Here is a 72089-nt window from a genome sequence, read left to right as displayed (position 1 = left end):
CGTGTCTGAAGTGATTGTAGTTTAAAGACATGCAAGGTCCAGTCACTGATGAGTCACTGCTCATGGCTGTAAACACACCATGATGACAAAACTCCAAGCAGCCGCTCTCTGAAAAGGTTATTTAAAAGCACAAGTCAGGGGATAAGTGAAGCAAGTGTCTAAATCATTTAATATTTATTGCAGTACAGGTAAATGTATCATTAAGAAACGGAAGGACTACAGTGCACGCACAAATCTACTAAGAGCAGAGTGACCATCCAAGAAAGAACTACTGAAGGTGGGCACCAAGACACCTATGACTCCTCTGAAGGAGCTACAAGCTTCAGTGACTGAGATGGGACAGACTGTTCATACAGCAACTATTGCCTGTTTCATTCACTAATCAAAACCTAATGGGAGAGTGGCAAAAAGAAAGCCAAAAATCTTCAGCTTAAATCTCAACTAGAGTTCACCCGAAAAGACTCTGAAGTCGACTTGAAGAGGATTCTTTGATCTAAAGAGACCAAAATTGAGGGGAGTTTTTTGGCCAGCACGCCAGAGGCTAACTTTGGCATACATTATCACAAACACACAATCACTGCAAAGCATGGTGGTGGCAGCATCATGACTTGAGATGCTTCTCAGCAGTAGGCCCTGGAAGGCTTGTAAAGGTAAAAGGTAAGGTTGTTGCTTGAGGTACGTACCCGTACCCTACGGCCTACAGATACAGCACTTTCCATTTGCCAATCAGATACGCGAGATCTGGTCACGTGACTCCCGTTAGACGCTAGAGGTACGGACCCGTAGCATCGGTACTACAGGTACGGACCCTAAACCTAACCCTAACCTTAATCTTTGCTTACCTTTCAACAGTTTGCAGTGGTTAGCAGCTTCTTGATTTGCGAGACTCGCATACGGGCCCGTATCTGTCGGCATATGGAAAGTGCCATATCCGTAGGCCACAGGCTACGGGTACGGGTCTGTATCTGTAAACACTACCAAAAGGTAAAATGAATACAGCAAAGTATAGGGAAATCCTGTATGGCAGCCTGATGCTGTCTGCAAAAGTGCAGTAAGAGAACGTTGTGAAGCATGGTGGCGGCGGCATCAAAATATAGAGACAGTTCTCGGCAGCAGGACCTGGAAGGCTACTAAAGGTCAAAGGTAAAATAAAGGCAGCAAAGTTGAGGGAAATTCTGACGAAGAACTTGAAGTCTGCAAGAGAACTGCGACTTGTGAGATTTATTTTTCAGCAACGAACCAAAGTGCTAACTTTTTATAGGCAATGTATATGAATAACTAAAATGATTATTGTAAGCATGTCCTATGTGTTCTCCAAGAGTTATGGAGAAATGTATTATGTTTTCCAGATTTTTTTTGAATTTTTGAAGACAAAACAATAAAATCCAATAGTTTCCAGATAGTCAATGCTGATCAAGTGATCTAAATTGTATAATAAATTGATTTTATTGCAAAGGGGAACCCAGTATGCCATGGGGGAGAATTCACTTACAAGAAGATTCCAACTATTTCAAATTAAAACGGTCTGTGTGTCTATTAATACAATTCAGCTAAGGTTAGCTAGAAAGCAAATGTTCAGCTTGTGACTGAAGTAAAACTAGAAGTATTTGTGCTATAAATTACAGTTCCTAAGTTGTACAAGCTACGAAATAAAAACCTCTCAGTCCTTTTCACATCCACATTTTTTATTATTATTTTTTCATATCCTGGTTGCACACACAGAAAATGAACTTTGATGTCAATGAACAGTGAGCATTTGATTTCAGAAAAGACCAAATGTTGCATTGGAATTGTTAGAGATTGCACAGCAGCAGCACATCTCCTCATGTTCAGGAGTAAAGCTTTCAGTCAACCTAATCTTTCTCTTTGCACTACATGATATTGTTATTGCCTTTTTTTCCCCAGTGGACATGCTGAATAAATCTACGTATTTCTTCATACACAAAGTTATAGTATTCAAAATATAAAACGCCACATTCCAATGAATTTCACAAGTTTTTGTTAAGTATGACTGACCCATTTCCAGAAATGGAGTCCACAAAAAAATAGGGAAGTAAGGGAGATGGGCAACAGAACATATGATACCAAGAATAGACGATACAAAGCGTTAATATGAGATTATCATTAAACTGAAGCAGTCCATTATAAATTACAACAATCTGATTGTTGATAATCACTCATTCCTCCATTCAGTGAAAAAAAGCCACACACAGACCTCCGGATTTAATTTTTCACTTGTTTTTCTTTCCTAAAAACTTTAGAAAAACAAGGATGTGATATGTCCACCTGAGTTTGGGTGAATCACCCAGCACCCTACAGCTCCTCTCTCTCTCAGTAGCAATGCTTCATCACAGCAATGACCGTCACTGGCACTGGGCTGGGCTTTCCAAAACCGGGTTAATAATAAGCAGAATCTTTTTTTCTTCTTCCTCTGTCAGCACCTAATTTAAGTTCCCAAAATATTTATGTACATTATCTCAAAGAAGCATCTTGATTGACTTCATTCACTGCTGCCTCTGTTTCTGTTCATATCATCTTTGTCCCATCTGCTTCCAATGGAGCAAAGATCTTTTGGGCGATGACCAATTCGCTCAAATACACCAGAGGGTGGAGGCAGACAAAGGATAGTTTGGTTTCCCTCAGGTTTTAATTGAAATCTTCTGTGAACATACACTCTTTTTTTAAAAATCGGTTTCCATCCTTTAACTTTTTTTTGGTAAAACTGCATTGCACCAATCATACATTCCACAATAACCACTTTACATTGTTGTGGGTGTTTAGTGTAGTTCCAAACAAACATCCCACATACAACAGGGAAACAGAATAGAGCACAAACACTCAGATGGCGAAGAAGACAAGCATCCTGGTTTTGGGAAACCCAACCCAACCTGCCACTCTCTGCAGATAAAAGGGAAACTAAAATGACTGAGACGGCCATAATACCATGTTAGCTTGTTGCTAGTGCTCAGTGACACGCACACATACATACTGTACAATGATGCAGTTCAAATGCATTCTCAAATCGTATGTACAAGGAGATTCCTTTTTTTGTTGTTTTTACAGAGGAGATAGAGACAGAAGTCAAAGACAGGCTCGGTGGGAGATGAGGCACAATGTTCAACAGCTTTGTGTTGGGTTTTTTTTTTCTCGATTTTCCCATATTTGCTTGCACAAAAGCAAGTAAAATGTTTTGAATATAGCGTTCATGACGGTAACATTACATCCGTTTCCCTATACGACAAGGGACGAACCACAACAGGAGTAGGAAACAAGCTCATCAGAGGTTACAGGGCAGCCGTCTCTCCTAAACATCTGAAACCTGGAAGCCCGATGAGAAAAATGCTTATATTTGTTGGCATTAAATGTTGAAATGCTACCCTAGCTTTTGGGCTCCCAGTTTGAGAAACCAAGCAGCGGAACATCCTCCCCTCAGAAACCACATCACCCCAACAAAGGAGGGAGTCTGGGAAGCCGAAGACATATTTTACTCGCGTAAACAAGCAGACGTAAAATCTAGCAACATGCCAAAGCTAGACTCCAAATCCCAGTTTGTCCACTCTACAAAAAAAAAATCTCCACCAGAGCCCTCTCCAGTCCAAATGCGAAGAAGTACTGCTGGTTTCCTATGCCTGTGGAAATGTGAGCTTTGAGTTTTATGCCGTTTCTGTGGCTCAAACATCCTGCAGCATCCGTTCAAGCGGGGCCTCCTACTGGCCCCCCAATACATCTGCATACTTGCAGCCTTAGCATTGCACATGAAAACGTTTCAATACTGAGTGGTCTGGAGTTAAAATAATAATTAAAAAAAAAAAAAAAAACATTCCAGTGATTGTTTTAATGAGTCAGCTGTGAGCACGTTCTTCCTCTGAGTTTAATCTCATCAGAATCAAGGAGGAAATATTAAGATAGTCAGCGAGTGCCTGAGTGAATGCCAAGCCATTAACATCATGTAGATAAGAGGACACCAGAATGAGTATTTACAGCATTTGTACATCGACATTAACTCTTTAAGCATTGGGGCCAGAATACATGAAAATCAGAGTGCTTCTCAGAACAGCACATTTCATTATTTACCCTCGATTAGGAATTACACTAAATCAAACCAGAAAGCCATCAGATGAGAGCTTATTTTCTTCTGATATACTGATGACAACCTTTTTGTATGACTCTTTCCTTGCTGGATGTTTGGTAAACAAAAACTCACATATTCGGATGCTATTTGGTTCCAAAGAGGAATTAAAAAATCTATTAATTCATCATTTCATTTTGCCAACTGGGGTTTCACATTTAAGATCCCAGAAAGTAGGTTTTATTGGAGCAAGTCTGAATGTCAAAATTCAATCAAAACTGCTCCACCTGACGCTAACTCATATTGGATGATAAGAAAAAAAACACACCCTGTAAGTATTTTCATCATCTCATCATGTATACAGGCCCCGACTTCAACTCTGATGCCTCCACACAAGATGACACAAACAATCGCAAATTTGTTAGCAAAGGTGAGGGAAATTAAAAACAAGCGGCATTTGTACCAAGGAACAATAAAAGAGAATATGTGTATTCAAATTAATACACGGTTTATTAATTTGATTGTAATTAAAAAGAATCTAAATCCATACAGTGGGAGGAAGCAGTCACATGTTATGATGACGGAATGACTGACGCTCTTCCCCATTTCCAAAAATGGGTTCTAAAATTCACGGAGAAACAATGGCAGTTCTTTAAATTACAGTTCACTGACAGCAATAACCACCCGGCATGCAGACACGTACGCAAGATGTCTGCTCGCTTCCTTTTGTGAATTTGCATTTAGCTGTGATCGAATCCAGACAACAGAAGGACTGAGAGGTTTCAAAGTCATCTTATTCATGTTTTGTAATTACTGCCAGCAGTTACAGAAAGCAGGAGCTGAATTTAGAGGCGTCACCACAACAAAAGACTTTGATGTGCAAGTTTAAAACAAAAGAAGCGACAGAACGGAGACAGCTGAGCACACGACTCTCCCCGCTGGACAAGTTTAGACACGAGATAACAGCGACAATGTCAGCAGATCGAATGAAAACATCCTGAAATGTCTCTGGCTGTAGCATTTGGCAATTTAAAAAGGAATAAAACGCAGACGTTGCTGACGGACGAATTGCAATGTATAAATCGGATGCGAGAGATGACGAAGGAAAGATGGAGAACACTGAAGAGGGCCTCTCCTCTGCCCCAACGTACGAATAAAACAGACCGTCTCGCCAAATTTCTCCACAAATCTGTCTCTGAGTACAGGGCACAATCAAGCAATCAAGTAAAAAGGTGTGTTTTAGTGCAAATGTAAAAATGGATTAAAAAATAACACAACAGTACACAATGAAAATGGTCACGGTTTGAATGAGTGAAATAAAGGGCAGGGAGAAATGATGAAAGTGTGCGCCGGGTTTACGCCTCTCGCAACATGCAGGAAGATCTCATCGAAACAAAACAGGCTTGTGCTTGTAATAAGTCAAAAAGGTCTACCGAGTTCATGCAAATTCTTGTGTCATGCCTGCATGTCCGTTTGTTTCACGCTTAAAAGGCTAAAAAAAGATAAACCAGCTTTCATGTATTAGAAATACATGAGTATAGTAGTGGAGGGATTGAAATGCTGTGTGTATGTGCTTCAATTACCGTCTGTTGAAATGTCAGTTTTAAAATCAGCGGCCCAACACATGCAGATGCGTTTTTATGTGCCGGTGTTTGTGAAAGCGAAGAGACGAACAAGTCCAGAGCTGCAGCAGCTGTGGGTTAATCGACTGTTGTGTGTGCTTGTGTGTGCGTGTCTTTGTGGGCACCACTGAACAAAGTTGAAAGACGTGTAGGAAGATGAAGAGGGAGACGATAATCGCGGGGAGGTGTTGGGATGTTTGGATGCTTTGAGAGGCTTCACATCTGGTTCGAGCAGGTTACGTTTCAGGACCACGTCTGTCCCCAAACCCTGAGTGCGATTGGTTCTTCTCACGTATGACAAAGTTGTGATTCTCATGTTTGTTTTTTTTGGTTTAAGTCCTCTGCAGCTTTCGTTTGGCTCTGATGGCTCGCGGTTGGGCTGGATTGGTTTGGTTCGGTTGCGTCCGGGTTTCGATTGAGCCAGTTGGGTCTGGTTCTGAAGTTCAGGCAGGAAGACGGGCGGTATCGGTCGGTCTGGCAGTGTGGTGGGTTGATGTGAATCTAGAAGGTCGAAGCAGAGCTTGTTTCAAGACTCTGGCCACAGCAGGCGGCCATAATAACTTTGATGCTAAACACTTTTGAAGGTTGCAGCAGATGAATTCAAATGCTTGTTGTCTCACCGCCACAGTGTCAAAGAGGTTATCGTCCCGTACAGTCTTCTGATGCATCTTACTGGTGGAACCATGACATCGTATAGTCGGGACAAACTCACTCTTCTCTGTGGTCCTGAGCGAGAATGATGTAACAGGATGGGAACAGCTGACCTCTACCAGAATGCAGATTTCTTCACTGTGTCAGTTTGCAGCACCACCGGGATCGTTAACCAAGATCACATTTCATTGGTTTCGTTTCAAAACACACTCAATGCGCCAGCACTGCGACCATGCCACTAAATCTTGGGTTCCCTAAGATAGTCTGAGTTGGGTTTACTGTGCGAGTTGGATGCGCCTGAATGAAAGACTAAATAACCAACAGGAAAAGCTGATTCATGTCAGGTCTTGGTTGTTTCTCTGATGTGTAGCATCTGAGCTGGGCAAGAGTAACGTTGTTGTTCGGTTAGGTCTGCTTGGTTAGGAATCTGGCTCTGGATTAGAAATTCAGTCAGTAGAAGTACTAGATTCAGGACAGGCCAGAATGGGATGTGGTTCTGGTTATTTGTTCAGTGGGAACTACTGCTGGACTCGGGTCGGGCTTGACTGGTGGTCCGTGGAGCACCATAGAGGGTCACTGATGCTATGTGGTTATTCTGCATCACCTGTGGAAGAAGACAGTAAATAGTTAGCATTCACAGACATGAACTTGGTTTTAAAACACCTCAGCATGCTAAGGTAAAAGTGGTCCTTGTCAGTAATGTTTGTAGAAAATAAAATGTTTCATTTATTAACAGCAAAACTAATGAAGATGGTGGGAAAAATTCTGCACCTCTGTGAGAAAAGACACAGGGCTTTGAGACCAAAATTGTCACATACGCATCATTTTTTGAGAGATTGGAAGTTAAAATGTCATTGAGATGTGTTCCTACGAGTGTATGATGATCATTAGGTGCCCCTCTGACCATAGTCTAGGGAAGTCGTACTATGTCTTCTGAACTAGCTCAATTGCTGAAGCAGTCTATAGCTGATTACTCCTAAAAACAAAAGAAGAGGCTGGTGTAGAAGAAAGGGTCACGACTCAAATACTTCTTATGAAGAAGAGCGCAGCTGCATTCAAAGAGATACTGTTGAGTTGAAAAGAAAAACTGCTACATTCACTTACAATGAAATGAAAACTAATCACAATCAGGATTTTGGCCTAATGTGATGAAATGAATATAATCAACTGTGGTGCTGACATTTAAATTGTGCTGCACATATTAAACGGTCGATATAGATAAAATCACTGGTTTCAATTGGAGTAAATCTGACATTAGTACACCTTATTTCACTCTTAGAATAGATGTTTGGTCAAACACTGCCTGAGTGAACTGTAGCCATCTAGCAGTGACTAACTTAGCCCGCAAGTGTTTCCTGAACGATGGGAAATTGGGGTGTTGATAAACATATTTTCAGAAAGTAAAGAGTTTAGCCTGTGCATACTTTAGACCCTCCAGAAAAACGTGATTATGCGATCGCATGAATTCCCGCATTAATCACCAAAATGCTGCTGATTATGCAGGGATCAATTATTTCCCAAAAGGCCGCATAATCCCCGCAAAACAGTGCATAATTCCCACAAGAATCTCACATTTCCACAAAAAAAAGAGAAATATGCGGGTCCCGCTTGACTTCACAATTTCCGCATAAAATGAGAAAACTATAACCAATATAAATGGAGTTGTGAGCGAGGTTTTATGTGACGCCTGGCCTGACGTCATCAGTTCGCGCATTCACACACACACAAACTAGAGGCACGAGCTGATGCAGAGCGCGGCGCCAGTGTTGCCAACTTAGCGACTTTCTCGCTAAATCTAGCGACTTTCCAAAGCGTCCTAGCGACTTTTTTTGTCAAAAGCGACTAACCACAAATCTAGCGACTTTTTCTGCCGTTTTGGAGACTGACAGGAAAACTCGGATCATTCTGCAGCTACTGTCCTCAACAAGCAGAAGCTGCTGCTGTGAGCTTCTCCCCCTCCCAAAGCACAGGCTGTCAGTCCAGTAACCCCGCAGCAGTCCCAGTGTCTGATTAGAGGACACATCCCTCCGCGGCCAGACGGCAGGTGAATCGCGCATATTTTTGCATATTTCACAATTATTCGCATACTTTGCAACTTTCCGCAATTTCCCCGCATAAAATGGCATAAAAACCCTGCATATTTATTCGCATAATCGAGGATTTTAGCCCGCGTTTTTCTAGAGGGTCTAATTATATATATTATAAAAGTGCTATACAATCTGTGCAATATTAGTACTCTATCAGTATATTTCTATTTATCCCCAAAAAAATCAGTGCACTACTACTGATACGTGTAATAATGGTATTTTTCAGAACTAGCACTTATTTATATTTTGATCTATTTTAATTTTATACTATCTTTGCTGCTGCAACATTGCAAATTTCCCCACTGTAGGATTAATAAAGGGTCATCTTATCTTATCATAACTAAAATCACTTGCAGACATTTCAAATAATCCATATTACATGTCTAGCATACAGGCAATAAAAAAGAAGAAACAAACAAACCAACTAGATCTCTACCACATCTGTAACTGGTTAGAAATGTGCGATTTTGTGCAGCCTGGCCCCTCAGACAACCTATTTACTGCATGTTACTTATAGTTTTAAACAAACTGTATACATTCTAATCCCAGATGAGGCTACAGAGATATAAGACATTCTGACCTCAAAGATCATCCTCTGCAGTCCAAAGCAGAAGGTGGAGCCAAAGGGGTTGGTGTTATTGGCTGACGAGGACCTGTCAAACACAAATGTCAGACAATGTCAGCAAAGACGACTCATTTGGACGTGTCTAGTTTACTATAAAAACCATTCCATCTAAATGGAGTGAATATGAAAGCGACAACAAGAGTGAGGTAGTATTAGAACTAGATCTCACATACTGCACGTGGAATATATTTAAAACTGTTATGCGATAAGGGATTTAAATCATGGATTTTGAAAGGAATACAAACATATCTCTGTCTTACAGAAAAAGGACAATTTAAAACCTTTGAAAAATTGAGGGAGGAATATAATCTTGAAAGAATTGACTTTTATAGATTTCTTCAGGTATGTAATCATTTCGAGCGCAACATTAAAAAGGAAATAGATTTTGGTGACCTGATACTGACTATTCTCATCGATGCTTCTCAAGGTAAATCAAATAGGGGTGTCATCTCTCGAATCTATGTCTAAAAAGCCCCACAGTACAAACTATGTTAAAGAAAAATGGGAGCGAGAGAGTGATACAGTAACACTGAATGAAGATTGGTTGAGCATATGCTGTTCTCAGTGGAAATATACCAGCTCCCGTGTGTGGCGAGTTTGGGTGGAAATGCTTGGTCCATTTCTTTATTACTCCAAAACAAAAAGCACACTTCAGTGGTGGGGTAGCAACATGCTGGAGACAGTGTGGACACCAAGAGGCCAGCTACTGGCATATTTTTTGGGAGTGCCCAGTGGTTCAACTGTTTTGGATAGAGCTCCACAAAGCTTTAAAGAGTATAATCAACACCAATCTACCAATGCAGTTTTCTACACTGTTTTTAGGGAAACTGGACTTACAGATCAGGCCAGCTGATAATTAATTATTCGGAATTTTGATAACTGCTGGCAAAAAGGTAATTACAAGGCATTGGTTGCTTTCTGACCTCCCCACATTGCAGGAGTGGACAAGTATTGTGAATGACATTTATCTGATGGAAAGAATTACTTTCTCTCTTTGCCTTCAGAAAGAAACATTTATTAGACTGTGGTCCAAATGGGCTGAATATTTAAACTCTTTACAAAAAGAAAACACAGATGTTTAACTCTGTGTTTCTGTCCAAGTGTGTTTTTGGCTCTGGAAATGTTCAAATGTTACAAACTTCCTGGTAAACATTCACCCCTCCTTTTTTATTATTCTATAGATTGACATGAATCTTTCCCAGTTCTTGAGTTCTTAGAAATAACACTTCTGTCTTTTTTGGTACTCTGTATTCTTATTGCTGGTTGAAATTGTATCATTGAAAAAAAAAAAAGACTAAATGTGAGCGGCAAAAAAACGCATCAATTTACTAATGCACCTTTTTGTTTTTATGGTCTGGATGCTCTCACATTGAAAATAAAGAATGTCAAAAAAAAAACAAAAAAACAACAGTTATGTGATCTAAATTGTATGCGGGCATATAGTTTACCTGTGGAGCACTACAGGCTTTTCCATGGGATGACCAAGCAGCTCCTGAATCTGATCCCACTGTGAGAGAATCAGACAGACAGCTCAACAAAGCACAATGCTGGGAGTAAACAAAAAGGCTTGTTTTTCCACTGCAAACACTGGTTTGCGGCACAAGGTTATGAGAACTGTATAAAAAGGTGGACTGGGGATAAAAGAGGGCTGTGGTTGGATCATGTGGTTGATGATAGTGTTAGTAGAACATAAACCTAACACTGTAGATATATTGCAATAGATTTTTAAAGCACAAATGGAGCAACATTTGAGACATTTTTAGTGGATAGGAATGATATCACAGGACTTTTATTACATTACTTCATCTGTGGTAACATAAAAATGATATACTGTACACAGGTGACATGAACCAACTATTAATCACCAAATTTGCAGGTCTGGGGAGAATAAAGGCTCCAGTAATCAGGATTTAAAAAGTGACTTCTGTAAGCATTCAAGAAATGCTTGGCTGACTTCCAAAACATTCGAAAGTGGAATAAACCACACAGGTTTATGGAATGAAACAATGGGTTTACAAACAATGCAGAGACCAAGATTTAGAAGAGGTGATGCCAAATCACAAACTACTAATCCCCCCAAAAAGCACTGAATCCTGCATTTGAAAGCTGAAGTTACTAATATAGGCCAAAGGACCATGTCAGACCATTACTGACCATCCACAGCACCACCTTGTGAATGTACGAAGCACTAAATGTGCCAGCTCTATACATTGTTTCTATAACTGACCTTGCTGTACGTAGTTAAGATGCAGTCTTCTGTCTGAGAATCGGCTCCTTCTAAAGAAGATGAGTGAAAAACAGAGAAACAGAAAGTCCCGTTAAAGTTAACGCCGAGACACAAATGCATAATTTTTGGTGAGATGGATTTGTAACCGTTGAATGTCTTACCTTTTTTGATGACTAGTGGAATCTTAAAGTCACATCGATGATATCTGTGATGAGACAGAAACCATAATGAAAAGAGGTAGAAACAGAAATGCAGCAATGGAGAACACAAAAACAGAGAAACACTATCAACTACAAGAAAGAAAGACATAAGCAGAGGGAAAATCAGCAAGGAAACAAATAAGTAAAAACATACAGAAAACAGATGGCAGGACTAAAAAAAAACACTTCTTACATATTGAAGTTGTAATGTCCAGGGTAGTTGGTATGAAGGACAAACTTCTTAACCAGGTGAGTCGTTGAGTCAAACAGGATGTCCTGAAATCGAACAAAACCCAATATTTAGGATTACTTCTGCATGACTGTCCTATATGTTGGGCCAGATCAGCCTATTACAGTCCTATCTACTGTGAACACTGGTTGGGTAAACACAGATAAAGGCATGACTGCACCCTCCCATCCCTTTATGAAGGACCTGTGCAGCGTTCAGGCTGCTTTTACACATAATCCTAACAGTGACTGCAGATGAGCTCATCTTTATTGCTGTCCCAGAGCAGATTGTCCAAATGAGTCAAGGGAATTTAAACAGTGACACAAAGAGGTCACTGACAAAAAAATCTTTTTGTGACAAACACCAGCTACCAGAGTGACACACAGCACCATCTAAGATGTGATATGACTGAAAACAGACTAAATGACCAGAAAAACTGAAGTTCCTGTGAACTGTGAAGCAATCAAAAGGTGCTGTCTCAAATACTTTTGTGAATCATACTGTGGCAGAAGTACTTTTACACATTTCGCTTGCAAGAACTCAACATATTAGCAAAAGAGGTGATTCATGAGAGACAATTTTCATTACATTTGTGGCATAACAAGCTTGACAATATCCTTCCTATGCTGGTCAATGGGAAATAACATTTAAAGTCCACGTAAAGGAACTTTAGAGATCTGTTCCAGAACACATTATACATCTCAGAATATAGTGTTTCCCCTCCCATATAACCAGCGAGGCAGCCCGCCTCGTCGGTATAGGCCACCGCCTCATTAAAATTCTGCCGACATTGCCGCCTCAGCCCAGAAATCCTGACTCGACCAGTAAAAATTAGCACAGTCCTTCCACTGACACTGTAATCTACGAAAAACTGGACTGCATTAGTATCAAGTTACAACACCAGCTATAGTCTATACCTAGCTAGCTTTGTCTTCGTCCAGTAAATACAGCTTCCCTTTATGCTAGAACTTGCAGAACAGCACAGTCTCCTCATTTAAGTTTGCTAAGAAAGCTGCGAAGAAGTGGATTGTTTATTCAAGTCATGCTGAGCTGAAAATCACCATCAACAACAGCTCCTGCAGCTGTAACAAACTTGCATCGACAACAACTGGGACTCACAAATAATCCACTGTTACTAGTGATGATAAATGACGCTGAGGCAACTGTGTCCCTTCATGGTCATCCTAATGACTTCTGGTGCCATCAGCAACAGCAAACTCTCATTATTGTGTGTTCAGATTATGATCAGGCATGTCATTGGGAAATTACCAAATAAGTGAATCCTTGGAAGCGAGGGAGTGGAGCGACCGAGCTGGGGGGAGGGGCAAGAAACTTTTGAAATTTAAAGGCTGAAATGGAGCATTCTGGTGAACTCTGACACCTAGAATTCTTTAAACATGAAGGCTTAAAAAAAATGTCTGTATGGGACCTTCTAGGCACCCCCCAAAAACAGCACAAAGTCATGTTAATGTGATGAAACCAAATATTTATACTGGATTCAAATTTGAATGAGCCACATGAAGTCATCACTATGTGTGCTTTCCGATCGACCATGGGAGTGAGCCTCTTCTGTTGAGGAACTTGTGGGGCAATGCCACTGTGTTGTTGCAAGTACACACTACTGATCCCGTATGTTTGGTCCTGTTGTCGCGTCTCTTCCCTCCGCCGGGTGAAAAAATTGCTGGGCATTTGGTGGTTAGAGCGCTTTTCGTACAATTTCCTGGCATGATTTTTCGTTTTCATGTGGTCTATCAGTGCTTGGCATCCTCTGTCGCTGTATTTTGTCTCATCGTCGCACACCATGCACCTCGCTTTCCCAGTTACATCTAACTTTCGATAAGCTCTCCAATCGTTGTTTCCAACTCGTGCTTTTGCCAGCGCACTGTTGACAACTACGTGCGATCCAACCCTATACCCCTTACACCCCATATTTTTTTTCTCATCGAATTTGGGCGATTCACGTTGGGTCTCAAAATTGATACCTCGATACGCGAATTTTCACGTATCCACGACCAAATAACATGCCTGGACCAAGTGATTGAAGGTTGTCAAGAACAGCTCCATGTATTCAGTAACACAAAGCACAATCAAAAAGTATGCAAAGTTATTCGCACACAAACAAGCCAAGGCGGAGCTTACTTACCACTCCGAGGGTGAAGTAGTTAAAGAAGTAGTCGTTACATTTCGAAGGAACCTGCTTGTGAGGTGATGGAGAGTGGATCTTCATCTAAAACAAACAAGAAATGACCAGCAGTTATACTGACCAGTGACCACTGAACACATGAAACTGGCTACAGGGTGACATCCAAAAAACTAAATGCAACTTACTCAAGATAAATGAGTAATATATAATAAGAACAGATACTACAAAGTAAATGATTAATGAAGACCTTCCTACCTTGTCCTCAGACTTGTAGAAGACTTTGTGTGGCGAGCCCAGAGCACCCAGTACATCCTGACAAGAATCTCCAAAGAAGATGCTCCTCTCTAGAGACCTGACTTTAGCATCCGCCATCACACTGAGACCACAACCTGCACTCACAGAGGAAAGATAAATGATGAGAAAACACGGTCAAACTACACTGGAAGAAACAGCAGTAAGAATGTGTGTGTCTATAAATGTGGAGAGCTCCAAATATCAAAGTTTTACAGTTGTGGTTTTTCATTTCTATCATATGGATACTATAGAGACACACTGACAAATTAGGTAACTGCAGTTAAGTCTGTATTTGTCTTTATGAGGATTATGTGGTTTAAACTAGCTATTCACTGACATGTGGAGATTTCTGTTTGTTTGTTTGGGGTTTTTGGGCAGATACCAGTGAGATTATTGGCCATCAAGAAAATACGATAACCAATATTTGGCTAAATGTTTTAAGAGCACGTGATAGCAGAGAACCTGTCAGGTTTCCTCACTAATAAGGTGGCTTATAACTGAACACATAAGACAGAAATAGGAGTGACTAAACTATCTCCATTGTTTATATGGGATCCACTGAGATTAATCAGTTTGTCTCCTGCCATTAAGTCTGCTGTTCTTCTCTATTTTCTAAATCTTTCACTGTTTTGTCACTTTTATTTCCCACTAAGGTCCATATCTTAAGGCATTTTTAATGATTGTTTTCCAGACTCTGTTTCAAGTTAATCTGTAGCTGCTTTCTAACTTAGCCGTTAGCCTTTAGCATAGCCTTAGCCACTGTGAGAGAAGCTAATTTCCTGGTTTGTGGCAACAGCTTGTGTTTCTTGCTTAGTTTCTGCAGCTTGAAAGACTTCAGAGAGCATAGAGTGATGACAGACAGAGAGAGGAGGCTGCATCAGACCTAAAGTAGCGCATTTATTTGATCAACAGCCAGCCAACAAAAATGGCTGTCTATGACTAATTAAAACAAATTGCTAGCAAAAGAAAGAACCACATTTATGCTGATTTGACAACACAGTAAATGCAGCACTCTGTTGACCACTAATTAAACATATCATCTCAAGCTGTCCAAGAGTGCTACACATTATAAAACAAATGTAGAGAAAATATCAAAATTTATACATGTGAGGAAGAGGAAATCCTAAGCTGCAGTGCTCAAGACAAACAAAAGGCTGTGTGCTACCTGCAGTAAGAAGGCGGAGTTTGAGCCCCAGAGGTCCAGCCCGATCTCTCAGGACATCCACGCACTCTGCATAGATGTTGCCAAGGAAACAAGCCAACGGCATCGTAGGAGCTCTGAGGACAAAGAGAAAAGAATGTTTGTGTCCCTTATTACTGGCCTTTCTTAATTCGCAGGTTGTACATTTTTGTTGCTTGTGGCTTTTTTCATGTTGTTTTCTTTGTGCTGCCGGTTTGTGGAGACTTCAAACTCGACAGACATAAGTTAAATGAGAATCTCAAGCAATTATGCTTCCTTTGGTCACATGGGAGTGATATGATTAGGCGTACCTTGTTTCTTGCAGGTTGTTGCCAGTGTAGATGTGCATCCTCTTGACCATGGCCCCGTGTGGAATCTGCAGGGAGGCCAAACCCATGGCAAAGTTAGGCTGCCAAGGCAAAACAGCTGGGAGTATTACAGGACTACTGGTATATACTAAAAGGTTTTTGCCTACAATAGAATACATATAAACAAGACACAGTTAAAAAAAAAAAAAGAGAGCTACTTCAAGAACAAAAAGAAGAAGTGACAAAACGTGATGAAGCACAGAGAACTGACCTAAATACCAAAGTGTTTCCAGTGATCGGTGACACTGTATTTTAATCCAACTTGGATCTCTTTCAGATAGCAACTTTTAATCTGAGAGGTCCAAGATCCAATCAAACTTCACCGTGACTCAGCAGAAGCTCACTTCATCTTGTGTTGAAATGACTGCACGAGTCACACCGATGTGAAATTAAAGCAAAAGCTCGTAGGTGTGAAGACATTTGCAAAGCCCTACTGTCAGAGTGATGTTTCTTAGCCCTCACAGAGGACGCTGCTTTTAAGCACGAAGACAGGATCAGATTTGGTTTTAGGTAAAAACAGCCTACAATAACCACCATTTACTGAAAAAAAACAGCAACTACTTCATTCATTTTTAAGAGAATTATGTCTTTTAAATAATGCTAAAGTAAAAAAAAAAAAAAAACCTGATTGAATCTTATGTTTTCATTATTTTTCTGTTGTTTTTATGTACTATTAATATCGAAGGCGAACAATTTCATGACAATACTGAGGCTCAAATATTATATTAGATGATATTTTTCATTATTTCCTCCAGAAACATCCATAAAACAGGAGAGCAGAGATACATAAACACATTGAACACAAAATAAAAATAACAATAATGTAGAATTATGTAGCGGACAATTGCATGCATTATAGGCACGTATAAATATATATTAGAGTATATGACAAATTAGGCGAAAACTGAATAAATGAAAGACAGACAGAAGAACGTAAAAACAAAAAACAAAATAAAACCCAACAATATGATAAATAACATAATATCAAGCATGTCTGGAAGGAAACAATTTTCACCTTACTCAAATTCCCATCCCCATCCCACAAGTCAAGCATACTGCACTGTCAGCTAGGTTTAGGTTCATGTATATGTCAAGTATCACTTAGGTTAGACTCCCTGGTGTTACAAACGGCTCCCACATTTCTGCATAGGTGTCTATATTCCCATTTATTTTGCATGAGTTTGAGGCTGAAATATTTTTGAAAAAATATTGATTTACATTTTTTTCTGACAGATCCTGTGACTGTAATTTGATTTGCCAGATATTTTTGGGGCCATTTTTGCATTTAGTTGATAGAAAGTGGAGAGAGAAAGGAAATATAGGGAAAGAAAACAGACGAACAACATGCGGTAAAGGTCAGGCCAGTCAGGATTCAAGCCGGGGATTTACTTCTGATTACATTTGCATGCATACGGTACGTGCTCTAATTGCTTCATTTTTTAAAGTCAAGCTTCAGTTTATTATTCTCTGTGTGCCAAATTTAAAGCATGATGGAGCATTAGCACATGAGATCAAAAGTCTGAGGTTCAGACAAGGAAGACAGCCGCAAATTTTAAATAAACTGACAACAGTAAACCCATGATCAGACATGCTGCATAATCACTGCCTCTGTGATTTACTAACTGCATTGCTTGAAACTGTGAAATTGATTAACTCTTCAGGCTTTAACAAAATGTAGGGAATAGGAAAAAGCTGAAACATGCCCTGAAGATAATGCGATACGGATCCAAAACTCTGCTGACTAAACAGCCAAAGACACATCCATCTATCATCATCTACAGTCATGACAAGGTAATGCAAACACAGGGCTTGACCTCTGCATGCAGCGCAGCCACTTAAATCACAAGGCCTCGATCTCCTGGGACGAGAAGAAATGACCACTCAGCTCTTTAAGCAGCTGACAAGCGAATCAATGACGACATTCTCACCTCATATTTTGGAGCTTCGTTCCACGAGTCCAGTTGAAAGGAGAAGGACAGTCCTCGAAAGTTGAGATGGAACAACTGCTCTGCAGCATTGTAAACTGGACAGAGAGGTGTGTGAAGAAGACAATATTTCATAAAAGGTTAGAGAAATGAGATTAAAACACAGGTTTATTTGTGAGTTCAGACCTTCTGTGTGGGTTTGTGCTTTGTAGATTACCTCCAGGGTGCGTAGCTCCAAATGACTGATCTATTTGCTCTATTGTGGGGGCAATGGCCTGAGAGTTGAAATGGACTCCGCTGAAACACACACACACACACACACGTACACACACAGCGTTAACTCTATTAACATTCATATAGGCAGCACTGCATAAGCTGAGGAGCTATTGCCTGAGAGGTTAAATGGATTCCACAGAAAGAAAGATAATCATGAACTCATAATCAAAAAATCCATTAATGCAGGCAGATGCAATTAGTGTGACGCCATTCACAAAGCAGCAAGAAGCCCATCTGCGAGGAGCTGGGACTTAAAGTTAAAAGCGGTCTCTGTAGCAACATAAAATGGACAGAACATACGGCACAAAGGCTGTTAAATATATTTATGTCGATGTAAACCATAGAACAAAACAACTGAGAGTCTAATACGACTCTCATCCGGGCTACATCAGTTGTTATTCAATAGGTTTGCATATCCCTTTAAGTTATTTACATTTCTACTCACCAGTATTTCAACTTGACTTTGCTCAGGTCATACACTTCGATCACCTATCACAGGGAAAGAAAAAGGAAATGTTAACGTGCAAACGGCAAGTGTTATTAATGCAAAGGCAGTCGAATTTATTTACTATCTAGAATCAAACATTTTCACCTTGAGTCTCTGATTTGTGGCATCAAACAGCAGTTTAATCCCATCCTGAGTCAGATTCAGTATGAGGTCATGGCTGAGTGGCGTCTAGAGAGGAGATAAACAAACTAATTAATTAACAGAGAGGCAGCAGGATGTGCACGCATGCACAGATACGCAAACAGAGCTCAGATCTATGTGTTTTTTGAGTATTCATACTGAATTTCAAGAGCAACGCTGGAATGCAAACAAACATAAAGGAAGGAGAAAATATATATACACAACTAAAAATGAAGGATTAAGAAAATGAACACTGAGGAGGGGGTTTGTCTTTCAAAGCGGGTCGTGAAGAAAACCTTACAATTTCAAATAATAATGCTGTTTCATCCAAATGATATATTCTTGCCCCTTCCTAATGTTCGATTATTGTTTTTAACATTTTTTTCATGCTTTTATTGTTTTATTGTCATTTTTAAATTTTTATTATTGCTAGTTTTTTTGTAAAGATCCTTGTAGTTTCAGTTGTGAAACATGCTACAGAAAAACAATAAAATTTAAATTTATCATACGCTTCCCCTCAGAGAAAAGAATGCCTATTAACATGCTGGCACATTAGCAAGCAGTTTACGCCACTTTTCCTTTGATGGTGCACGAGCTGACTTCTGGATCAATACTAAACCAGAGTAGCTCAATAAAATTTTAAAAGCAACTTCCCTGACTAATGTTTACATGGCTACTACGCTGGTAAACTGTCCAGGATTTTAGAGGAATTCTGGAATATGCTTTTTACAAAAACATACATAGCTTTATCAAATTGGTTCAACAAAAATCCTTGGAATTTTTTTAAAGATTTGTGATCAAATTGGAAATTTTAAGGTGAAAAAACCCACCCTCTTCAGCGCTCTCTGGTGGACAAACTATGCAATAACAACACAGTATGTTTACAGCGAATATACCTGACATAAAGGCTATAACGATTATAAGCTAATAAACAGTAATTAAACTGAAAATTATGGAAAAATGGACAGAAATGGGACAGAAAAACAACTGGATTTACTTTTTATGCACAGGAAAGCCTCAAAAACCTGCACTGCTGCCCAAGATAGGATTCTTGTGCCAGTTAACTAACATTTTCTGTGGTTATGATTGCATGACAGAGAGCTCATAATAAAAACGAATACTTGGACATCTTACCTGTTCACTGTATAGCACCTGGACATTTTTGATGATGCGGCAGTGTTTCTGAAGGATAGAGATGGCCTGGGAAAATGGCATCCCTGAAGAATAATACACATGCACACACATGAATGCGTAGAAGTGTTTCTTATGCAGGCTTGACTAAAATGAACATTTAAAGAAGCATATTTCAAATGTGGCTTCTAACATTTATGACATGCTCACTGTTATCCATTTTAATGAGTTATGCTTACACAAATCGGTGTTTAATACCTACCTAAGGCGAATTCCCATTGCTCATTTCCTAGTGATCTCTCAGGCACCACCTCCAGATCCAGCATTGGCAAGTAGTGGGGGGCAGCTCACCTCACCTCAAGACACAATGGGACCCTCTGAGGGACCCTCTCACTCCCTGCTTGTCTCTCCCTGCTCACAGCACTGTCTCACAACAGTTCCAGGCAGCTGCTTTAATTCATAACTCTGTCTACTTATTGTCCTAAAGCTGCCAAAGTCATGAGTGTGAGCATCAAACAGCTACTCAGTCTATGGGTTACAGTAAAAGACAAATCTCCAATTTATCTCATGGCATACGTCCTTGACATTAAAACGGTACCAGAGGAGAATCGAGTGTTAAATATTCAAAATGTCGCCTGCCTGAAGCTTACACAAGTTTCAAATCACAATTTAACAACTTACCCAGCATTGGCTGACAGCTTGGACACAAACAAATTATGCAATCTGTCAGCAAACCTAAAAACGCACAAGGCCAGCTGTCAATCACCCCCCTGCTTGCTTGTGTGGTTTAAAAATCGATACGGATAAAAAGACAACAACCTGAATTCACTGAAATGCAATAATCAAACTTGCCACAAACGTTTTCCAACAGGCTTCAGCTTAATAACTGAACAATGCGGTGCTGCGTCCCAACAAACCAACGGGGCACCTGATCCAGTGGCTGAAAAAAAATACAGAGGCACGAAAACAACTCAACTGCTCTCACCGATACCTTGTTTTTCTTATTATTTGTCACAGTCGGGCGGTTACGAAAGCATCAAATCTTGACAACAACACTGTTTTCTGTGTGCTACCAGCTAACGTTAACAGACGAGCTAGCTGCCCAGTTCGCGTACTGGTAACGAAGTATAAATATAAATAAAAATAACGTATGTGCGAGAGAAAAATCCCGAAATTCAAGACAAAGGAAAGTAATATAGCGGTTCAGACTGGCACGACATAAACAAAGAGCGCACGCCAAGCCGTCGACTGTCTTTGCTGTTTTTTCTTTCTTCGCTCGGTTCAGGCTCAGCTAGCTGTACCTGCCGCTAGTGCGCAAAATTCCCGACTCCTCGCGACGAAACGCGTCCCTTGTTGCTCATAAGCTCGTCGGTAGGTAAATGCCCACCGTGTCCCTTTCTCGGCCGTAACGAGTCCTCAATGTCAGGAGCAGATAAGAGCAACACAGTGCCCAAACAACAGCAACTTCAGGCATCAACAACAGCCAGCAGGATCAGCTGATAACTCAACTTCCTGTGTTCGCTGCACGTCCTCGGTCGACGTGATGACGTCATAGTCAGCTGACGCTTTTTAAAATTTCTCAAAATTTCTCAATGTTTACATATTTACACGATTAAATGTGTTATAAATGTCACTTTTTTCATTTAAAATACAACAGCATGTCCTTAATCTTATAAATTTTACCTTTTTTGTCAGCAAGAGATTTATTATTACAGCTAAATTTGCAAATTTGGAGACTCTCTCCAACTGCATAATTTTCAACAAGGGCGTTCACTACCTCTTGTTTGAGCTGCTTCTCCATTATAAATGATTTCCATTTAAATTGAATTTCACCTGAATTATCGATTCTTTCAAAATAATTGTATCAGTACTGAAAATGTGGAACTAGTTGAGTAAAATGAACTTAATTGAAGAAAACAAATTCATTTAACATGAGATATTACACTGAATCAATTAGTCACATAGTGGTTACAGGCATACTTGCTTTACTTTTACAAATTCAATACAATATTTACCTTTGAATTGATTAAAATTTCAAAGTCGAGCAATAGGAAGCGACTAAAAAGCTCACACAGCCTTTAAATAGTTTCCCAAATGCCTAAATGTTGATAAATTTCTATAATATGCTGTATCATAAAGACTTATTTTGAAACTTTTAAGTACAGCGTAGCGTATGAATATCTGTTGATTTGAACTGTCTAATGTTTTATCAGTGAGAAGTTTGTTATTACAGCTTAATTTGTAAATTTGCAGACTCTCCCAAGAGCTGCACAATCTTCAACTACAAGGGTGCTTCCTTCAACTTTTTTTAGCTGCTTCTACGGTGTTTAAACATTTGCGTTTTTGCTAAATTTTGCTTTTAGTATTTAATAAGTTCAAAATAATCTTGCGAGTTGTCAATGTAAAAAGGCAACTTCTCAGCTGAACTTGAGAAAATTCATCCAATACACTTGACCCTCCTGTCGTCCTGCGGGTCAAATTGACCCTTTTTAAAGTTTTAAAAATGTGGGAAAAAATATATATCTTTACAGTGAAAACTTCCACATTTTCAACATGTTTTTAGGAAATTTTTGAGCATTTTTTGATGGAAAAAACGAATTAAAAAATGTTTAAAAACAATTCAGAAAAAAAATCAACCAAAATTGGGGGATTTTTTATTTAAAAAAATAAAACTTTTGAGGGAAACTTTTCATGAATTTTCTTCATGAAGATTTTGCAAATTTTTATCAATTTGGGGACATTTTTTTCTGAATTTTAGGACTTTTTTCAGACAAGGCAACAGCATTTTTTGGTAAGGACAACACGAGGGTTAATATATTAAATTAAATCAATAATATATAGTCAGTGGCTACACATAGACCTGCTTTCCTTTTGCATTGTCTCAGATTTTCTTCTTTATTTAACAATGGCAACTTACATCTCCAGCATTTTTTAAAATTTGCTTACTGTATATGGGCAGCATTCTGAGGCAACACAGACTCTGCTACTAAACTTTAAATTTGTGTGTTACACAATGCTACTTGGCAATACGGTTCATGCTTGGTCACCGAACCTGAAGTTTCGTGGCGGCTATATTTGTGACTGTTCTTTTAATACCAGGGAAAGGCAGTAAATCATGTCGAACTATCAGTATGAGAACAAACCTGTGTGGCTGCTTCTGGTTAAAGTGAAACACATTATAAGTCTAGAGGTGTAGGGACTCAATTCAGTACTAATCTTTGCAGTGGTTAAAATGTCAAAGGTTAGTATAGGGAAGCAACTGAAAAATGTACACAACTTTATAGCAGTTTCCAAAATTTAGAAATGTTTATATAATAAGCTGTATCGTAGTGACTTCTTTTTTACTTTTTAATACAACAGTGTATGAATATCTGTTGTTTTGAGGGCTTTCTGCATCCTAAAACACTGCACTGTCTATTAGTTTTGCAGTGAAAGGTTTATTATTACAGCTGAATTTACAGGCTTGAACACTCTCCCTAGAATTGCACAATTTTGACAATAAGAGTGCTCCTTTCAACTTTCTTTTAGCTGCTTCTGCATTGTTTGTCATTTGCTGCTTACGATTTTGGAGGCAGAAACCCTCTCTAAATAAACATTTTTGATAAAGTTTATAGTTAAAGTTGGCTCAGGTGACCTCCAACTATCACTTTGTCATGCTGTTTTTCTCTCCTCTCATCTTTCACTCTCTATACATCTATATGTCACTCTTGCATGTCATTAACCTTGCATCTTTTCGCTCTCGTAGTTCAAATTCTGTCCTCCCTGCGGGTACTTTTGGCCCTGCAGCAGCACATTTTCCAGTCTGTGATTACTGGCCTCACCAATCTCCCCAGCGCTTGTTGTTCTCTTGTGCATTATTTGTTTGTTTCTGTCTGTTATCCTGTATTCTCTCACCTCTTCCCTCATCCCAACTGGTCGAGGTAGACAGCTGCCATCCCTGTGTCTGGTTCGGCCAAAGACTCTGAAAGGCTTTGCTCAAAAGGAATTGTTGAAATTTTGAGTTTTCTTTCTATTATACTGTAAGATTGTTTCCTTTCCTTGCCCTAAGATGGCTTCTGTTATGGATTGGTGCCATATAAATAAACTAAATTAAATTGAGAGAACTCTCTCTCGGCCGCTCGTTGGATGACTAAGCTTTCATTTCTTCTCACTCGGATTTAGTGCTCCCTCCTTCACCAGAAGCTTAGGAGTTCTTATAATGTCCTTTTGCTTGGACTTCCATTATGGTAGTCCTGCCCCGGGCCACTTTTCTTCTTTCAGCTGCTCTGCTGTTAACACCTCCTTTTCTTCCTCCAGTTTGTTGACCTCTTTCCAGTATTTTCCAGTCATGGCTGTAATCTCATTGTTGACCTCCCTTGCAGCCAGAAGAGTCGTCTGGCTCGAGGGGACGATCTATTCTCTCCTTTTCATCCTCTGTCTGGTACATTCTGTTCATTCTGAGTATGAAGACTGTCCTGATGGGATGAAACCTGCACTCATTTCTCTCTGTCCTTCAGTGCTTTTTATTGAAACGTCGGCCTTTTATTGTTCAGTCGCAGACAGCCTTAACGAATTCATTGTGAAGGACTACATCTGTTGAACAGTAACTTCATTTGAAATATCAAAACAACTTATTTTTACACATCTCCACAAGTATCCAACCATCCAGCTGGGTTTTTACCTTCTTTTATCCCAGATTGAAGATGGTATGTGTTTGAGATTTTTCCCATCACCTTAACAGAATGGTGGTGATTAAGATTTCATTAATAAGCATTAAAATATTACATTAAAAACATGCACAGAAACGTTGTCTTTGTAATGTCTGCCTGGATAAACTTAACAAATATCAATGGGTTTAGAAGGGATTATTCCTTCAATGCACATTTAAATCCATTTGTTATTAATATCTCAACAAAAATGAGTCTTTGTTTGGTCTGTAAAGTGTTATTTGATATGTAAATTTAACTTTTATTGCCGTGTACAGTTGGCGACAGCAGTAATCCAAATTAGCTTTGAATTTTTCAACATGAGCAATAAAAATCATCAAAAATTTATAAAATAAATGGTGGGCAAATTCCATTTTGACGCATCAGTTTCAGCGTCTGGGGATTGTGTAAGCTGTTGTGCTGTCATGGCTTATTGGAATCCTTTGTTCACGCTGTGAGTCATACTTTTGCCTATTGTTCTGCGTCGAGTCCAAAAGGCCTAATGGAAATCCATCTCAAGAACAAAAAACAGCAATAAATACAAGAATTAATACATGTTTATTATGAAAAAACATCCAACATTTCGAATCGAATATCTCAGATTTCAGATTTCCTCCGAGAGGACAAACTGAAAACAGAGGGGAACACAGACCACACGCACAGGGAGGAAGAAACTTAGAGTGTGCACAGGCCACTAAATATCACAGAGTTGTTCTAAAGTATAAATAACTTAAACAAATAAGAAGATAAACAGCTTCGGTTTAAAACAAAAGAAGAAGAAGAAGAAAATGTTCGTGGTTTATGGTTTGCCTTAATGCCTGCATTAAGAAAAATGAGGGATGGACTTCATCTAAGGTGTTTAAATGGCTGTAATTTTACAGTGGGTGAGTGTAGTGGGGACACTGTGGTCACTTTCTAATTACAGCTTCAAAATCTGGCTTAGTTTGTCATTTACAATCACACCTATGATACTGTTACTTAACTTGAGCATTCTTTTGAAGACATATTTCCAGCTTTGACCAAGAGTTGCAGCAGATTTCCAACAGTTAACATATAAACTACAGTTATTTTAAGGCTTAAAAGCTTTGCACATTGTCCGGCTGTGGTAATGCTTTAACCAGTTTACTTTCTTGCCTGCCATTTTACTGCACTGATTCATTTCCACTAAAACCAGCAATAAAGATGTACATTGTAGCACCATCTTCACTTCATGCTTCCTTTACACTGCATCCAGCCTCACTGCAACATCATCGCATGTATAACAGCTTTAATCCATGTTACATGGATTTTGTGCCACAACCACTTCCACACTCCCTCCGTCCTTCTACCTATTCACCTCTTTGTAAGTATTAAATACCATTTCACGGCTCATCTGCAGAACTTTTCAACATTACAACATCAAACTGAGCCCGCACGACATAAATCCACCTAATTTTACAGTTCAAGTGTCCCTCAAATTAAAGCACGCTCTCCACATTCTTGCACTAATTAAACACCAAGTCACAAGGCGAGCTGACTCTGCATGATCTGACAAGCTTTTCTCCAAAGTTCTCCTAAATTTCTGTGGGGGAAAAAAAAAAAAAAAAAAAACACATTGAGGTTGCCAGTTAGACCTTACATTAGCCCAATTAATCCCTCACTTGTTGTATCCGAATGTCAGGATGATTTTTTTGTTGTTGTTATTGTACCCTGAGCTTGATGCTTTGCCTCCAGTTTGCCAGGAAAACTCGAAGAAACCTTGATAAAATTCTGATGAAGAGCCTTTTAGATTGTTTGCATCCTAAGGTCCGAGTTTTCATTCATTTTTTCATTTTTTTATTTTAATTTAAACTATCAACATTTATTTACTGCAAAATTTCTTGTGAAATATTAAAAACACATGGCTATCAATGTAAAAAAAAATCATCAGTTTTTGTATTTTAGCTTCATACAGTTCTTAAGTCAGACTGAGAGGAAAGAAAGGCATGAACAAAAAGAGTTTTTCTTGGTTATAATAATTAGAATAAAACCGTTGAGTGCACTAAATGGAAAAACACACCGGAAAAATGAAATAAGCTTCTAGTTGCAAAATATAAAAATAATTATGATAACAGGGCCGGAGTCAATCCACATTCAATGTTTTATAATAATAATAACCCAGGAAGTGGATTTCCTTAAAAACAACAACAACAACAACAAAAACTGAGAAATAACATTAATAAAAGAACACATGAAAAATAAAAGCATCAAAAGTCCGAAAACCTCCCAAATTTCTGGAGACATTTTTTTGCATTTCTCATAAAATAAAGCCTAACCGTTGCTGCTGCTGCTGCTACTGGTTCGTAAGGAAGCCGAAAGATGAACGAAACGAATACATGTACAGGAGTGAAGAAGTAATATAAAAAGTAAACATCATGACTTTCAGACAAACAAAATGAAAAGGCAACAAAACAAACAAAACATACCATTTCATTACACTAGTGCTGTAACAGGACAGGGAATAGTCGACGTTTACAGCCCTTTAAGATGAGGAACAGCGGGGTCACCGATGGATGGATTCTAGAACTAAACTGGATCTGTGCCATAGAGGTGAGATAAGATGATCAATTATTAATGCATAGCGATATATAAACAATTCTTTTTAGTTTGTGCACTTGTACACTGGCTGATTTCCATTTGAACAATTTGGAAGATGCATTCACTGTCTATGGATCTCCAAAATATTCGCTTTCTACAAGCTAAGAAACCAAAGTTCTTGTTTTCAGCTTTGCAATGCTGCATTTATCAGAACATTTAATGGTTTTTAAATGTGTTACTTGGCATATGAAGTAGGACATTATACATTATGTATGTTTTGGTGTATTTTTTTATTTTTTTTTATTTTTGTGCTTACATTCCTTCAATGTTTGCACCATCTTTGCTGCTGTAACACTGCAAATCCCCCCCACTTGTGTTATCTTATTTTATATTTTCCTACTAAGGAAGATGCGGAGACATGACTTTTCTGTTTCGATTACCTCTTTAAAGTTAAAGAACACTTGGTTTTTTTGTTCAGATGTTTGCACAGACACCAAAGCCAACTTTACTGGCATTTTGTGTCCTCAAATGCATCCTCAAATTGACTTTCGGAATAAATTAAAAGATGGAAATGTCCTGTTTGGACATAAAAAGCATCACGTTTGCAAGCTGGCTGCTGTTTGGGAACCCATAGCTTCGATCAAACCCAGTTATTCCCCATCAAAGTGCTGTAAAGAGTGATCTGGTGATAAACAGGCTGCATAGGGAGCAACAAAGTACATAGGTAGGCCTGCGTTTGGTTTCATGCATATGAAGAAAAATCCAAGACTGATTGTTTCACATAGTGCAAAACCCCTCGGAAGACAATGGACATTTGAATAAACCCCCCCCACCCCCGACAAAGACACCACATCATTCCCCCTTCCAGAGCCAAAGATCTTGTAGCGCTTTTCTCTTTGTGTAATGTCCCGTCTTTGTTGCTACATAACCGGTGATTCTACTGTAGCGGGTGTCTCACCGTGAACTAAAATTCGAAGTACAGCAAAAACACCTCTCAACCCTATAACCTGATGAAATATCCTCTCTGGTTGCGTCCGTCTTCTAAATGCAACTAAAGTTTCTCCCTCTTCTTTTTTTTCCCCCCCTCCCTCCCCTCTCCAGCAAAGTGAACTTTGGTCTCAGAAAACAGCAGGCTTTAGGAAGTGAGCTAGGTGTAGCAGGGGTTAGCAAAGAGCACGTTAGCAAATGTGAAGCGTTGCACAACACTGAACAATGCACAATTCTTCTTTTCTCCCCCCCCCTACAAACTGTCAACACTTCACTTTTGATGCATGCTCTGCTGGTAAGCCCTGACCGTGACCCTGAGCCACAGCGATCTCTCTCTTTTCTCTGCTCCTTCTGCCTCTCCTCCTCACCCCATAAGTGACATCTACACCCCCTTTACAGCCCCTCTCCCTCTATTTTCAACATCTTGTATTAATAGAAAATATATTTTGGTACTTGAAACTACCCCCTATCCATCAAATCCTTTTAGACCTAGACAAAAAATATCAACGCTTTTGAATATTAATGACTCCATCTTTCCTTTATATATATATATATATATATATATATATATATATATATATATATATGAAAACTGGCATTTGACTCAAAAAAACTCCAACTCTACACATTTTAAAATACCATGCTGCTCATGCTGCTTTACATATATCTGTCTACTTTTTGTCCAGGTCTTTTTTGTCCTTCTTTTTCTATGGCTTCTATTCACTTTCAACTCAATCAATTGAGGAAGTTTGTTTATTTCTACATTCAAATATTGAAAAAAAAAAAAAAGACGTTTGGCATGTGGAAATGATCATATCAAACCTGTTGGGAAATAATGGGAAACAATTGCTCTACAATTGCGGTTTCACTTTGCTTTTTCTGTTGATTGAGTTGAAAGTGAATGACCTGCCGGCTCTGTTTTTTTTTTTTTTTCTACTCTTCCTTCTTCCTCGTGCTCGTCCTCCTCAGCGCATCTTGTGTTCCACGTCAGCGTTGGCCATGTTTGAGCCAGGGCTGGGGTCCTGCTGTCGTCTGGACTGGGGAGAGAGAGGGATGGAAGGATGAAAGAGGACGACGGAGGGACGGAGAGAGAGGTGGAAGCAGGAAGAAAGCGAGAGAAAAGACAATAAATTAAGTACAGTTGTTCACATATGAACACGTGTGAAGATATATTTAAAACACCTCTCAATATTCTGACACTATATAAGAAACATTGTTGAAGTTATTACATATTATTGAAGTTCTTCACCCTCATATCTAAATTTATTCTATAAATTTGAAATCGCATCGACAGACTGAGGTCCTGACATTAGACCCTGTTGGCTGGTCCTGTATCTAAACTTACAGCTAGTGTGGATTTTGTCTGTTCAGGCACCTAAGGTTTGGAATAAGTGATCTGAGATGAACTAAATTCTACAATTCTATAATTTCAATTAGCTTTTATCCAAAGCGGCATACAGTCAAAGTAGATACAACACAAGCAAGGATCTAGTCAGGAGAAAACAACCTGGAGAAGAGCCATAAAACAAATTCAAGTGTGAAAATAGGACCGTGGTGTTTACAGGCAGTGCAGATGTTGGTGTTCAGTGAAGTAAATCATTATAATCTCAAAAATCACTTCTCAAAATTCACAGTTTGCACATAATAATGACTTTGTGCTTGACATCATACAATGCTTGAGATGCTTTTTTACTGGCTTCTTATTTTATTCATGCAATTTTATATATTGTTTTATGTAAAATGCTTTCTATGCAGTCTAAACACTCTACATAAATTAATTTATTATTATTATTACTACCATCAGTGTAAAATGCGCTGTAATCAAAGGGTTGACGTGTTCTTTAAAAAAAAAAAAATTATTAGCATTAGAAGTATTTAGTATTTGTTCCCAACAATCACTCCCTCTGTGAATTGTCCATTATGTGCATTAATATATAATTTAGGAACTCTTTTCAGTCTGCCATTTATTGTTGTATTATTTGTGCATGTACAGTATAAACAGTCTTTCTTTGTACAAAACACAAACCCCTATCAGATGTGAAGGACATGCAGGTTTGATTTGGGTTTATCAAGGATTTATAAATATATAAAGAATTAAAAGAATTAAAATACACATTTATTCACTGATTTGGGTATAAAAGGCTCTCCACTGATTTTTCACATGAAGTTTAGTTGTTGCATGGAATTTGTCTGTAAAGACAGATGCATAATATCTTCTGTAACTCAACAGGAGCCATTTAATAAATGAAGCATTCACTCCAATTATGTTGTGGTAGGACTTAGAAGCCTGGAGATGCAGATTTTAGGACACAGGGAAGGATTAATTAAAGGGAATGTCCAATAATAAGAACTTAAATCCCAGCCTATTAGTTTTTTTAAAATCTATTGGAGCCAACCAAATTAAATTCAGTTTTGTGAAATAAATGTATCCATAACAGCTGAGACACGGTGAGCAGGTAAAGCACTGTTTATAGGTGTGTTAAAACTAAAGAGGACAAATTATTGTTGGGATCATATTTAGTTTTAGCATCTAAGCTACAAATGCTTCATCTCAGTTAAAACTGATGACAAATCCTTTCAGCATGCCACTGCAATGTGCTTTTCATGAATCAGAGTGTGTTAGAAACCATTTATTACACGTTTACAGCTGCAGACACTTGATTTTGACTAACTGAAGCCCCTCAAACTGTCACTAGAGGTCGCCAGAGAGCTTCATAACAACCCAGATCTGTGCTGCTGTTAATACACTTTAGTCAAGGTGGCCGGCAGACAGACAGACAGACGGGCAGAGACGCAAACAGACGGACGGACAGACTGGCTGACATGCAGGGCTCTCTGACACAGATAAACACGCAAACAAAGTTGATCATTAGGTCACCGACAGAAGCCCTCAGCATGACAAGACTTTTAAAAATATTCCATGACCGGCTGTAGTGCGTTTGCGATGCAGTGGCGTGACCTTCTCCTGCTGTAAAAAAACATACCTGTGGTTACATGTTTACACTTAAGCGATAGCCGAGGGAATTTGGACGGGCTCGGGTGAGGGAGAGGTGAGAAAGTGCGAGGAGAGGTGAAGCAGAGAGCAGAGCAGACAGAAATGCAGACAGAGATAGTAAAGGGGTTGCTTAGCACAAGTGGAATGCAGTTTGTGTCATCTCAGTGACTCACCATAATAGCAACATACACGCAGTCACATGCACACGCACATACAGTATGTCATACTACCATTTTGACTCCTCACAGCCAGACTGACTCCACTTTCTGCCAGTCGTCCTCTGCAGAGCTTTTCTGTTGTTTAATCGGAACTGCTGCCATCAAATATTCATGTGTGGCCCGATTAGACGGTTTTGGTGGAGTCGCAGTGAGCTCGGCTCTTAATTGTTCAACACGGTGCCATCTGTGCCCATTTGTGCGTCATCACAGTCTGCCCAGAAATGTTCATACTGGACCTGGATTCTGCAGCGTGTTTGCAGCCAGCGTTCAGCGTCCATCCAAGGAACGGTCTGATTCTAACGCAGTGAGGCCAAATATAAGAGCATGGAGGTGGTGGGTGTGTATGTAATGTGTTCTACTTTAAGGCCAAAATCTATTGCAACAAAGAATAATTAGTTTTCTGAATTAATTTGGTAATTTACATACCAAACCTGAAAGCTACACAAAAATAATCAGAATTTTGAATTAAAACATCCAGATTTTGCACATTCCTACTTTCAAAATTGTATTTTTGGGGTTAGTAGATGAAGGTTATGTTTGTTTGACCTGTAATATGCACAAAAAGCTATAGAACATGTTAAAAGAAAGGCAAAAACAAAACAAAAAATAGCATAATATTGGCCAGAGATTATTATGACAATGTTTCTCAAGCATTAACTAATTGATTTAGATGCCAAAGCACACAGCCACACTAAAAATAATCATTATTTTAAACTAAAAGGCCGACATTTTGCACATTTCTACGTTCATTACTGGATTTTTTGGGCTACTAGATGAGATTTACATGCTTTTATGTTTGGGTTTATAAGTTTAATGACCTATAATATGCACAAAAAGCCATAAAACATGCTAAAAGAAAGGCAAAAACAAACACAAAAAAAGCACAATATGTGCCAAATAATATTAATGACAATCTTTCTTAAGCATTAACTAAGTGATTTAGATGCCAAAGCATAAAACGACAATAAAATAATCAGTATTTTATATTAAAAGGCCCATCTTTTTCACATTTCTATGTTCATAATTGGATTTTTTGGGCTGCGAGATGAGGTTTACATGCTTTTATGTTTGGGTTTACACGTTTGAGGACATATAATATGCACAAAAAAGCCACATATCCTGCTCAAGGAAAAAAAAAAGGAAAAAAATGCCAAAAAAGCTGGAACATCTTAAAACAAATTGAAAAACCCAAAAGCATCATATGGGACAAAGACTCAGAGTGACAGAAAAATGACTTTTTCGAACCATTGTGACAATCTTTCTGAAGTATTTACTCAGTGATTTTGATGCCAAAGCATAAAAGTGCACAACAATAATCAGTATTTTGTATTAAAGGGCCAATATTTTTGCACATTTCTTAGCTCCTAATTTTAGATTTTGGGTCTACCAGAATAAATTTACATGCTTTTATGTTTGGGATTTTAAGTTAACAGACACAAAAAGTTATACAACATATAACAAACTAAAAAAGCATAATAAAAAGACTGTTATGATCATCTTTCTTAAGCATTAACTAAGTGATTTAGACACCAAAGCAAAAAGCCACACTAAAATAATCAACATTTCAGATTAAAAGATCCATATTTTTGCATATTTCTAAGCTCATAACTTTATATTTTGGGTATACCAGAATAGGTTTACATGCCTATATGTTTGACTTTTTAAGTTTGTAGATCTACAATATAATGAAAAAGCTATATAGCATGGTAAAACAAATTAAAAAAAACCCCAACACTTAATATGGGCTGTTTAACGAATGATAACTACTTGTTCTACACTTCAGAAGAGAATTCTCCCTAAAATCTGCAAAAACTCAGCTTTATAGCCTGTTTTCCTTCCTCTGCTACTTTATTTTACTATTTCAGCTTTCACTGCTAAACTGCATGTTGCTGTTTTTAGTGAGAAAGGCTGAACAAACCTTCTTTTATGTTACTTATCCAAGAACGAATGGCACACAGAATATGTTTGAGACCAGCTGGTGAAATGAGTGCAGAATTCAGCAGCTAATATCAGGCTTACATTCATCAGGCTGACAGAAAAAAACATCTGGGAAAAAAAAGAAAATGCTTAAACTTCTCCACAACTGCTGAATATGCAAATGCACAACTGTTTTCTAAATGCAATGGTGCAAGTAGCCAAAACAGTCTGTCACTGCAGGTTTGCACACGTTCACACCACGCTGCAGTAAACACGAGTAATTATTTCTAGAAAGCGCATTTTAAAAACTTCTCAGTGGATGTTTGAGAATGCTACTACTGGATGTAATCTAACATTTAAATGTAATAGAGGATTTTGCATAAATATAAAACCACTAAACAACAAACTGATGTAACTTTTTTCCTGCCATGCCATGTTTTGAAAGTTGAAAGAAACTTTAAATATAGTTCATACTTTACAGTATGGGATTTTTATTGACAAGATTGCTCCATAAGCATCTCCATTTTCCCTCTGCTGTCCTTTCTTTAGCATTCAAAGACTTTAAACATCTTTACTTGTCAGCGCATGAAAGTACAACTGCTCTTTTGCACTTTTCATGAACTCTGTACAATTTGCAGACACATTTGCACCTTAGATTTTTATATACATTTATTTATACACACTGTTTTAATATTTTTTTTTTTTGCGCATTACATATTTGATATGTAGCTGCTGTAGGAGATTGCAACCAAAGTTTCATTGTATTTTGCTTTGCAGTGACAATACAGCTTCTATTCTAACGTAAAAGACCACAAGAAACTACAAACATGAACAGTTCTCACCAGCAATTACTACAGTGATATGCAGCAGTAAACAATGTGATTAATTTAACCCTGTCTCACTCTCTCTCTCGCTCAAAAAAAACAAAAAAAAAACATTCCCATACAGCTAAGCTGCAGAAGAAACCTATTATCTCAATGAAATTTAGAATACTACACATCAAAAACCCCCACAAAATCTGCATGAAGAGGCTGGAGGTGTGAGTCTGCAACAGGACTGTAACACAGAAGCACTTTTATTTATATTCTTAGTTTCGTTTTTACTCATTGGTTGGTTGGTTTTAGCAACAAAACTGCTTAGTTAGAAAAATACACTATCGTTCAAAAGTTTGGGGTCACTTAGAAATATCTACTTTTGAAAGAGAAGCAGTTTTTTTCATTGAAGATAACATTAAATGAATCGGAAATACAGTCTAGACATTATTAATGTGATAAATGACTATTCTAGCTGGAAACATCTGATTTTCAATGGAATATCTACATAGGGGTAAAGAGGAACATTTCCAGCAACCGTCACTCCTGTGTGCTAATGCTACATTACTGTTAGCTAATCATGTTGAAAGGCTAACTGATGATTAGAAAACCCTTGTGCAGTTATGTTAGCATGTGAATAAAAATGTGAGTTTTCATGGAAAACATGAAATTGTCTGGATGACCCCAACTTTTGGACGGTAGTGTATACACTGGGTGAAAATAAGCCCCGTTAAAGGTTAAAAAGGGTTAAAAGTTCCATCCTAATATAGGATTGGTTCTCCTGAAAAGACGTGACAGTAAAGCAATTAAATTAATTGCAAAGATACATTGATAAGAAACATTTTTGGCACACAAAAAAAAAGTAATCCAAGAGAATCTTCCTTCCAAACAAAAACTGAGATTGTTTATCTATCCAGGGATGTGACTTTTGACAGACAGAGCTGGATTAATTACACCTGGAAGGTCACAAGGCCACAGCTTCAGTAAACTCAGAAAGCCACACGAACAAGATTTAAATCTTACACGGAGAGCTCGAGTGCAGTGTTTGTCTTTCTAGAAGGGAGTGGTCTTTGCTAATCACGAGGGCCGGAGAGATTTTCTGTATTGATCCGCACACAGATGGAAGCCTGTTGGCCCACTATAGGCTGCTTAACCACAACTCAATACTGGTGAACTGTGTGTGTGTGTGTGTGTGTGTGTGTTTCTTGACGAACTCTGAGCAGATTTGCTGTATCTGCGAGTTTGTGCACATATGTGAATGTACACCGTTTGTGAATTTGTGTGTGTGTGCACGAGTCAAAACGGGGGGTCTGATGGCGATCAATACTAATGATATATTAATGCTTTCAGTGCCAGCTCATCATTCACCACCAAACATCTTTCTGCTGAGCACTTGGAGTGTGTGCGCATGTGTGTGCAGTTAAAAGGCACATTTCTTCTCAATCTATTGCTTCACCATCCATCACTCGGACAGGTGCCTTCTGACCTTGAATGACTGGAATATCGCTGCTTTTGGATGAAAAATGTTGTAGCTGCCAAAATGATGAAGCTGTAGGAATTAGGAGGGAAATGGCTTTATATTCAGTGAGCACCTGAGCTGAAAAATTGGAAAATAACCCCAACAGCATTTTCAAATGTAATCTTTACTGATCATTTAGCACTCATCGCAGCAGTAAATGTAAATGGGATGATTTAATAACATACAACCTTTACAGTATTTGTCATTATCGCTTCAGTTTTGTTGCACAGGTGTCGTGTTTTTGGCTTGAAAATCTTAACCCTGCAGACAGCTCTGTATGTATCATATGTCAGCCAAAGCCTTTTATATCCATTTGATATGTAAACGATACTGAAATGCTGCCTTCACTGTATCTGTGCAATCCATTTCCTCACACAGAGACCTACAAAGAACACAAATCAGCTTCCCTTCCCGTCTTTCCCTTCTATTTGATCAAAAAGACTTAGCTTTGCCTTTGAATTTCATGCAGTAAGATAACTAGATCACCAGCTAACGAGACTCAGAGTCACAGACGAGGGAGACACAGATGGAGAGGTGGAGTTCTGACCACAGAAATGCAGAGGCTGAATCTGTGCAGCAATTCAGCAACGCTCGTCAGTCACACCCAAAGAAAAAAAAAAAGAGCTCAGAGCAGATCTGCAGGATCCCACTGCTGTTTCCACCGACTCTACAAACCGTAAAACTCAGCTCATATGAAGGCTGAGTTATGAAACAAGCACTGAAGCAGTTTGTCTTATCATCTGCAAAACAATGGGAGTATTTTTGTGAATAATTATACTCATAAATAAACTTCATCTCCATTCTCCCACATCCAGCATTACCGTCTGCTAATCCTCTGCAGCAGACCCACACTCTACGGACGTCACGACTGCAGGGCACAGAGATAACAGCATAATGAACAAGTATTGAAACAAACTCGAGCCTTTAAAGCTTTGGGAAAGTTGGAAATACTGTGTTCACGTATAAACAGCAACTTCAAGATGTCAGTTTATAAATATATATTAAAAAACATGAATTTGTCGTACATTTATTAATTTATCGTTGCAATTTATTCTGATGTTTTGGTATATTTATTACATATTTAAGCAACGCTGGCTTTTGTAAAGCCAAACAAAATGCTTTACATTAATCGTGTTTCCAAAAGGGGAATCACTTCTGTCAGACTTTTTCAAAGAAGGGTGTCATTTTTATAATTTGTCACCCAAAACTCAACATGACCCATGTTTGCTACTGCACAGCAGACAAGTGTAGGCCTTCTAATAACTTAGAACCCTGGGAAATACTATCTAATTCAAGCTGCCGAGTTATGCATCCTAAAACAAGCAGACTGATAAAAACTTTTCAATAAAACTGTGTTTACTTACTTTTTTTACTTTGCAGAAAAAAACACTTATTCCATGCACTCACCACAAAGTAAAAAAGACAGCAGTAGAAAAAAGTAATTTAAGTAACCTTTTGAGGGACATACTGCAAATTTCAGTAAAAACCGAGGAGTTGTGCTACAGTTCTCCATGAACCAAAACCATATTTTTTTTTCTGCTTGTTTTTTACTTATTTGTTGCCTGGAAGCTTTCACATGTCATTCCAAACTTTATGACAACAATATTTTTATCCATCTTCGTCCTATTTATCTGAGATGACTGAAAACACTCTCATATTGACTTGCTAAAGTGACCATAAATTAATTTGTTTCATGATGACGTGTCAAATTGAAATGTGAAATGGGTCACTTGAAATGATACTGTACCTCCTGAATCTGCAGCTCCTGCTAAATTTATAGAACTTTAAAGCAAGTTTCATTAGCATAATTTACCTGTCAGCACTTTAACTTCATTGCTTTGTTCATTCTTTTCTCTGTTTTAGCTTTTGGTTTCTTCAGGCAGAAGATTTGACTCTTTAAAACCTACGATACTCTTTGCCAAACAAAAGATACACAACTAGCTTGTTAACATAATGCAACATTTAGCAGTAAAAGCTGCTGGTGATGCTAGTGGAGACCAAAAACAGAACAAAAATAGAGTCAGTATTGAATTTACAGTAATAGAATATTAGCCTGGTGGTCAGAAACACAACTCAAAAAGAGTCACAACTTATTTCTTCTGCCAACAAGTGACCGAAACTATCCGTTATTGCTGATTTAAACTTCTATAAAACTCATAAAATACAGGGTTCGGTGTTGAACAGTCTTGTCTTGCTACCATGAGGTTAAGTTTAAAACTACTACTAGCTGGTTTTACATTGCTGTTTGTGTATAATTAAAACATCTGAGACATGATATTCCATGTTAAATACTGAGCTCTAGAGAGGGGTGCCAGATTTTCTTTAAACAGATCCAGGTTAGCCGTTTCCCCAGTTATGCTAAGCTAAGCTCACTTTAGCCGAGTACGGAGGCTTCACACACTGACGTGAGGAAGGAAACTGCTTTCTCATCTACCTCTTGTCAAGACATTGACTTTATCATAATTTTGAACTATTGTGGTGACTTGCCTTTTGTGTAAACTTTATGAGAGAACTTTTATTTGATAATACGTCTGCACTGATAACCTACAAATGGAAGTTCAAGAGTGTTCGCTCCAATATGACACCAGAACAAAATCTTAAGTTGGACACAGTTAAATTTCTTTGACATGAAATGGGAATTTTTTTGTACCAAATCTAATGCTTTTTAAGACACAGCTTGTGCTTTAGGAGATTAGTGATGGTACTTCTATTGATTCAGCAGGAGACACAAGGTTTTCTTTTTCTGTTAGAGCCTCAGGGAAGAAACATGAGATCAGTCAGATGATGGTGATGAATGACTTTCTTTCTTTCTTTCTTTCTTTCTTATAAAATGCTAAGTTACTGCTGTTTCTTTTCTCTCTTATTTTTGCAGGGCCATGTGCTGCCAAGCTGTGGTTGATCTCGTTTTTTGTGCGTCTCCGTGTGTGTCGCTATGCACAACGAGTTATAAAATGGCAACATCTTTAGCTCATTCCGTCTCTCACACCACACGGGCAATAAACAAGCATATTTTACAGTCATAAAATTCATTAGAAGTGCATGCACATTTACGAACGCACACACACGCAGACACGAACAAACGCACACAGACACGAGAATGCACACACGTAAATGACACAGGTGGACGCACACACCCATGCACGCACACACACAGGGTGGTTTAGTGCATGACAGTGTGATAGATGGTGAGAAATGAAGGACACAGACCCTGTTCTTTTCTGCTGGCTGTCTGTCTGTGTGTCATCAGTCCCAGATTTTAGAAACCACAGGGTCCTAAAAAAATAAACAATTTGGGGTTCATTCGGAGGGCGTCAACTTAGGAAGGATGCCACTGATCTCCCCAAAGCCTTGCTGGGAAAGTTAGTTTGTCTCAAGTAATTAAAATGCATTTGGGACGCTTTTAAAAGTCAAACTTACAGCATATGAATTCAAAATGATATAAAAGACATGGCAAAAAGCACAAATTTTCTAGACTGTGCGCAATTCAAGAGCTTTTATTTAGTCCAATTGAGGAATTATTGTATGTTCTGATTATTTTTTCATATTCAACACTGATATAACAAGGTTGCATCAGCTAGATTTCAGTCATTTTTCAGCGACGTATCGCACAAAGCGAGTAAACTACTTTCCCTTCGGAGGCTTTTGGGACACCTGGCAATCATTCATTCAATAATATCAAATCAAATCAATTATCAGATTAGATTTATTGTCAAACTGATCATGCACTAAACCTACGATTCAAACTGTAGATATATTTTTCAAACAATAATAAAAAAAAAAAGAAATAAATAAAGCACACAAGCACACATCACACAACCCTAAGCCACCCCAAGCGCTAAGCAAACAAAGACATAATAGAAATTGCTAACTGTACCTTTGATTCAATATATTCTATCGCCATTATGAGATTATGGCAAATACTTCTACTTTTTGGCTAAGAAAGCAGTAATTTACCTGAATCCCAAAGCATCTGTAACACATTTCAGTTGATCTTAAAAACTAAGAATATGCTAAATTTTGATTTTCACATTTTCAAGAGCCAATTTTCTAAATGAGCTGCAAGCAACAAACTGTACAACAAGCGAGTTGTGTTGGTGATGTTGTTGGCTATATGTAGTCTTGCAAAGCCGGTCCACAAAGTTGAAAATTTAACAACAAAATAGAGTAAAAATTGACTACAACTTGACTGGGAAAATGTACTGAACGTTGTTTGGTCTTTGATCCCAATTTACAAACAGAAATTTCATGGTTAGAGCTTCTATAAATGTCAAATAAATGAAATGTTGAGGTACTCATGACGTGTTCGTTACAATACTGAATCCTCACTGTTCGGTGGAGTTACATGTAGAAATTTACGACATTTATCAGTGAGCTGTAATCAGAGGTGCAACATACTTGAAGTGAACAGAATAAAGGCCAATTCAAGGTTTCCACATGTCTAGGTGCAGACCAATGCTGTCTTTGAAAGGGTAGAGCGGATAGTCGAGAGCGGATGCGTGGTTCAATTCGGAGTATAAGATGCATATTGGTCTACTGCAAATTCCTGCATTGCCCCTTATATTGAAAACATAAAAACATGCAGGAATCTCATGAATGTGCCTGAACTCCTGGCTGTGACTTTGTGCTTTTTGCAGGTTACAGAATTTAGGTACAAATTTGGCTACACTGACAGATTATTCTCGAGGTGCGCCAAACATCGTGGGCAAACAAAACACGGGATATCTGGAGAATTTAGTACTTCTTGCCGCATTCATGCACCATTAATTGAAAGTCAAAAGCTACAAATCAAAGAATCTCCCAAATCCTACAGCGATTACTCCAATTCTAACTCTTTTATTGATGAATCTCAAAGGTGCAGATGATGGAAAATCATTATAAGCATTTGTTTAGAGTGCAATTTGCATTTCCCTTGCACCTGAGCAGTCAGCATGCTTGCATTACGTAGTCATACACGTGGACGTCTGCAAATGATGTGGGCAGATCACAAAATATGCATTATGCATACACTTGCGAATATGGAAAGCAGGAACTGGCCTTTATTGTGGTGGGAGTCACATTGTTGGCCTTTAAGTCACATTTTGCATGCAGAATTCAAAGTGTGCTGGCACCAGAATGACTTTGGACTGGCTTTGCAAGATTAAAATAAGTTTAGTGATGTAGCAGATTTGTGAGCTTTAACAGTCCAACCTTCATAGAGATGGTGGACCAACATCAATTGAGCAGTGTTATAGAATACAACAGCCCCTGTCCTCTCACCTCTAGATCCTCTCTGTGTGATCGATCTCTGTCCTCAAAGTCTCTGGTCCTGCGTCGAGCCTCTTCGAACGCCGCCTGAGCCAAAGCATCCTCGTGCTGCACAAAAACACAGAAACAAAGATAAAGAAACTCCAAGGTTACGACAAAAGAATAAGGGCAATAAAAGAAGCAGAATTGATATTTCATGCTGTAAAACAAAAGGATGTGTGGTACCTGTGCCCTCTCATCATCATACTCCAGATATCCCATCCCGTCCAGCCTCTGTAGGTCGATCCAGCCTCTCCAGATCACACAGACGCCATTCAAGATCATAGGAGCCTTTAAATAGACCTGCAAACACAGTGATATTATTGTCAGTGCTGCAACACATCCTAAAATGTGTCTTGCAACATTTGTTCTCTTCAGTTAGTTGTTTTTTGGTCATGTTACCGATTAGTCTTCTTCGGAAAATCTCAGATGTTAAGCTAATATGGCAGCAAGTCTCATTAAAAACCAGTACAGCAATAAAAAGCACTGGTCTGATACTTTTTAGAAACACACAAGGATCCATTCTCTGCTGCTCACGACTTCGGCAAAGAAAAAAGATGAAGTGCATCAACTATATTTAAGCCGTAGGCAGCATCAGCTTAATATGACCGAGATATTAATGCAAATAATAATTCTTAAATCAGAACCCATCAGCTGTTTCTGCGGAATAATGAAAAGCTCTGTGTTTGGGAGATAGAGGCGTCTCTCTGCACCCTCCTCCCCATCCTCAGCTCTAACTGCTGTGGAACAGAAAAACCACCAACTACGTCAAAACCTCTGCAGTACAATTGAGTGCTGGACCAGTAAATGACGCACACTGACGTGCATTTCCATATGTATGCATGTTCACAATCGGTTGAGGTCAGTTTATAATGCAGGTTTGTGTGCGTGTGTCTACTGCTACTCCAGCTTTAGTGGAAATTTATTGATCTAATTAAAGCCCAAATGATCGAAAATAAATCACGTCTGAAAGAAAAGGGTAATTTTTGTGTGTGCGTTTTATTATCTTACAGCCATCGCCCAAGGTCTGTGTCGTGTTCAATGGCTTTATTTACAGACTGGCAGTCAAAATATGACTTTGTGGTCTTTTGTTCTGGGGTAATTATCTCAGCCCTTCCTTTACTTATTTAGTCATTGAAAATAAACGCCAGAGCCGCCTCAGGTCTCACTTGTCTTCAGTTAATCCTGATAATAACAAGAAAGTCTGAGCATGTCTGTGTTGTTTGACCTTGTATTGTGTCTGTTTTGTCTGCCTGTGAATGAGGGAGAAGGGCAGCGGTGATAATGTCGGGACTGGAAGAGCCTTCCTCTTCTTTCATTAACCCCTTTTCTCTTCATGTATAGTGAGCAGCCGAGCAAAGCCAGTCTGCAACGTCAGACAGTCAGACAGGGGAGGGTCCGGCTTTGTGTTTCCTGGTTATATTACACATGGCTCAGTGCCAGGAGGACTGCAAAGAAACCACCAAATATATGTGTGTGTGTTTCCACGAGGTGAGGGAATGTGCACATCTTGCAGGACCACAGAGCCGTTCTGAAAATCCAAGCTGCTGCAAATCACAACGATTTATCTGAAATGTGCAATAGCAATATTTTGGTAAGAGACGAGAGAGTAAAAAGAAATGTTAGATGGTAGATTTTTGATGAAAATCTTGCAAGACTAGAAAAAAACCAACTCAAATAGTTTAGTTAAACCCATTGTCAAACTGTCTTTTGGCTAATATGAGCACATGGAAATAAACTGTTTACATAATACTAACAGTTGTCTATTTACACATCTAGTAAATGCAAGGTAGGGCAATCCATCGATTTCAAAATTAAATTGGAATTCAAAACAATTTGCAGCTCTCAAAGGCTGCGACGACATACTGAGACTGATGCTGTAATTCAGTTTTAATTAATTCATGCACTCTGAAACTTTCAGGGGTAGTTTATGCTGCCCATTGATCATACATACTACAGAGTTTTGCCACATACATGTTGTGGTTTAAGTAACATAAGCCAAGTCTGATTATTTAATAGCTACAGCGTTTTGTACAACATTTTACTGGTTTAAAATTCAGTGGTTTCAACTGTCATGCTAATGATTTTACAAAACCATGCCGTCTTCCTGGTGCGACATTCAAGATTGGGGCTGTTTTTCACGTGATAATGCTCCAAAACAAGCTTTAAATCTGTTACAGAGTTAAAATTGAAGTGAAGCTTGACTTTAAAAACAAAATCACAAATGAAGTTGCAATACATGTTGGAAAAAAAACACAATTTTCACCAAATGGCTCAGCGGTAATGCAGAACAAAATGTAGAGTTCCATTAGTGGCATGGCTAATTTAAGTTCAATATTCACAGTCCGTTCAGCTCTGATATGGTCTTCAAAACTCCAGCATTTTGGATGCAAAATACTTAATTTTGTTCATAATCTCGTTATTGTCCGTTTCCTGTTTGGTGTTGGTTGGGTTTCGAACACTTTTCTACTCAACATGGCTGTCTGTCTAAACATGTAAATTGCAGCATACAAAACTAAAAACAAAGCTTAATGGTGCTCAATTATTCACTTGAATTGAATTTAGTTTATATTACATTTTTTAAAAATCAGTGAGGGCTAACCTCTTATTTGCAGTGTTGTGGAATAATAATTTCAAGTGAATTAAAAGATTAAAAGTTGCTTTAAAGCTGCTAGACTCAATGTTTGTCATTCATATTGGTCAACATGACTACTTGTGATTGACTCATAATGAAAAACTCACAGAGTTCCCCTGAACTCTGTGCACTATTTCAGCATTTATTTATACCCCTTAGCATTGCTTTTTTTCATTCACTTTCACTACTCGGATAGCACCAGCTTTGACCAGTGCAGGGCAGCTGTTTTTAGCTAAGATGCTTCAAAACACAAGTTGCATACCGTCTGTTGAGCACCAAATTAGTAAAACTTTATAAATCACGAAAGTAAATCTGCATGCCAGATATGAATCAGAAACAACAAATGACGTGAGAAAGCAGTGTCTAATAGAACAGCAATAAAATCTAAGTATGATACATTACGGTAAATAATATAAGCAGCAATCTCAAAATACAATAAAAAGTAAAGCAGAATTCTGGCAATGATACTGAGTTATTGAGGAATACAACGCATGATATGACATATTGCACCTGCAAAATGACATATTGCACATTAAGTTGACAGACAGTTGACTAGCATTTAGTTAAATGCCAGATGCTTTTCTCAGCAGCTGGTGGAGACCAAATTAGGGGTAAAGGTAGGTTGTTTATTGGACATACATTTGCCCTGAATTTGCTGCTATTATATGAAAAATGCAGCAATCCTAACACATCAATATAAAAGCTGCAATTAATTAGTAGAATTTGCTGAAAAAAGAAGCAAAAAGACAAAAAAACCAAACAAAACTATCAAATCAGGCAGTGCACACACTCTCTTCACTAAATAATGCATTTGCAGGAGCATTCTGACAAAATTTTCAGAGCCAAATGTGTTAAAGACTTCATAATATGCAGCAAATGTTTCTTTCTTTCATTGACTTGTACTTCCTCACCACACTGATATCAATTAGCAGGAGACAGACAGCGAGTGGCAGTGAACAGAACGTGTTTTTTTGAACATTTGTTGGTGGTATTTTCATCAAAGTAAACAAGTATTTAGGAATGAATTAAGGAAATCAAACAGTCCTCCCTCCCAAAAACCTCGCAGAAGACTGGATTTTTCTGTGACACTGGCCGAGCTCCACGTTCCTGCATTTTTACTCAGGCTATTTTTGGACAGCCTCTCACAGGACTTCTTTTACCACAGCTACCCACAGTGCACCGGGGTTGCAGGGGAGACCGCACCCCAAGAGACTGTGGGTTTTTGTGTTTATTCCAGTCAATGTTTTTCTCTACGTGTCTGTGTATGAGTGTGAAAGCAAGAGAGCAAGAAAAATGGCTTCCACATCTGTGGAGGCTGCACGGCGCTTTTAAAAAGAAGGCTTCATTTGCCTTGACGGGGGGAAACTCATGAGTGTGTGTGTGTGTGTGTGTGTGTGTGTGTGTGTGCGCGTCTGTTCGTGCAAGTGTGTGTCTGTTCGTGAGGGGAAAATATGTAGAAACGGCCCAACCACAGACTTCCTCTGAGAGAGAACCATGTCAACCCCCACATCCATTTACTGAGACACACATGTGAAGACGGGAGGGCTCTCACACGCTGAATAAGAAAAACAAGGCCAGTGAAATCCAGTGGAAACTCAGAATCGCTCAAAAATATCGAGTTTAGCAGGCTCGCTTTCAGAGGATTTGTGTACCGATTTGTGTTCCCGTATTTATTCCACTCGCTAAACATTTGCAGAGTTCGGTTACACGTGCAGATTTAACATCTTCCAGAACATTGTGGGCCACTGGTAAGCTTCCTTACAAAAACGGCATATGCAAAATTCATGTTTTCACTTGTTAAATGCTCTAAAAACCACGAGTGTTGATGCTGCATCATCACACGTAAAATGCATGCGAACCTATGGATTTCAAAGACGATGAGGTCACATTCAGCATCTTTTTGAAGTGAACTCATCCTGCAGCTTTGAGAAAAGAATCATCAAATCGTGCAGGAATGGTGTGCTATAACTTTTGGTGGCGATTAGTTGCACAGTTTTTTCACAATTAGCAAAAAACTTTGATTCATCTGCACAAGCACAATAATGGGAAGTGAAAAAACAACAGTCCTTGGATCAAACTGCTCCATCATACATTACAGTAAAAGACTTTATTCAAACTTTGAAGACACTTTGAGCCTTCATATTCATCTATATTTTCATATATTTTACAGTGTTACACATTACTTGGAACAGTTTTTCATATTATAATGGATGTAATTTGCGTGGAAGTTATCACTCCTGAAAATATTTTCAAAATAAAGTGAATTTATGCCACTTAGGATTCATACATTATCAATATATAATTCACATATTTGTGTATTTAAGCTTGTTTCGAGAATGTGGTTCCTTTTAACAGTCACAAACGGGTGAATATTTACATATTTGAGATCTATGAACATAAGTTTCTTCTGATTAAATCTATATTTTGACATATTTTTAACCTGTTTTCACAGAACACCAGCTCTATATACTATTTTGCACATTTGCATTGTTTTGATAGTCACACACTGGGGATTATTTACAATTTACATGATTTAAAAGCAAAAATTTCCTTCTGACTAAATCCATATTTTGATATATTTTTTTAAAATTTTTATGAAATCACACTAAGGTTTTGTACAGCAGTCATTTCCTTAAAATTTGTGTAAATGTCCATTTTGCTGCCATACATTGCTGCATCCCCCTCTAGTGTTTTCTGCTGTTTCAAACAGCACAAAAAGATGACGTATTAAAAGAAATTCCTGAACAAATGAGACAAAAATACATTGTTACATAGTATATGATAGATATAAATTATATCTTATGGTTTTTAAGTCACAAGATCTTCACCCAACTGAACTGTGAGATATTGGGCTGATGTGTTTGGATAAAGTGTTCGTCACCGCTCAGAGGTTTCTGAAGCCTTTTCTGTGACATATTACGATGTTTTCTCCTGTAATCCATCACACATCTGCAGTGTTGTGACATACAGTGAAGTATTACATAACTCTGTCCTGTGATTCGGCTCCAAACATTTCGATCACATTTTTGCGGACAGTTTTCTTCATCACATGTCTCAGTTTGCCCCTTGAGACAAACACAACGGGCAAATTGCAAAACATTGCAGCTTTACGGTGCAGTGAGTAGGGTGAGTAGGGTGATGTTACAGCTTGCAACCAACATGTAAAAAACCTTTTGTGGCCATTAAAAGTGACTCAGCAGAAGAGGCTTCTGTAGATATAAAGGGCTCATTTTACGAAAACACAACTGCTCCTATTTTTCAGTGATTACAAACTAAAAAAAACACATTATGAATATTAGACTTTATTTCTGCCAATAAATCGCCAAAAAATACAACCCCCCCCTCCCCCCCCCCCCCAACAGTAGCCCTTTAACTTTAGGTGATTTCAATCTTTTGACTTGAACTTTACTGTTTGAGGCCACAGATGAGGACCTTACCCGGTGGCATTAACCAGCTGCACCTTTGTCAATGAGTGTGTGGCCTTTATACAGTCACTTATTGCTATGTGTTTGCATATCGGTGATTTATGAGGACAGTTTTTTTGTTCAGGTTCGCCTGTCTGATCAGATTTCTTCCATTTTAGCCCGACAGCAGGGCTGAGCGAAGACGTAACGCACAGAGATACATTCACCGCCGAGGATTCAGCTATTGTAAGTGCTTCCTGCACTGTATGTGTGAGAGAGAGAGAGGAGTGTGTGTGTGTGTGTGTGTGTGTGTGTGTGTGCTGCCAGACGGTGTGTGACGCAGATGTAAAGGGATGTGTTGGCAAACTGCCTCTCATTCAGTCTGATGCCAACCATCTAGTCAGCACAACTACCCACTGCTTCACACACACACACACACACACACACACACACACACACACACACACACACACACACACACACACACACACACACACACACACACACACACACACACACACACACACACACAGACCAGTGCCCACGAGGTGTGTGAACACAATGGCTATCTGTGTTTTCAGCCTTGTGAGTTGTGTTGCAGTCTGTCTCTCCTACGCACGCCAACACACACACACACACACACACACACACACATTCAAATAAACAACCCAAAACATGGCTCTTTTCATGCCTCCGTCACATTTCAATGTATGCGTTTTTCGGCATCACGTCTCTCTCTCTCTCTCTCTCTCTCTCTCTGTGTGTGTGTGTGTGTGAGTGTGTGTCTAAGCTGGAGGCACCAACTGATTTAGCGCAGTAATTATGTTATTATCCCGAAGAATGTAACATCAATGGCTGTCAGAGCGTCTGGGAGGTTGCATGTGTCGATTACAAACCATCACACAAACACCACTGTGTGTGTGTGTGTGTGTGTGTGTGTGTGTGTGTGTGTGTGTGTGTGTGTGTGTGTGTGTGTGTGTGTTTTAGAATGAAGATGAGCTCGAGTGACTGTCTGGAAAAGTGTGTGTGTTCATGTGTGTTATTCACACAACAAACGTGTGTGTGTGTCTGAGTCAGCAGTCAGTCACTCTTTCTTTCTTCCTCCTCCTTTCTTTCTCTTTCTGTATATCTTTCTTTCTTTCTGCGTCTTTCTCTTTCTTCAAGGGCCTGGAAATCACATTTATAGACGACTTAATCTATTTTTTTGTTCGTTTCACGTCGTGTTTAGTTGATGCAGTTTACTGTGAATATAGAACTGTTGTATCTTGATAAACAGCTCTTCAGAACTAAACTTTCTTTCATTTCTTTCTGTGCTCTAATACCATCACTCCTCACCCATGATCTTGTCAGTAGAATATTATGAAACACTCCACATAAAAGAGGTCTTAAGTAAAATGGTGTCAGTATAGCTGCAGGACAATAAGGCTCTCAAGTGCACATCACATTAATCATTCCTGATTCATACTCCCCCCTCCACAGCACACTGGAGAACACACAGACACACACAAGTACATGGCAGCCTCTTCACAGCCAACTACAAAGACATAATATCTCCGCTGAACACAACTTTGGCTCAGACGTCATGTTGTCGTATCTGATAGTTAGAATAAAGTTAAAACAGACAGGAGGTCATGAGGATGAAGGAAGACAGACGTATATTTTGATATTTGTCTGTGCTATCTGTAATTCAAGACCTTGTCAACAGTTGAAGTTCTGTCTGGTCGCATTGCACAATACTGACAAGCAATCATCTTTTTAAACATCGTCAGTACAATATAAAGCGCAAAGAAGACAGGAAAGATTACATAAAAAGATAGACAAATGCACTTTTGACAGCTTTAAAAGCTCAAACTCAACCATTATAAGTAATAATATGAAAGAAGCCTTATATAAAATGGTTACATATGATAGACTGAAGCAGAAGAGACGTGAAAACTCTACATTAGTGTAAGCTCCATTTGACACTGTGTTATCAGTGTATGTTGTGGCACAGTTTCTTGAAAACACCAGGAAACAGATAAGGGTTTGTGTTTTATGGTTGATCAAATGAAAAAAAATCAAAGTCTTACCACTAAGCAGTCATCGTGGTTACTTCCATAAGCAGTTATTTCTAAGCTAAAAAGACTTGGCTCCTGTTTAAGTGAACAGGAAGAGAGTTTTGTATGTGCAAAATCATCAGTCAAAGTGGTTAAAAACTGCCTAAAAAGACTGATTAGATGTCTTACAGTTATAAAGTTGGGCTTTTTAAAAAGAGGGCAGGGCAGAATTCTCCCATAGATTTCTATTACAGATTCTTTAAATGGCAAAGATCTTCCATATAACCCCTTTGACTAAATGTCAAAGTGCATTATTGCATCGATGTTAAACTTTGCATAAAACACATATCAACTATGTTTACTTATTTGTAGAGTTTCTATATCATGGTCTATTAGGCCACAAGATTCCACACTATTAATGACTGCAAAAATGTGTTGATTGTTGTAGACAAATAGTAGAAAGTATATCAAAGTATTGAAATATTTTTATCAATTAGACAGGAAAATTACACTATTAAAGCAGCCAAATTACACATGACAAATATAATAAACAACATAAAGACACTGTGCTAGATAATGATATGCACTACCATTCAAAAGTTTGGGATCACTTAGAAATGTCCTTATATTTGAAAGAAAAAGCAGCTTTTTTTCATTGAAGCTAACATTAAATGAATCATACAGTCTAGACATAGTTAATGTGGTAAATGACTATTGCAGCTGTAAACGGCTGATTTTTAATGGAATATCTCCATAGGAGTACAGAGGAACATTTCCAGCAACCATCACTCCTGTGTTCTAATGCTGCACTGTGTTAGCTAATGGTGTTTAAAGGCTCACTGATGATTAGAAAACCCTTGTGCAATTATGTTAGCACATGAATAAAAGTGTGAGTTTTCATGGAAAAGAAGAAATTGTCTGGGTGACCCCAAGCTTTTGAATTTTAATGTATATATCAAAGTTATTCATGAAAGCTCCAAAACTCTAAATGAGCTAGAAACTGAATTAGGGCCAGTGCTCTAAAATATACACAGCATTTTTCATGGTGTCTGGAAAGATATTGTACATGATTGGAAAAACCTTTTCACTGTGTATTATCTTGTACTGCAAGTGTCTGTTGTAATACTAACCTTAATACTGCATTAAAATTAAGGTTTACCAGAAACCACTAACTGTCATGCTTAAAAAAGTGTTTACTTAAACTGAGATTATTAAGGTGGGCTTTTTCATCCCAAAGAAGAAAGAAAGTGGAATGTATAAAGAGAGCAACAGAAAATTATAGTGCAGAAGAAAGACAAGAATGTGACGCTGTAGTTTGTGTGTGCAGGTGTGACAGCAGCAGGTTGAGATAAAACACGTTACTGGCCTTCTGCCCCTAATCCACACTGAATACAGCCTCTCAGGCCTATTGTGTCTCTCTCTCTCTCTTTCTCTCTCTCTCTCTCTCTCTCTCTCTCTCTCACACACACACACACACCTGCTAAAGCAACAGAAGTATAATAGCATGGTTCGATCCCATTGCATGACCACTCTCTCGTCTGCCTTCCCACCCTGTAATTACAAAAGCTGCAAAACACCATGGGACACACACACACTTCACATGACACACACTAACTTCCAGGTCAGCTGGGTTGATGCCAAACGTGCCTTCTTGGTCACTGTTTATGTCAAAAAAGTGTGAACCAGACACGAGAGGAAGATAAACCTGCAAATATCAAAAGCTGTAATATCAAACAGAGGAATTAACTGCTGGTTGTTGTTTTTTTATTCACTGTTCATTGAGAATTCTGTGGATGAACTGACTCATATGAGTCATTTTTCAGCTCTTTTGTATTATTTTTTTTTCCTATTGCAAAATAATTGTTCACTGGTTCCCGGCAGTTTTGTGTTTCTATTGTTGAGTGAATTGGCCCGTCTGAGTCCCTAACTGCCTGTGGATACATCATTGCTATGCAAAGTCCTTTCTGTGTGCACCGGAGGGCCGAGAACCACTGCATGTTCCTATGGCTTTATAGGCATGGAAATATTATGCAAATTCTCACACATGCTGGAAATAGATTTACAACACCATGAGAGGAGGGAAGACACTCCAACTGAAGCCTGGTCTACATGAAGAGGGAAAGAATCCACACGTGCTGACGAACACCAACAGTATTTACACATTTTTTCATCATACCAATTCACATGCAGATTTCTGGAGGACAAAGGCTCGAACACTGGAGTCTTGTGTCCTGTGATTTCTACTTAATGACTGACCGATAAAAGTCTGTTGGTGTTGAAGGATTCAAATCATTAGTTTCCTTGTTGTTATGCTGTGCACATTAGATGGGAAATAATTGCAAAAACATAACTGGAAAGCTAAAAATGCAACAAGACTGGTTGTTATTGGGCAGGTGGGGTAGTTAAAATATTCTGTGAATAATAAAAAGAGTGCCCCTCGTTCATGTCCCGGCCTTCCTGTGATCTTTCTGCATAGAGTTTGCATGTTCTCCCTGTGCATGTGTGGGTTTTCTCCAGGTACTTCGGCTTCCTCCCACAGTCCAAAAATATGCTGAGGCTGATTAGTAACTCTGAATGCGAGTGTGACCGTTTGTCTCTATAGGCGCTTTTCCACTAGCACCTCCTCGGCTCGACTTTACTTGACTTAGTTTAGGTCGTTTTCCATTATAATTGGGTACCACCTCATGGTAGGTGGAGTCGTCATAGCACAGCGGCCCGGAAGACCCTTAACGTCATTTGCGACACAAACGCAACACAACACTGGAGGACATCGAGACGATGGTATACCTGCTGCTCGGTCTGTGGCTTTTTGTCAGATTCAAAGTAAAAGACGAGATTTGGGGAAAGCTGAGGGCAGTGAGTCGAAACACTCAGGAGAACAGGAGAGTTTGGGAGGCGATACAGCAGTATCAAGGAGAAGACAAGAGGAAACGAAATAGACGACGTACGAGGGTAAGCTAATGCTAGTTCACTACAGTTATTGTATATCAGTCCTATGTATAACCCTGTAATGGCTGCAATTCATCAGGTATTAAAATATGTATGCTGTACAATGCCGTCACTCCCTATCCAATCAGTGGCCTATGCTCCGCAGATGTCACATTATCGGCTCGACTCAGCTCGTTTGGAACCCCAGCCGAGTAGGTACTAAAATAGCACCTGGCACCAGGTACTACGTTCTAATGGAAAACCTCACAAACCGAGTAGTTGAGCTGAGTTGAACAGAGTAGGTGCCAGCAGAAAAGTGCCATATGTGGAGCCCTGTGATACACTAGTGACTTCTCCAGGGTGTTCCCTGCCTTCACCCTAAGTCAGCTGGGATGGACTCCAACCCCGCGACCCTAATGTGTATTAAGCGGTGTATAGATAATGGATGGATGGATGTTTGAATTGTTACTATTTTGTGTGCTATCGGGGTGGCTAGCAGGCTGCATCTCTGTTTTGATTCTGCAGCTCGTTCATCAGTAGACTAAGACAACTACCCTGGTCTATCGCAGGTCATTCATACCACCTGCTGAAAGACTGCACAGCATCGGCATCACTGGCTGACGTTAACATAAACTGGACTGATATCATCATCTCACCCATAATCAAATTTACACAGCCGTTTTTGCATTGCTGCATCTGCACGCTTACATTTATTCCACAAGCCGCTTTGTACTGTTGTTCGCAGTGTATTGGTGCTGTACTTGTTTCATTTTTTCATCCTTGTGCAAATTGTACATATTATTATCATTTTTATACGTAAGTTTATTGCTGTAAGAGTTGTTGCTGCTGTAGCTGTGTGAGGCAATAAAGGATTATCTCATCTTATCTTCTTCAGAATCAAATTCAGAACCTGGAAATCTGACTTTTTTTAAAACCATTTATTTTCTTAAATCATGCACTGAGGAGAATATTTTTAAAATCCGTGTGGCGAAAACTACTAAAACTGTACGGCTACATCTCACAGAACCAGGAACACACTCATGTCAGTGTCCAGGTGAACTGAGCTGCACACTTTGGTCCAGTTAAGTTGTGAGTTACTGGAAGAGAAGGACCGAGAAAGAAATGGAACGAAGCTCACACACGCATGCTGGATTTCACACCACACTGACCTCCCTGCCTACACTTTTCTGTCCGACCCCGAGTCTTTCTGCTTCTAGCATGTGTGCGAAAAATACACAGAGGTTCTCTGGAACACAAAAGACGTGATCCCAGCAGAAAACACTGAGAAAAACACAAAGAGCACATAAGCAGCAGAGGACACTGGGCAGGATGGTGCATTGTGGGAGTGGGTGTGGTCATTGATCTAAGGCTTGGAGCAGGAAATATGATCGTCTGTGGGAGGAGATGGGTGGTGTGTGTGTGTGTGTGTGTGTGTGTGTGTGTGTGGAAGAGGTTTTGTGGTGCATTAATGTCTCTGAAGTTCAGATGAAAGTTCACTTATACTGATTTAAATGAAACAAGCTTCATTAAAATGTTCCGAACAACCACTCAGGATGTATAAGATGTGAAACAACTGCGCGCACACACACTACACACACTACACACACTACACACACACACACACACACACACACACACACACACACACACACACACACACACACACACACACACACACACACACACACACACACAACACACACACACACACACACACACACACACACACACACACACACACACAGGGTTGGATGGAGAGCAGCAGTAGCAGAGGGAACCAATTAGTGGTCTGGCTTTGATGATGTCACTGACAAGTCACGCACCGATGGCACAGCTTCCGTTCAGAGGGAAACATAATACGACGCACTGTGCAGGCACTAACACACACTCACGCACACGCAAACACACAGACACACACTTGAAGTTGCTGTGACAGAGAAGAGTCCTGGAGGCTTAAAGCTGATGAATAAATTAGAGGCCAGCCCAAGTGTCAGATAAGAAATGATTTCAGAGGGTTGTGTGTGTTTGTGAGTCAGAGTTCAGGAGAGAGCTCGAACTTTTGCATTTTAGTTTGAGAACACATGTGACCTAGTCCAAAGTATGTCCACATACAAATATATATAAAGAAAAGATGTTTGTAGAAGAAAATGTGACTTTACAAGACACATTTATTAACAGCCATTAAACCTCTCCATCCTCTTTCTCTGTCTAGGAATCTGACAAGCTCATAAGGACAGTGTTAAAAACATTGGACTAAATGCTGACAGGTTGGGCCCTTCTGTCCATTCCAAAGTTGAAACTGAAATCTCTGTGGAACGACCTGCCTGACTTGCTCAATTGGTGTGTTCTTTTGAATCACCTCTTAAAACTAACTTTTAGAGGCTTGTTTTTATGTGATGTTGTCTATTTTTATTGTCTAATTGAACTGAGTCATTTTATTCTCTTTTACCTTTTTTTTGTCTATCTATTTATGCATTGGTATACCATTACTGTGATCATTATTATTACTTTTAGCCTTGTGTTTATGGTTCTGTCCTCCATTTTCTTTTATTCCATTTTTGAATATGCCATTTTTTGGTTCTTGTATTATTTTATCTCGTGCATTTGTATTAATTTATTTGGAAAATCTTCATTTAAACTCTATTTTTCCACTTTTGCCTCTCTGGTGTTCTGTTGTTCAGTGCTCTTCCTGAGTATCCTTCCTTTCTTTTTTGCCCTGTTTGTGAAGTGCTTCACAAATTCTGTCTTTAAAAGATGCTATATGATTATCGTTGTCATGAATGCATCAGTACAATTCAACTAATAATGTGAAGATCTGAGTCATCACCACATCATAATACGCTCTTCGAAAGCTGTGGCACTGGTTACTTTGGCAATCAGCTGCATATTACAACTGTTGTGTATCTTTTTATTCATCAGTTTTTATGAAAATTCCTTTGACAGTCTATCAGGGACTCTGCCACCTGCACAAGTTGTCCGTTTGCTCTTGGTGTGGAGCTGCAGCGCTGCAACGGCTCAGTAAAATATTTACACAGTTCATCAACAGCTGTGTCCATATTTGCCATATTTTCTATTGACTCCTATTAATCTGGAACAGTGGTATCTAATCATGTGGCACAGAGGGCCTCAAAGTGTAGGAAGAAGGAAATAGGAGTTGGGGAGTGACATATTTGTAGTGAGGCTACTCCTAACAGGAACAGAAAATGAATAGTTTTGACGTTAACAGTGGTTTAAAAGTGAAAGTTATGCAAACTCCGTAAATTATCACCAGAGTGAAGGTTCATTCAGGTTTACAGAGCATTATAATGTCTTTTGGCTTATTATTTTGGTTATGTGGACTGCCAGTTTCCTGTTTTGAGTCACTTTCGCTGCTCTCGTTGGTAGATTTGAGCAAAAAGAATACAAAACCTTTTCCTACCTGCCAAGCACCAAAATGCAGACAGATAAAATTGATGAACACAGCGGAAGATTTAGTAGCTAAAGAGCCAAACTGTCTAATCTAATCTGCATCCACACACACAAAAAGGCCCATATAATGTTGAATTTATATACTTAAAGGCATTATGGAGGATGTTTTTTTTTGTTTAATTTGTATGATTCACATAAAATGAATATACTGACCTTTAGTGGACTTGTATGTATGGTTTCTAAAAAAATTAAAAAACATAACTGTGGACATGGCAGGACCTGAAAAACATCAGCCAATCAACGCGCTCGGACCGAGGCGTTTGGTTTGCTCCTTTTCCTGTCAATCAAAAATCTTCCGGCTCAGGCCTAGTTACGTAGATTACGTACGCCTTGGACTTACGTGTTTTCTGTATGTGTTGCTTTGGTATAGCTTCGTAGTTAGCTGGCGACTTGTTTTGCTCATCTTTTTTTACATAATGGCAGATAAAGATCCAGGGGGACCCAGCCGTAAAAGACAACTTCACGAGTGCTACACAAGTTTCTGGAGGGGGGCGTTTCTTCGTAAATGTTAAGAGGGGGGAGGTTAGAGGGGGGTGAGGGAGAGGTTGTATGTGCGCATGCGCATGCTACGTTCAAAGTCGTAGGAAATTAAATCTCCTCTAATGCCTTTAAGTGGAATGAATGAAGCCCTACATGTGTGCTTCTGTCTTGGATTCCAGCTCCTCCCCGATAATCCACACTTCACCATCACATAGCCGGCAGACCCTCGTATGCTTCTCATTTAGCCCCCCCCCCAATCCACCTCTAACCAATCACCTCTCTCTGTCTCTTTCTGCCTCCTTTCCCTCTTGGTTTTGTTTACTGTTTATGTGAGTATTTCTGTGCATATTTCTGTGTGTAAACTGGCGCCACCGTCTCATCGGCATGCAGAGTTCGCTCTCCACGAGCATGCACACAAAAACACACACATACATGGAGAGAGAAAGACCTCATCAGTGAAACTCGCAGAGTAATTTCTGTGGTTTCAACCTGGCCTAATGTGGAATAGTCCGTCAGCAGATAAGTTCTGGAGGCAGTTTTAAGTTTCAGAACCACAAAAACAGTTTTAAGGACTGCTCACCTTGATGCCTGAGTGCAAATGTAACAGCAGCCCAACGAAATTAAGCACAAATTGCTGTTATGTTCATCAGTTTAACATGATTCACCAGCTTCAGGTAAAATTGAATCTTTGGTGTGAAAATTTGAGGATTCTCAACATGCAGTTTGACTGAAAGCTGTCACATCTAGCTGCTAATACTTGTTAAAATCTGAAGAATTGTAAAGTTCTGTTTAGTTTCAACCCCCCAAACTCTGCCTCATACACACATTCACATAATGAAAGTAGTTAGATAGTAAAGCTGCAGGAGTAAAGCAGAACACATATATAAAGTAGAATTTTGTTAAGTCAGAACTTTATTAAAGACTCAGATGTGCGTTGCTTTGGATAAAGGTAGTGTCTACAGATACGGACCCGTACCGATACGGCACTTTCCATTTGCCAGACAGATACGGACCCGTATGCGAGTCTCGCGAGTCAAGAAGCTGCTAACCACTGCAAACTGTTGAAAGGTAAGCAAAGGTTAAGGTTAGGGTTAGGGTTAGTGTTAGGTTTAGGGTCCGTACCTGTTGTACCGATGCTACGGGTCCGTACCGCTAGCGTCTACCGGGAGTCACATGACCAGATCTCGCGTATCTGATTGGCAAATGGCAAGTGCCGTATCCGTAGTCCACAGGCTACGGGTACGGGTCCGTACCTCTCGCAACAACCTTGGATAAATGTGTCTGAAAAACTAAACTGTAGAAACCCAAACAAAAATTTTGATGAAGCAAAAAAGGATCAAGAGGACGCAAGGAGAACGGCTGTTTGCTCACACAAAGAAAACCACAAGCAAAGCAAGAAATGAATGAACGAAGGATGGAACTGAAGAAGTATTTGCAAATAAGCAAACAACTAAATTGATGACATATCAAATAATTAATGAACAAATGAGTGGGAAACCGTTTACCTACAAAAAGGAGAAATATGTCAAAGAAATCATAGGAAGGACAAGAAATATATTTTTGAGAAAAATGGATTACAGCCACAATAAAAGCAACACACTAAATAATTCTGCATCAAAAAATATATAATGTAGTGGTCATTTCAGAGAAAAGTCAACTTGAATAATAGCGTTATTCTTTTAAAGTGCTTTAAGAGACCAAGCAAAAGCAGGATACCCAGAGAGCAAATTAACAGCATTAACGCAAACAAAACGAAGCAAGATTGCTGTGACAAGACCAAAGATGCAACAATACTAAACGCACTGCATCAATGGTAATAAATAAAATAACACCGTGAAAAAGCAGAAACACCTAATGACTATTTTACTGTTTTATGAGCAGTAAAAAGACGACATCCCGTAAAAGCAAGTCTATAAAATGGGCTTTAAGAGGTGAGAAGCGACTGATTCTGCAGCTTTATCTCCTCAGGCAGGTTGTCGCGAGGCTGAGGGGACCTGATGGGCAAACAAGTTACCCTTACGCTCAAACGTCCATGTTGATACGGTCACAGGGGCCCCAGAAGGAAGATCTAAGCACACAAGCTGGCTCAGATGGTGGTAACTTTTCTACCATGTTGCCTGGGGCTTGACTATTGTGCTGTTAAGTGATATAGTGTTGAAGAAAAAAAAAAAGAGTGAAGCATCCAGTTTTTTGAGTTTTAAACTAGACTGAAACATTTTTGAATCCCTCAAGAACCTTTTGTAATTTGCTGAGAGGAGCAGAGCAAACATCTGCAGGCAAACTGACAGACAGTGTGGCCAGTGTGTGTTCACCTATTTACAGCTCAGGTGTAAATTTTATCACTTCAGTGCCTATTGAGAGAGAGAATGCAGCTGGTGATGTCCATGTGTTTACCTCCACTGTTCGAAAAAGACTATTAGAGTCTCTGGATGCTGGTAATGTGAAATAAACTGTATTTTGTTAGTTAAACTGTAAATATTATTGGTCTGTACTGATTCGTTTTTTTTCTATTTATTTCTCTTGCTCAGTATTGACAGTAAGTGGTTATGTCTCCACAAATTTCATAAGTAGGATCTTTAAAAAAAAAAGCAAAGCAGAGATGCACGCTTATTTATCTTGATTATTCACTGACTTTAAGGACAAAACAGTTTAATGGTACTTAATATTTAAATAAACAGAGCGGTGTTCATATTGTGCTAGATTCCTTTTAATGTATAGATATTTGCATCAAAATAAGATTCTTCAGAATTCAGTCCATCTCTTAGAGGCAAGATTTCAACAACAACAACAGTTGTGGACATGCATTTTAAATGCCAATACAGCAGTTGATCATGCTTATGTAATTCTGGAAAGAAAAAAATATTGTGATGGACAAACTGTTATCATTCTCTATGTGCTATCTTAAGCCACTTTTAATTTGTCGAACTGGGAGTGAAACCTCTGCAAATTTATTCTGCACTTAAAATAACAGAACTTCACCTTAAATTCTCGGAGAAACTTGACGTAACTTCAATTTTAATGAAGCGAGAAATGAATAACCTTTATGTAGAGGTTTAAATTTTAAAAATTACCTTGAGACAAACTTAGCTCCTGATAGTCTCCAGCACCCCCCGCGACCCCAGTGAGGATAAAGCGGTGTATAGAGAATGGATGGATGGATGGATGGCATACTTAGCTCCTGTCTATTTTGCTGCAATCTTTCATTGTAATGTGTGTAATGTGTTCAGAAAATGTTTTAATCCTGCTCAGCTGGTTGTCAGATCACACTGGAGTTGAATGATTAATCAATTACATATTAAAACAGCATTTTCAGACAATACGAGTAGAAAATTGTCTGATCCTGGTTTTAAACTGATGTGTTAAAGGTTTTTTTCAAATTCATCTTGTCTTCCTTGTGTGACAGTCATGCTTGGTGCTCCATCACGTTTCAATTCTACAAAGGACACTGAAATGAAGTTTGATTTTTTTTTAAAAATGAGATTACAAATAATACTTAATATCTGTTAAAAGAAAGCAAATGGATATCTTCCCCAGATCATTTAGCGTCCAGTACCAGGTGCTACACGAGGAAAACCGCCCTTCAACCTTGAAACTGGTTGATTTTGAATCTGAAGTGTTTAGAATTCCCTAAAATGCTTAACTCTGTAAAACCCAAATATAGAAAAAAAAGAGAAAATTTTAAATATATATTTATATATAAATAATAAAATTAAAAAATATTCTATATATGTATATACAATCTGTAAAATCCAAATATAAAAAATGTAAAATTACACACAGTAAAAATCTATAGTTACAAAAAAATTTAATAATATTCTATTTATGTATATATAATCTGTAAAACCCAAATATAGAAAAAAAATTGCAAAATAATATATACTTATTTAGATATAAATAATAAAAAATAAGAATAATAAATATTCTATGTATATCATTTGTAAAACCCAAATATAGAAAAAAATGTAAAAATAATATACATTTATTTAGATATAAATAATAAAAATAAGGATTTAAATTCTTATATATATATATATATATATATATATTCTGTAAAACTCAAATATAGAAAAATTGCAAAAATAATATACATTTATTTAGATATAAATAATAAAAATAATGATTTAAATTATATATATATATATATATATATATATATATATATATATATATAATCTGTAAAACTCAAATATAGAAAAAAATAGCAGAGATATAGATAATTTAAAAAATAATTAAAAAAACTTGATGTTGTATTTTTGCAACAGTGGGTTTTAAAGGGTTAAACTGCAGCAGTCTGTTTCCATTAATGCTGCCGCTAAACCTGCTACTGATGCTACAATTCATGTCTAACTTGGGGTTAATGCTTGCTAGCAAGTTAGCAGCTAGCACTAAAATTAACCTCGTCCACAGCTGGCTCCCATTAGGCTGCACACAGAGCCTGCACTGCTACACTCCGTCTCTGTCGAACACACACATTAAATCCAGTCGCCAAGTTTAACCTGGCTGTGCTACCCTTCTGGTTTGGCACCATCTGTGTTTGGAAATGAAGGCGGGAAAGAGGCAGAAAACGGAGGCGGAGGGAAGAGAGTGGATGGAGGGAGCAAGTAGTGGGGGGATGTACGGTGGGAACGAGAAAAAAAAAAACCACACTGGGGGAGTGGACGGAGAGACAGACGGAGGAGACAGACATGCAGCGTGGAGGTTTATATAAAATGCCACAAGAATAACAAACGAGCAAAGAACGGGAAAGTTAAAAGAAAGAAAATATGTGGGGGGGAAAGCAATAAAAATAAAGAAAGTCGTATAAACAGCAACCTGGTAGCTTAGTTTGAATCAGACTTCAGCAGCTACTGTCTCCTCCTTCTAATTCAGTTCATCTTCTTCCCTGCTGACCTTCACTAGAGACAGAATATTTTATTATTATCTTTGCCACCTTGTTTTTGCACAAGATGATCACCTGGCTCCAAATATTACGCAACCAATAAAAAGCTGGATCGCATTGCAGAACATACAACCGAGCATCAGAGTTCTGCGGGTGTGTGGGTTCACTGTGACAGTAATTAAGCAAAGAAGTTGCAACGTACACAAGATCTCTGCCTCGGCTTGACAGTTGTATCCTGCAGGGAGGTCCGGTGGGATCTGGAGGCAGGGCATGAGCGCGAAACACTGCAGAAAATGCACACTGAGTACACAATTAAAGGCTCTGCGTTGGAACGGCAGAGCGATTTTTTTTTTTTAATTTTCTTCTTCTCGAGAAACAATATTTCTCTCTACAGCACATTGCGCTGGAAACCACATCGAGCACTCGGCTGCTCTTGGAATGTAAATTAATATCACATAAAAAGAAAAAGGCTGGAACCTTAGACGTGTGTCTTTTTCTTGAGGCAAGAGAATCTCATTGATCTGGATTAAGTTATTGTGAGTCGCTACGCTGGTATAGAATGTTTTCCAGTTGGAAAGATGGATTCAAAAAAAAAAAAAAAAGAGCAGTCTGTCAGCATGTTTATCAAAGTCTTTTCAAGGCCTCAGCTCTGCAAAACGGCTTTACATTGAGGCCTCATTAAAACTTCATACATCTGTGAGCACCGCTAAGAGGATATCACCTGAGACACAAACGATCATGCTGTCTTTCTTTCTTTCTTTCTTTGTCTGACACAAATAAACACACACATCACCTCAGAACGCCTATGCAAAATCCCCACTACCCATTAACACACACACAGAGTTGCCAACCATCAGAGCACTGGTGTTAAATAATTAACAGTGTGAGATTAGTCCGTCAGCCTCGGGGCATGGAGGTCCATCGATTCCCCAGAATGCATTTTTAATGAGCCGCCAGCCGGCATTCATTTCAGCTGGCCAGTGTCCGTGGAGGGCCTTCTGACACACACACACACACACACATTTACAGAGTCCAGGCTGGGCGCCAAGGGAGACAATTAACATACACATAAACACAGCAGCACCACTGTACTGAGCAGCGGATATCACCTTGACGACAGCAGCAAATGAACATCTTCAAAGTTGTTTAACTTTGATCTTAACAGAGCACGAGGGCGACGGAACAAACAAGGTTTTCGTCAATTCTGGAGAGAGGCCAAAGACTGAATTCTCCCTTGTGACCGGGATCATAACACGCCAACAAGTCACTGCTTTAAGGGTTCGTCTGTGCAAAACATGAAGCTGATGGGTCCTTTTAATTTGCCGTTTTGTTTCCGAGCCGACACCTCCTTAATCGTTCCTGTCAAAGGTTGTTGGCTTGAACAAGGTAAACGTCCAATATCTGGAAAGTTTTAGTCTTAAATTCTCATGAAGCTTTAGCTGCCTTTGCGTCAGCGGTGTTTTCATTTCTTGAAATATAAAAGGAACTGAAAGTAAAAGAGCGCACAGACATGTATGCATTTTTTTCCTGTACAAGTTTCGCAACGTGACAGTAAAGTCATATGAATCACATGACTGAACAAACGGCAAAAGGAGTTGAAATGAGAGATTTTGCCAGCAGCTGTTTGGATGCGTTTGGATAGAAACCACGTGACGTTGACAACAAAAGCGAGAAATGTGTGCGTTTGAGGGTAGTGTTCGTGTATCGTTCACACTTCCTACCTTTCCTGTCTCTCTTTCGAAGTCAACGTATTCCCTTGTAGGAACCTGCCTCTGGTCGCCGTGGAGATTGGCGGGAAAAAATTGGAGCGAGAGGTTGGTGCCTGTCGCTACAAAGGCCTGTGGAAAAAGACAGGAGAGAAAGTATGACTTCGGTTGTGAACAGCAAGACAATATGGGCAAAAAGATAAACTCAAAAACAGAGTTGTGACAGGCCATGGTTAATGAAAGTGTTGTGGCTAATGTGTTAGCAGAAACTGTGCATCCTGCAGGCACCAAGCAGCAGCAGCATCCCATTGATATTTTTATAGTCATGTGATGGAACCAAGTCCAAAGTTCACTCAGATTTGAGCTACTTTCAGGTTTTCTCCAATTGCTGGGGAAAAAAAAATCAACAATTTTATACAAGAACTGTTACTACCAATGACTTGTAACATCCCTGGTGCAACACTGCATCACTAATTTTGGAATTATTAAACACCGTGGCAGAGATACGCTTACAGTGCTGTTTGTCTGTAAGCAAAAAAATACAAGGCTGAACTTCACAAAACTTGGTGGAGAGGTGGAACACGGCTAAATAGATTACTCTCTTTAAAACTGCAATATAGGACATTGGTCTTAGCTGAAGATTTTGCTCTTTATGTGGACATGCTATTTTAAAAAGTGACTAGATCATAAGTCAACCAGTTAAAACCACTGCACTCAAACTTAGTGTCTGGCCAAAGACACCAAGGAATTAGCTAAAGAAGCTAAACGCACTGTAAAAACACTATGGAGTACATGTTCACCTTAAATTTTTTGTAAGATAAATCAACACTCTATTGATTTTACATGACTATTTCAGTTGTACCGAGCTATATACTGTCATCCATGAGTCTGGCTGTGTTTTATTATGTCTGAAAAAAAAAAAAATCGACATAACCTTGTGACACCTTACCTTCGAGCCCTGAAAGTACAAAATTCTATCAAAAAGCATGCACTACAAAATACTAGTCTGGAGTTTGAAAGACAATGGCATCCATCAAGCAGAGAAGGCCGTATTTTATGTTGCATTAAGGGAAATGTGTTGCATTTTCAGAGCCTGATTGAAAGTAAGCATCAAGAGTTGGACTATCTCAGTCTCTAGAGCATCAATTTGAATCTTTTTGGACATTTACATGTAAATAATTCCTCTAAAAATACATAAAAATGCAATGGAGTGTCCCTTTAAATCAAAATTACTACTTAATGCAAATTATAATTGAAGACTAGAATGTTAAAATACAGTTTTTTAGGCACATGCAGGGTTCAAAGTTTCATAAAAAATGTTTGCATAGGCGTTTTGCATACGTCAACTGTCTTTTTTACGTTAAAAAAAACGGTTTAAGTTTGATCAAACCCAATCTTTTTCTCTTTTTCTGGAATCCTCAAGCCGCTCTCGGCCTCTCAGTGTTTTCTTCGTGGTCTAACCGCCCTCCTCTTAGAACAAAAGCTCAACGCCGAGCACTGGCTCTGTCTCCTCACATACGTATAATCACATCATACTGTAGCTCCTCTCGTTTTTTTTTATTTCTGTAAAATGGCTTCTTGTTCCTAATGGGCACATTCCTCTCTAGATGCGCGTGCACGTTGGCGAACGCACGACATGCAGAAACACAAATAAAATGAAAATCAATAGGAAGCACTTCTCTGTTGCATTCAGAAAGCAATGAATTACAGAAGAGGCAGAAAATCAGGTTAGAAAACGTCTGGTTTTTTTTAATCTGCGTATGTGTGTGTGTCTGTTGTCTTTGTGTGTGTTGTGTTTGCTGAGACGGATCAATACTAAGGGCATTACGGATGCGACTGAAGCTGGAAGCATATGAATTATGCACCCTGTCAAACGTGTCCTTCATCAGCGAGTGAGAGAATGAGGAAGAAAAACGGAATGAGAGAGAAAGAAGAAGGAACGACGGCGAGTGGAAGAGAAAAACGAGAGGAGGTGGAAGCTCAAAGAACACCCGAGTCATCATTTCTGCTGTATTTGAAGTATTGGATTACAACCATCTGATACTAATTTGCTGCCTACTACTGCTGGAGAGAAAACGAGGTAAAAGGGGAGGCCGAAAGAGGAGAGAGATGGAGGGAAAGCGAGAGACAAAGGAATGAGAAAGAGGAAGAGAAACGGCGAAGGTGTAAAGAAAAGTTAAAGAGGTGAGAAGAGGAGACGGAAAGGTATAAAGATGAAAAACAAAACAGAGAAAAGGAAATAAAAGACAGAGAGAGAGAAGCAGAAGAAGAGACAGACAGAGAGCAGCACAGCATGAAAATCAATAGTAGTTTAGAAAGCAACTCATCTCTAATGAGCTGAGCTGAAGATAATTTACTTTGAATTATTGTCCCATTTATCAGATCAATCCGGAACATTTTAGAGACACACATCTGTACGTGTGTGTGTGTGTGTGTGTGTGTGTGTGTGTGTGTGTGTGTGTGTGTGTGTGTGTGTGTGAAATTCCTAGAAATGCACAGCTGAATGATTTATTTCACATGTACAGCATGGCATTAAGGAAAATAAGGCAGACTTACAAGATTTCCATGCTGTTTTTTAGTTGATTTAAATTATGCAAAAACACAAAAATATGTTAAATAAATTAACAAAAGCCTACTTTTATTCTTGCATTATTTAATATAACACTTAACCTGTGAGGACAAAACTTTGTCTTTTCATGTCTGCCTTTTTTCAAGGCTTTCTTTGTAAAAAAAAAAAAAAAAAACTATTTGATCTAAAGACGTGTGTGGCGAAATAAATACATCATGTATGAAAATGCTGTTAAATTCTATACAAAGTTGCTTTTTCATTTTGTCAAAGGAGAATTTATTTCAAACTCCATAAGACTCGGCATGGAATGACGCTCAGAGCAAAACTGAATAAACAGAGTCCTGTTTAAAGGGAATGAGAACATTTAAAGATCCCCTCTAGATACGTTAGATGACATTTAAAATATCATCTGCTTGGAATTTGTGTTTAAGTGGCTCAATAAAAGTTGACTTTCTAAATGCAATAGTGCCTTTTTTGTGTGTTTTACTTAAAAACCCTGAACTGATTGTCATTCAAATTGGTTCATAATGGTTTCTTCCTCACAGAACAGCACACTGGCGTTGCATAACTGGTGCGAAGAATCAATGAAATGACCGTGAATGCATCTTGATGTAAGCACAGACAAAGTGTAAACAGAAAAAAAAACAAATTGTAGCACAATTGTGAGGTGAAAGTGCAACGGACAAACCCGAAGCGACCGTAAAGAAGACACATTTTCCTGATGAGGACGCTTTCGCTAATGTCACGACTCCCAATAAATCACCCGCGAGTTTACAGTTTGTTTTCCCTGACAGCGCATTCGGAGTCTCGTCGTGTCTAACAGTCGTTCGCGCTGACCGTGAAAATAGCAGGAGGTCTTTAGCGGCGTCTGGCCGATGGATAAATCAGCAGCATGATGTCACGGCTGCCGTCGAGGCGTTTAAACCGTGGCCATCAATTCTCGCTGCAGAGGGGGCTTATAAATACAGTGAGGACAGACAGACGGACGGACGCATCGCGGGGCCGCTAAAAGAAGGTAAAACTAGATGCAAACACCCCCCCCCCTCCCCCTCCCTCCCATCCAGCCTCACCCCTGCGATGATGACGGCGTGTTTGTGAAAAATACCTCCAGGGTGACTAAGACGGCAGAAGTTGCCGCGTGTTTGTGTTTGTTTGCAGCCTGCGGGCTTCTCTCCTGACCTCACCTTCAGCCGGAGACACGCTTTAGGAAGCAGACTTCAAGATTTAATGAGAATATCAACGTGGCCTGACCTGCTCTGATGTTCTAGACAGCTCAAACACTGCAGCCTGGATTTTTTTTAAAAAAAAACCCAACAAGGTCACATGGGTTGAGCCCTCGAGACAAACCTGGTTGACCTCAGCACTGAGATGAAGACAGGAAAATCTGCAGATTTGTGGTGTTAAAATATTCCAGTTACAGTGCAGCTTTTTATTTTCATTTCTCAGCTGCAATGTTTCAACTACACGTGCAATATGTGAGTTTCACACACAAGTATGTTGACCTAATGTGCAATATTTCATTTGGTTTTCCCTTTTCTATTCGTGCTTTATTTTCGCTCACCTGCGCATCGTACTTACATCTTACTACTTCCTACTTCTAGTCACTACATTACTCATGTCATTTGTTTTTTCTGAGCAATATCTGCCTCTGGGATTAATAAAGTTCACTCTTATCTTATTTTATCTGATTTCAGTGTTGGCATATTGTACTCAACTTTAATTCTCAGATGAGTATATTCATTTTTGCTTTTTCTCTAAAATTCTTCTCACTGGAGCAATAAGTTGTCCACTATTAAATTAATCACTAGCCATTTCGACAAATAATGACTTGGTTTGAGTAATGTCTTAAGAAATATGATTTGAAAATATCTGACATTATTCCAGCTTCTTAATTTAGACTTTTTTAAGATAATATATAAGATAAAATAAATGTAAATGTTCCCTCATCAGGGTAATTTACACGTTACAGCAGCTAGATACAAAAGATACTGAAGAAAGCAAGACAAAAAATTACAACAAGGGTAAATATATAGAAATAACTGACAAATCCGTCTCGTTTCTTTCCTCCTCTAGGATAGTAAACTGAACATCTTTGGGTTGTGCACAAAACAACACATTTGAAGATGTTATGTTGCACTTTGGGAAACATTTGTCACCATTTTCTTTCATTTTATAGCACAGAAAATGAATCAATTAATCCAAAAAATAGTCAATCAGCAAAGAAATGTATTAAATTAGTTGCAGCCCTACCGCTTAGAACATTATAGAGAAGTAATATGATACTTTTCACTCCGTTAAAGGTATTTCTTAGCAACTTTGAATATTGTAAAAGCTAGCAGTGTGAATACAAAATACAATAGAAGTAGCTACAGTATTAAAGTGTTGCTTAACTGTGTGAGTAATAGTAATACAGAAGTGAAATAATAAATCCAATTCTGACTGAGACCTGGATGCTGAGCTCGTTTTGGAATTATATAAATAATGCTATAACAAATAGAGAAGTGTGTTTTAACTATAGCTGGAAGTAACTTCAGTTGTTTGCAGGACTTTTACTTGTACTGGATTATAGTTTGACGTCGTGACACTGAGGTCTTTTCTTTCAGCAAAAAGAGTTCAGTAAAAGGAGCAAAGCCAGTCTCATTACTCCATTTGCTTTTGGGAGGCATCCATCTCAGAACCGGACGTTTGATCGGATGAATTTGAAGCTAAGAGAGGACTGTGGTTTTGGAAATGGAGGGAGACGGATTCAGCGCGGAGACGCTCTTCAACAGTGACACTGTCACCACAAACTATCTCCTGCTGCAGCAACAACCCGCCGGCTGCTGCTCCGAATGTGAAAATAAAGAAAAACAGCTTGTTGTACAAAGCAGCACAACTCAAATTTAAGTCTGAAAAAATGAAAATACAGCTCCAAATAATGATTATTTATAATACGATGTGCAAAGTGACTCTTCTCAAGGCTGTGCAAAAACAATGAGACATCACGAAAAGGAGGAATATTTTAAAAATTACAGAAAATTATTGGGATCCAATAATTTGTTGAATCAGATTAGCCTATATCTAATTCGACAAATTATTGGATCCCAATACAGTGAAAAACGCTTTTTTATAATCTCCTAAACCCCCGGGTGACATCTTCAAAGCTTCAATTTGCTTATTTTCCCACAAAACACAAAGGAAAACCAGCAGATCCTCACTAATATGAAACTTGAGAGTGCTTTTTATCCCCTCGCTGCACAAAACAGGATGTTACCAATTAATAGCATTTATTGCCGGGCTGCTGCACTGCATTATACCCACTACATGCTGTCAGGTTCCCAACATCAGACATGACGGGTGATGTTTGCTTTAAGAGACCACTTTTTTTTTTTTTCCAGGCCCCAAATTGCAGCCCTAACAGTGTTTGTTGTTCGAATGAAGGGCCTGTGTGATAACATGTGTGAATGCTGAGGCGATCGTGACTGCAGCTGCACAAGGGGGGAAGAGGGCAAGAAGCCTGGTGGGTCTAAATGGCTGATAACACGTCTACTTCCTGGTGGTGGGACACCTCGAACCATCGGGGCTCAAACACACGGTCCATGTGTGTGAATCTAAGCTGCATGTGTTGCTGCACGACACTCACAAGAGGTCATTTGACTTATAAAGTTGACAACTACTCCTGTCTTATTCATAACAGACTAGATAAGACACTATATGATCTTTATCTGTTATGTCCATGGCATCCTCATGAGCACACACTCTTCTTTTCCCCTTTTGTGTCAAATCATAATCAGTAATTAGCACCAATTTTCTCCCCGTTGTTTCCCCAAGAAGAGGCCAAAAAGGATTCAGCTTTGCACTCACTATTTCTGACCGTCCGTCCCTGCAGGCGTTCTGGAAGCGAGCTTGTCTCTCCTCATGGGGTCGGTCTCTGAACCCAGTGTACTTAATCTGCAAGGGAAAGAAAGCAGAAAACCCTAAACCAACACACGCACACAGTCTGCGCAGAAGACATGTGTTTGACTTGATTTCAAAAGAAGAAACTCCAGAGTGAGTGGAGATGCTGGCTGGGCTGCAGTTTAAAGATAAGCCACAGGAATTTTGATTTAAGGCAATTATTCTTTGATTGAGCTTCTCATTTTTTTTAAAAAAAGACATGTGAAATCAATGAAAGCAGCAGCAAAAACTTCACTTTGAGTAATAAATACAGTCACAAAACAAACAAAAAATAAGCTGACTCAGAATGAAATGTGTAATATTTTCTTCAATTTCAAATGGGCACATACAAATGGAGCAACTTCTTGCAAAGCTGGAGGCTTAAAGTGTTTTTTGTGTTATTTTTAATAAACTCCTTAATTCATTACATGGATGAAGTGAAGCCATATGAAGCTCTAAACGATTCACCCCGCACCCAGCGTGCTGCTCTCCTCGAACGAGCCTCCTTGTGTCTGTATTTCCGCCGTCTCTAACAGAATGGATCCAGTGTGTAGACTCACCTCACACTCCCTGCTCAACTTGCGGAAAAACTCCTCATTCTCAAACTTGCTCCTCTGGTCCGGGACTACCCGCGGCATCTTCAACCAACACTCTCCGGCCACTTTTGCTTCACTTTTTGGGTTTTTTAAATCTCCCTCTTTTACGCGTAAAAGTTAAAAGTGTGCCGTCCGTCCCTCACTCAGCCTCTCTTTCACTCACTTCTCTTCCGTGTCTGTGTTCTCTCTCTCTCTCTCTCTCTCTCTTTCTCTTCCCTGTGTGGAGCAATGTGCTCTCTTGCCTGCTGCTGGCCTCTGTGATTGTGACTTGCTCTGCTTCAGATAATGATGATCTTGCCTCTGGCTTTTGCGGCTCCCTGCGCGCTCCGGGTCGCCTCTGGCTCCAAATGGCTCTTGTTAAATGACCCGCTGCGATAGATAAAGCTCAGTTTGACCGTGTGGCTTTTCCACTCCCTCTCTCTCTCTCTCTCTCTCTCTCTCTCTCTCTCTCTCTCGCTCTCTTTCACTTTCTCGGTGTCTCTCCACCTCCCTCCCTCCCTCTCTCTCTCACTCGACGAGCGTCTGATCTCAAGCAAGTGGCAACAAATGAGCGCTCTCTGTCTGGGTCTCGAGTCTTACCTGCAACTTTCAGGTGCTCCTGCTCAGTAGGCCTGCTAATTGTTCGTGCGTAAAATGGATTTGGAGACGCAAATAACGCGCGACGCGTTAAAGTATCATGAAGGAAGATGTGATTTAATCTGTAATTTTAGTACTTTAATTCCAACTATTTTATGCTCTGATGGCACAATAAATATTTTTAATCCACATTTTTATCCTGGAATCACCACGATTCAGCCAAACATAACATTTCCAACTAACTAAGCCAAGTTAAATATTAAGATAAAGAAGCAGGAATGCAAATATGCACATACTGATTAATAACTTGCATTTATACATAAGAAAATGACATAAATAGCTACCTTAGCCATCCCTTTGTGACACTTTTACGGCTCGTTAGCGCAGCTGTCAAAATCCAAAATTACGACGCTTTAGAAAGCCCCTTGAAAGCACCAGCAGTCTACTTCCTGGCTCCGTCGAGTCTCTCTTGTGACTGTACACCCAAAATACTGTCCTCCCTCCCTCTCTCTCGCTCTCCTCCCCCACATCTCCACTCCTCCCCATTCACAATAATAATACTACTACACACGCTACTCAGGGCCGCCACTGCGCATGCGCTCGGGGTACCAGTAACTTTTATAGGATCCTTATGTGAGGAGAGGAAAAAGGAGGGGAGCATGAAGAGGGAGCGGACACACAGGATTTTGTGTGTAAAGAAAGAAATCCTGTAATAATCCTAAAATCCTCTAGAGAATACAAAAAAGTTACTCTGGAAATGGTGGGTGATTTCCGCTATATGTATACAGGTTTACGTCATAAAAAAACTCCCCAGAGGCCACCTGTGTGCAATATCTCATGCAATAAATGTCTGTTTCTCAAGGTGCCAGAAAACGTCTTTTAAATCCGTCACGAAAAACTCACCAACCTTTTAAAGTTGTCTTGTTTTATGGCCGAAGTCTTTTATAGGCCTCCCGACATTTTGAAGAATGTGCTCGACTACGTGCATAAAGTTCGCAGCGTCCCTCGGATTATTTTTCAGTGGCAGGGAAAATAAATTTACTCGAGTACATAGAGAGAATTTTCAGATGGCTGGCTGGTTTCTACCTGACAACTCCACTGATCAGCCACAACACCGAAACCACAGACAGGTGAAGTTGATTAAATTCATCATCTCATGGCAAAGCAATCTTCTGCTGCGAAACCTTGGGTCCTGGCATTTGTGTGGCTGTAACTTGGACATATACCACCCACCGATGCACTGTTGCAGTCTGAGTACACCCTCCAGCAGGACAATATGCCCCATCGCAGTGCAAAAACAGCTTGAGGAACAAGCTTGAGGAACATTTTACGCTTCAACCCTAAATTTCCCTAGATCCCAATCTGACTGAGAATCCGAGGGGTCCGTTAGAAGAAGCCTCATCCACAGAGATCCTACAGCACCCAAAGGATCTGCTGCTAATGTCCCAGACACCTCCAGAGGTGTGCGCCCTGATAGTTCACACACACACATATACATCCATAAGAAGGACTTTGTGACACAAGTGGAAAACACACCGACCTTCAGTGTTAGGAGTTAATCAGCGCTCATCTTCATAACTGTTCAACTTGCAAAAAATCATGTATCATAACACTGGCTGATCCTCCAACAGCAAGCAGTGATTAAACAAGGCAGCAATTACGTGACAAATAGTATGTTTCTATCCAACTTCAGATGTTAATAAATTCATTCAAGAAATTACAATTTAGTTTAAAATATTCTGCTTTTTTTTAAAGGACACACCCATTAAATTTGGTGGAACCTACACAATATTAGGTGCCAAATATTGTGTTGGTCTCCCTTATGTGGTCAAAAATGCTCTGAACCATTGGGACCCCTCAAGGGGACCTCACGGTTGTGGCGTTTAGAGGCCCAGTTGGATTCACGGAATGCAAAATGGGGATTCTTTTGGCCGACCACTGCTGCGTCTCAGCTCCCTTTCTGGTCCGTGTAGTCATTTTCGACGGCTTGGTCTGAGAGGGTCTCTCTTACTTTGACTGAATTTCAGTTAAAGACTGCAGTGCCAGGAAGCACTGTGTCTCCTCCTCAGCCCACTGCTGCTTGGATTTGCCATCCATATTTACTACTACTACTACTACTACCACTACTACGCTCGGCTGTTTAAAAATGGCGGTTTTGTGTTCCTGCTGTTGATCGTTGGTCACCGTAACCCTGCCCCCAGCATGTAATGTACTTGGTACTTAGCTCTGTCCCAGCAAAGAGTTGGTGAGAGTTTTTGGAGCATGGAGCT

At 39.2% G+C, this 72089-nt stretch overlaps 2 protein-coding genes across 7 annotated transcripts; both read right to left on the bottom strand.

Moving 5' to 3' along the window:
* Positions 1-1667: 1667 nt before the first annotated feature.
* phaf1 (phagosome assembly factor 1) lies at positions 1668-21184 on the bottom strand. Of its 3 annotated transcripts, XR_002596166.2 has the most exons (17): positions 19918-21184; positions 19659-19741; positions 18489-18572; positions 18342-18385; positions 17838-17917; positions 17624-17718; positions 15639-15736; positions 15313-15425; positions 14109-14242; positions 13854-13937; positions 11675-11757; positions 11443-11486; positions 11282-11331; positions 10503-10561; positions 9010-9082; positions 6312-6946; positions 1668-6192 (listed from the first exon to the last, which is right to left on the bottom strand). XR_002596166.2 is itself a non-coding variant. In XM_022204696.2 (16 exons), the coding sequence occupies exons 1-16, from the start codon at positions 19979-19981 to the stop codon at positions 6851-6853; spliced, it is 1284 nt and encodes a 427-aa protein (XP_022060388.1). In that variant the 5' UTR covers positions 19982-21184; the 3' UTR covers positions 1668-6850. The 3 variants fall into 3 exon arrangements, 2 of the variants coding, with proteins under 2 accessions (XP_022060388.1, XP_022060389.1); XM_022204696.2 differs by having other exon boundaries at positions 1668-6946; XM_022204697.2 differs by having other exon boundaries at positions 1668-6946; positions 15639-15703.
* A 3695-nt stretch (positions 21185-24879) lies between these two features.
* Positions 24880-69988, bottom strand: cbfb (core-binding factor subunit beta). Of its 4 annotated transcripts, none has more exons than XM_051951711.1 (7): positions 69208-69983; positions 68576-68662; positions 62179-62295; positions 40814-40930; positions 40601-40696; positions 38552-38617; positions 24880-28915 (listed from the first exon to the last, which is right to left on the bottom strand). In XM_051951711.1, the coding sequence occupies exons 1-6, from the start codon at positions 69283-69285 to the stop codon at positions 38588-38590; spliced, it is 525 nt and encodes a 174-aa protein (XP_051807671.1). In that variant the 5' UTR covers positions 69286-69983; the 3' UTR covers positions 24880-28915; positions 38552-38587. The 4 variants fall into 4 exon arrangements, with proteins under 4 accessions (XP_051807671.1, XP_022060391.1, XP_022060390.1 ...); XM_022204699.2 differs by having other exon boundaries at positions 24880-28920; positions 69208-69979; XM_022204698.2 differs by lacking the exon at positions 38552-38617 and having other exon boundaries at positions 24880-28920; positions 69208-69988.
* Positions 69989-72089: the final 2101 nt, after the last annotated feature.

The sequence above is a fragment of the Acanthochromis polyacanthus genome, chromosome 8 (genome assembly GCF_021347895.1).
Source record: "Acanthochromis polyacanthus isolate Apoly-LR-REF ecotype Palm Island chromosome 8, KAUST_Apoly_ChrSc, whole genome shotgun sequence".
NCBI lineage: Eukaryota > Metazoa > Chordata > Actinopteri > Pomacentridae > Acanthochromis > Acanthochromis polyacanthus.
Note: the sequence above shows the minus strand (reverse complement) of the source record. Positions and strands in the feature narration are given on the sequence as shown.

Coding starts and splice junctions, on each gene's coding strand:
- cbfb (XM_022204698.2), bottom strand. CDS start 69,285: ATGCCGCGGGTAGTCCCGGACCAGAGGAGCAAGTTTGAGAATGAGGAG. Junction 62,296..68,575: donor GGGACGGACGGTCAGAAATA/GTGAGTGCAAAG, acceptor CTTTTTCCACAG/GCCTTTGTAGCGACAGGCAC. Junction 28,921..40,600: donor CACACAGAGAGGATCTAGAG/GTGAGAGGACAG, acceptor CTCTCTCCCCAG/TCCAGACGACAGCAGGACCC.
- phaf1 (XM_022204696.2), bottom strand. CDS start 19,981: ATGCTGGATCTGGAGGTGGTGCCTGAGAGATCACTAGGAAATGAGCAA. Junction 18,386..18,488: donor CCACAAATCAGAGACTCAAG/GTGAAAATGTTT, acceptor TCCCTGTGATAG/GTGATCGAAGTGTATGACCT. Junction 9,083..10,502: donor AAGCCTGTAGTGCTCCACAG/GTAAACTATATG, acceptor TGTGTTTGACAG/GTCCTCGTCAGCCAATAACA.